The sequence below is a fragment of the Urtica dioica genome, chromosome 5 (genome assembly GCF_054948205.1).
Source record: "Urtica dioica subsp. dioica isolate 48M chromosome 5, U.dioica_male_clone48M_v1_H2, whole genome shotgun sequence".
In the NCBI taxonomy this organism is placed as follows: Eukaryota; Viridiplantae; Streptophyta; class Magnoliopsida; order Rosales; family Urticaceae; genus Urtica; species Urtica dioica.
Genome location: NC_142760.1, coordinates 35543761 through 35613608, shown reverse-complemented (window position 1 = coordinate 35613608; position 69848 = coordinate 35543761). Strand labels below are relative to the sequence as shown.

Genomic DNA, 69848 nt, shown 5'->3' with positions numbered 1-69848 from the left:
AGTCATGGCCGAGTATTATTAAGTCATCAAATGACCTTGTCAAAAAATTTATTGACATTCATTTCATGCTATGTCTCAAAAGACAAAAATACCATTGCGACAATTTTCGTTCTTGTTTTAACTTAGCCTTCCAGTTTAACTACCTAATCGATGTGATTCATGACAGTGACCTCATGGATCCATTGAACAAAGCTTGAGCTAAAATACTTGGACTCAAAAGTTCACAAACCTTTTCCAAGTTTAGCTTAATATCAACTGACTCCACTAAAGAGTTGACACTGAAAATCTCTCGGTTCAAATGAATTTATTTTCTACTCAAGAATTCAACCTAATTGTAATGAGTGGATCCACAGAATATTATCAGTGTTTACCCTTCATGAATATCATCAGCTAGTCGGGATTTACAAAATTACCATTTTACCCTTCTAGCTGTTATTTCCTCAACTCTTTTGTCGCTTGTGAATAAGTTAGAAACAATGTATTGACGAGGAGCTAACAAGTCACATTGTTTCATCCAAAAGAGTCAGGACTCAATTTGGACACTGGCCAGTTCATTTATTCACACTCCAAGGAACAAAGCATGACGTGATATACATTGCATTCCTGCAATCTTGTACATGAATTCCATATCTATGAGAACTTCACAAAGTTACTCATGAAATTCTCACAACTTAGTATTTCACCAATACGCCTTGTTCGGAATCACATAGTGAGTCCGAACTCTGACTTTCTCAAATGAGAATATGTAAGGTGTGAAATGACATGTCTCATTTAAGGATTAAGGTAAGCACGATGCAATTCATACGTAGTGACTTCGAGACATAAGAGGTTAAATGGTTTGTTCTTATCTTGTCTCTAGAAGTGCACTGGTCAATTCAGTACCTTCGAAAGATACCTAGAAGAACTATAGAGTCTCCAACTCTCAATGCCTCATAACCAGACATCATAGATTCTTCTAACAATCATACTGAAGTCAATAGTCATTTGACCCTTAGATTGCGAATATATCATTTTAAGCAAACTACGAAGAGTTTGTTCATGCAAAACTACATTTGTCTCTTCGTAAGTTGTTAAGTTTGTTTATGGACTAAAGACTAATGTTTTATCATAAAGCTTCAGACAAAGGAAGATTGAATGAACGTTTCAACTTTTTATTAATGAATAAGCAATTACAAGCAAGAGTCTTTGTGAGACTTTATTACATCAAATGTACAAAATAAAGACTACAACTCTTCTTGTGGGCACCATTGACAACATTATGACCCCCAACGCGGCAGAGCGCATGTGAGCGAAGAGGAGAAGAAATGGGACTGGCGCGACGAGAAGGGAGAGCCTGAACAAAACTCAGTGGAGTTCATCCTCGAAGAGGCAGATGCGGTCGAGCAGGAAGAAGGGAAGCGTCCCAGCCAGGGACCACAATGCCTAGTTCGACGGAAACCAGTTCTCTTGGAACAAGCACGACTGGAACCAGCTCACCACAAGGCTCGCCCAACTCAGGATCAGGGATGAGTACCCCGATCATCATCATTGAAGAATATTAACAGTAACCATATAACTTACTGATGATTCTGAGGTTTGGATCCCAATCAAGCAGGCTAGAAAGAATTACTCAGGAAAGTATAGTCGAGAAAACGTCCAACGTTCAAATATAGATATGCAGATATATATCCCTCCACACTTGACCTTAAGTTGTTTCTGAGAGCTGTAAGAAAGTCAACACCATATGTACGATGACTTGAACACACATATGTGAACACTCGAGTAAAATATATTAGCGCAGTGACAGCTGTACATAATTAGTCATTATTAATAAATACTCAATTTGCAGAATCTTTATCATTTAAATTCTTTTAGTTTTAGTGGCCATGTGAAGTCAATTTCGCTATATAATATCCAGTGGTACAACTTTTTTTTAGGAAAGATGCAAAACCGGTTTTTATAATTTAAGGATGTTTTAGAAACTTTCAGCGTTTTATAAATATTTGCATAATCTTTATAATTTGCCTTTGTTTAGTTTTAGTGGCCATGTGGAGTCAATTTCGCTATATATATAATATCCAATTGTACAGCTTTTTGTTCTTACAAAACCGTTTTTAATATTAATTTAAGGATGTTTTAGAGACTTTCAGTGGTTTTATAGATAATTTACTAGCAAATGTCAAATTAGATTTTTACTCAGAATTTGCAATAATAATTATATGGGTAGATATCTAGCCATTTTCCAAACTTAAATTGCAAACTAACCACTATATTTAAGTAATTATTTATTATTAGCACGTCATTATAAAAATAGTGACTAAATACTGACTTATCCCTCTATTTAATTTTGTCAACTAACATATTCGTATTTAAAATAAAAAGAAATAAATGGCAGTAACCGTAAGCATAATTTAAACGATCCTAATTAGCCAAGATCTTAGAACTAGATGATTTTCTCAAAACATTAGAGATCAAGAAAACCTACATCGATACATGACGAGAGCAACAGAGGCAGTCGCGGAATCACCGGAATTGGTTTCTCTCTCTTGACCCTTTAGTCTTGATAGTTTTTTTTTGCGATGGCTCAAAAAAACTGCATAAATGAGTTGAGAGATGACCAATCTCTAGGGTTTCTCTTTATATAGACCCACCATCAAGTTATATAGAGAAGTTATCTTTATTTTAATTAACCAATAGGATTTAACCTGATTATATATTAAGCCCACTAATTGATATTACACTTGGGCCATACACATACGTGGGCTTTATAAAATAAAGTCTAACATTCTCCCACTTGGCCCATGTGTCATTAGATACCATATGGCTTAATAATAAACGTAAGTGCGCATAGTATAAGATAAATCCATCATAATATCAGTTACATCATAAAGTCTTTATTAAGCATGAAAAGTAATAAGGATCATAGCGGTTGTACGTCAATTTGTCGACATAGTCCCTTCCATGTATCACAATACTAGCTTCACACTTAACATGACACATAATAAGGTATTCATAATGGTCCGAATCTTGATCATATAATGCATTCATGTATATGCTAATCATAAAAGAAAACAAGATTCATTACTTCATATAAGAAACAAAATAAACGAGCTCAAAGTGTCAATCATATAAAACTTAAATTACATCAAGGATGACATCCAAGGATTCCCATTCTTTTAACATGATCTATAAATGTTTTAGGGGGTAATCCTTTCGTTAGTGGATCTGCAACCATAACCTTTAGGCTAATGTGCTCGATTGACACCCTTTGTTTTTGAACTTCTTCTTTCACGACAAAGTATTCCAATTCTATATTCTTAGCACCTTTCGAATACTTGTCTTTCTTAGAAAAGAAGATTGCTGCTTGGCGATAATGTCGACAATTCCAAGTCCTGAAATAAAATTCCGCAGCCATAAACCATAAATCGTAGCCTCAAAGCATGCTACGAATTCAGCTTCAATAGTGGATGCAGCAATGACAAACTGCTTCACACTTACATGAAATCACTAATTTGGTTAAAAGAATAAATAGCCAAAAAGTGGATATTTTGTAATCCACGCATCCGGCAAAATCTGAATTTGAATATCCAATCACCTCAAGGTGATCAGATCTTTTATAAGTGAGCATATGATCTTTCATTTCTTGCACATACTTCAGTACTTTCTTTGCAGCTTTCCAATGATCTATTCCAGGATGACTGTGATACCTGCCCAGTATTTCGACAGCAAAATTGATGTCTGGCCTGGTACAAGTCTGTGCATACATCAAACTTCCAACAATTGATGCATAAGGAATTTGTTCCATTTGTTTGCGTTCTAATTCATTCTTTAGGCATTGATTAAGACTAAATTTATCTCCCTTCTGAATTGGAACGACACTTACAAAGCATTTATCCATCTTGAATCTCTTTAGAACTTTATTAATATATGCTTTCTGAGATTATCCCGACCATCCTTGTGATCTATCATGAGATATCTCTATCCTGATCACATAGGATACCTCACCCATATCTTTCATTTCAAAATTCTTACAGAGAAAATCTTGTGTTTGACGTAATAAACCAAGATCGTTAGTAACAAGCAAGATGTCGTAAACATACAAAACCAGAATTATAAACTTACTCCCACTGATCTTCAAATATATACATTGATGAACGATGTTTTCTTTAAATCCAAAAGATGTTATGGTATCGTTGAACTTAAGATACCATTGTCGGAAAGCTTGTTTAAGTCTATATATTGACTTCTTCAGTTTACACATCATATGTTCTTTTTCGTCAACCACAAAACTTTCAGGCTGATACATTAACACTTCTTCACCTAAACTCTCATTCAGAAAAGCAATTTTCACATCCATTTGATGGAGCTCTAAATCATAATGAGCTACCATATCCATAACAATCCTCATAGACTCCTTTTTAGAGACAGGTGAAAAAGTCTCTTTGTAATCAACACCATCTTTCTGAGTAAAACCTTTGGCAACGAGTCGGGCCTTCTGTCTTTCGATATTGCCATTTGAGTCGAGCTTGGTCTTGAAGACCCACTTGCACCCGACTCATTTACAATCTTCAGGCAATTCAACAACGTTCCAAACTTCGTTGTGATCCATTGATTTTAGCTCTTCTTTCATGGCGTCTGACCACTTAGTAGAACTCTCACTTTCTATGGCTTGTGAAAATGAAACTGGATCATTATCAAGTCCTAAGTCATATTCTGACTCTTGTAGATAAACCACATAATCATCAAAAATAGCGGATCTACGTTCTCTTACAGATCTTCTTAATGCGACTTCTTGTGGATCATCTAGGATAGGTTCATTTAGTACAACATCATTCAGTGGTGTTTGGTCGTTAATATGTTATTCTTGCAAATGATTATATCATGGTCAACATGAACAGGAGCAACAACTTGAGAAGAGGATGGAGGCAAAGGTACTTGCACTCTAACTTCATGAATTTCCACATTGCGTGGTTCCAAACTCCCACTAATTTCACCATTTTCAATGAACCTAGCATTTCCAGTTTCAAAAATTCTTGTACTATGGTTAGGACAATAGAATCAATACCCTTTAGATTTCTCTGGATAACCAATGAAGAAACCACTGATTGTCCTTGAGTCCAGTTTCCTTTCATGTGGATTATAAATTCTTACTTCCGCTGGGCAACCAAAAACATGCAGGTGCCTTAAACTAGGTTTTCTTACCATCCACAATTCAAAAGGTGTCTTAAGAACTGCCTTACTGAGAACCCTGTTCAATAAATATACAACGGTCTTTAAAACATGCATCCACAAAGATTTGGGTAAAGAAGAATTACCTAACATACTCATAACCATATCCATTAGAGTACGATTACGCCTTTCTGATACACCATTTTGTTGTGGTGCTCCTGGCATAATGTATTGAGCACATATGCCACGGCTTTCTAGGAACTTAGAAAATAGACCAAGGCGATGTCAACTTTCATCATATCTTCCATAGTATTCTCCACCTCTGTCAGACCTGTCAATTTTCACATTTCTGTCTAATTGTCTTTCAACTTCATTGACAAACACCTCTAGGGCGATTGAGATTTTTCATGCAACAAATAGACTATATCCAAAACGTGAAACGTCGTCGATAAAAGGGATGAAATACCTTTCTCCACCAAGTGATGGAACGTCAAATGGCCCACAAATATCGATATGTATAATTTCAATGAGTTGTGAGCTTCTTGTGGCTACTTTCTTAAGTGTGTGTCTTGTGTGCTTTCTCTTAATACACTTAATACAAACACCAAGATCAGTAAATCCAAATCAGGTAGGATATCATTGTTTACCTACCTTTTTCATTCTTTCTTTTGGATATATTGTGAGATTAATAAGCTCAACTTGGTGAGCAAGTCTTTACAAATTTGGGGAGCAAGCAAACATGGGGAGCAAGCAAACTTGATGAGCAAGGATACTTGATGAGCAAGGATTTTAATTTAGTATTTCCTTTCCTATAAATAGCCATAGTTGTATGCATTTCATTTTAACTCAAAAACTTGTATTTGACATATTATCTTCCAAACAAAGAGAAAGAACTTTTCTCCCAATAGAGTGTTCTCCTTATTCTCCTTTAAACTCTTTATCATTGCTTTGGCAACGATCTCATATTTGGAACCAAAATTTGGTATCAGAGCCTATGCCGAAGTACATGGAGTCACCTAGCAAATCCACCAGAGGAGACACGACGGCGACGAAGATCTGGAAGGAAGAAAACGTGACGCTCAACTATCCGATGCTCACGAAGAGCAACTACTCAGTGTGGGCATTGAAGATGCGGGTGAATCTGCTGGCGCAAGGTGCTTGGGAGGCGTTAGAAGATGGAGTTGTCGAAGTGCGCAAGGATCGGATGGCTCTCGCCGCCATCTTTCAGGGAGTTCCGGAAGATGTCCTTCTCATGATCGCCGAGAAGGATTCCGCAAAAAAAGTGTGGGAGACATTGCGGACGATGCACATGGGCGCAGACCGCGTCAAAGAAGCCAAGGTTCAAACCTTGAAGAACGAGTTCGAGGTTCTCCGTATGAGGGACGGTGAATGTGTGGACGAGTTTACCATGAAGCTTACATCCATAGTAACAGGTATTCGTTCGCTAGGTGAACAAGTGGACGAGACCAGCGTGGTCAAGAAGTTCCTAAGAGCGGCACCTCACAGGTACATGTAGATCGTGACGTCGATCGAGCAGTTCGGTGACCTCACGACTATGTTAGTCGAGGAGGTTTTCAGTCATCTAAAAGTCCATGAGGAGAGGCTTCAGGGCTATGGCGACAGGGAAAATGAAAAGCACCTCCTGCTTACGCATGAAGAATGGGTGGCCAAGCAGAAGAAGAACCATGAAGTTTAGTCTTCTTCCAGCTCGTCGAGGCGTGGCGGGTACGGCGGAGATGGCCGACCACGTGGTAGAGGCCGAGGACGAGGGCGAGGTCGAGACATGCGAGGTCACGGCAGCAGCGCACCCCGTCAGGAAGGCACCACGACCCGAAGAAACAAGAGCACGGTGAAGTGCTACAATTTTCAGAAGCTCGGGCACTACGTATCGGAGTGCCGCAGCAGGAACCACGGCGAGGAAGCGAATCTGATAAGATTCTATGAAGACGAGCAACCCGCAATCATGTTCACCGAGCAGATAGTGAACTTGGAAGTGCACAGGGACGAACATGAGACGAGCGTCGTAGACGAGAGAGACGCCAAGCCTGGGCGAGAACCGGTCAGAGAGTAAGACTGACCTAGAGGAGCCAGTCGACGCAGAGTCGAGCCCGGAGCCCCAGCTGATGATGGCCGAGAAGAGGCCCAACCCAGAGAAGACGACCACCGAGACGGTGACCAACGCCTACTGACCCATGAGTACTACATCCCGAAGCTGAAGAGTAACATCATCAGCCTTGGTCAGATGACGGAGGTCGGAAACATAGTGGTGCTAGCCGGCTCGTACTTAAAGATGTGGAACAGTAGCGGTGCCCTGTTGATGAAGGTGAAGAGAACGCCAAACAGGTTGTACAAGATACTCCTAGAGACATGCCAACTTGTCTGCTTAATGGGGTCCCTAGCAGACCCGGCTTGGTTGTGGCACGCACAGCTTGGGCACGTAAACTTCTACGCGCTCAAGATGATAGGAGAAAAGGAGATGGCATTTTGGGGTACCGAATATTGATCACCTCAACCAGCTGTGCCAATGTTGTATGGTCGTGAAACAGGCAAGAGTGCCATTTCCGATCAAGGCCAATTTTCGAGCAGAGCGACCCCTCCAACTGGTGCACGCTGACCTGTGTGGTCCAATTACAATGGCCACCCTTGCCGGCAACAAGTACTTCTTTTTGTTTGTTGATGATTACAATCGTTGGATGTGGGTATATGCGCTCAAGGAAAAAAGTGGAGCCTTTGAAGTCTTTAAAAAGTTCAAGAAGCTCGAGGAGAACAGGTCAGGACACAGGTTGAAGACCTTGAGAACTGACTAAGGTGGAGAGTTTATGTCCCAGAAGTTCGGAGAATTCTGCGACGAAGAAGGAGTCGAACGCCACCTAACTGCACCATACATGCCCCACTAGAACGGTGTGGTGGAGAGAAGAAATCGGACCGTCATGGACACTGCAAGGAGCTTGATGAAAAGTATGCAAGTCCCAGCAAGGTTCTGGGGAGAAGCACTTAGACACGCGGTCTATCTGCTCAACCGCTTGCCGACGAAGGTGATAGGCGAGCGCACCCCTTACCAAGCATGGAAAGGGAAAAAACATCATCTGGAGCATTTGAAGGTGTTTGGGTGCACCGCACATGTGAAGACTGTGGAGCCACACCTCAAGAAGCTCGATGATCGGAGTCTGCCGATGGTGTACCTTGGCGCTGAAGAAGGGAGCAAGGCATACAGGTTTTACGTGTTGGAATTGATCTATGGTTTAAGAAAAAGTTTAACGCTTCGTTAAGCGGCGGAATTTTAAAAATTTTCTTTTTCAAGTAAAAACAGTTTTTACTAACCTAGACAAAGTGCAAGCACATGTAAATAAAACTAATATGAGCATAGTAAATTTACTAACCTCTTTAGAAGCTTGAACGTTGATGAGCCTTCGGAAGGTTGAAAACGTTCTTCTCCCTCGCAGCACGTCTCTCTTTCTTTCCTCGGCAACTCGAGCAACCACGAAAGTTTCTATCACTAAATCACTCAAAATAAAAGGAATTAGTGAGTGGGCACTTTTAAACACTACGACTTAAGAACGAGTCTTGAAGTCGCAGAGCTAAACACTAGGTCAAATGAGGACCTAGGTGCCAAAACAAAAAATCGAAAATTAACTAGAGAGAGAGAGAAGAGGGGCGGCGAAGTCTAGAGAGAGAAGCTCTCAATCTCTAAAACTTTGGATGAATGAAATGTGAGGAATGAGGCTCCTATTTATAGGAGAGGTCTCACCTTCAATAAGGTAGTTTCCTCTTCTATAGAATATCACATATTCATGAGCAAAATAACCCTCTTTTCCCACTTGAGATACTCAGCCAAACAAGGCTTCTAGAAGCCTTGATTTGTTTCTTATTTTGTTCCTTTCTCTAGCTTGGCCGATTCCCTTGTGCATCCATATGCAAATTTGTTTCCTCTTTTTCTTTTGGCAAGTATCTTGATACATTTATGCACAAAATATTCTCTCTTCCTATGGGTATGTTTCATTTGTTCATGACAACATGAGAAAGGCCCATTAAGAATTTTCAATAAAATTCTTATGAAATGAAATTAATCCACAAGGCCCAATGATCAAGTCATGGCCGAGTATTATTAAGTCATCAAATGACCTTGTCAAAAAATTTATTGACATTCATTTCATGCTATGTCTCAAAAGACAAAAATACCATTGCGACAATTTTCGTTCTTGTTTTAACTTAGCCTTCCAGTTTAACTACCTAATCGATGTGATTCATGACAGTGACCTCATGGATCCATTGAACAAAGCTTGAGCTAAAATACTTGGACTCAAAAGTTCACAAACCTTTTCCAAGTTTAGCTTAATATCAACTGACTCCACTAAAGAGTTGACACTGAAAATCTCTCGGTTCAAATGAATTTATTTTCTACTCAAGAATTCAACCTAATTGTAATGAGTGGATCCACAGAATATTATCAGTGTTTACCCTTCATGAATATCATCAGCTAGTCGGGATTTACAAAATTACCATTTTACCCTTCTAGCTGTTATTTCCTCAACTCTTTTGTCGCTTGTGAATAAGTTAGAAACAATGTATTGACGAGGAGCTAACAAGTCACATTGTTTCATCCAAAAGAGTCAGGACTCAATTTGGACACTGGCCAGTTCATTTATTCACACTCCAAGGAACAAAGCATGACGTGATATACATTGCATTCCTGCAATCTTGTACATGAATTCCATATCTATGAGAACTTCACAAAGTTACTCATGAAATTCTCACAACTTAGTATTTCACCAATACGCCTTGTTCGGAATCACATAGTGAGTCCGAACTCTGACTTTCTCAAATGAGAATATGTAAGGTGTGAAATGACATGTCTCATTTAAGGATTAAGGTAAGCACGATGCAATTCATACGTAGTGACTTCGAGACATAAGAGGTTAAATGGTTTGTTCTTATCTTGTCTCTAGAAGTGCACTGGTCAATTCAGTACCTTCGAAAGATACCTAGAAGAACTATAGAGTCTCCAACTCTCAATGCCTCATAACCAGACATCATAGATTCTTCTAACAATCATACTGAAGTCAATAGTCATTTGACCCTTAGATTGCGAATATATCATTTTAAGCAAACTACGAAGAGTTTGTTCATGCAAAACTACATTTGTCTCTTCGTAAGTTGTTAAGTTTGTTTATGGACTAAAGACTAATGTTTTATCATAAAGCTTCAGACAAAGGAAGATTGAATGAACGTTTCAACTTTTTATTAATGAATAAGCAATTACAAGCAAGAGTCTTTGTGAGACTTTATTACATCAAATGTACAAAATAAAGACTACAACTCTTCTTGTGGGCACCATTGACAACATTATGACCCCCAACGCGGCAGAGCGCATGTGAGCGAAGAGGAGAAGAAATGGGACTGGCGCGACGAGAAGGGAGAGCCTGAACAAAACTCAGTGGAGTTCATCCTCGAAGAGGCAGATGCGGTCGAGCAGGAAGAAGGGAAGCGTCCCAGCCAGGGACCACAATGCCTAGTTCGACGGAAACCAGTTCTCTTGGAACAAGCACGACTGGAACCAGCTCACCACAAGGCTCGCCCAACTCAGGATCAGGGATGAGTACCCCGATCCCAAAGAGAGCTAGATCAGTAGGAACCATCTCGGGAGACTCGTCGATCAAGGACGGGCCAATAGGGTTCCGTCTTTTGTCCGACGTCTACGGAGAAGCGCGGGAGCTTGAGTTGAGCCCAGAGGAGCTCTTGTTGCTTAGTGCTGAAGAACCAGCTAACTATCGCGAGGCAGCCACCGAGAAGGAATGGCATGAAGAAATGAAGGGAGAGCTAGAGTCCATTGAAAAGAATCAGACGTGGGAACTAGGCGACCTTCCAAAAGGTCACAAGTCCAGGTCTGAAGTGGGTCTACAAGCTCAAGAAGGATTCAGAAGGCAAGGTCCACAAGCACAAAGCCAGATTGGTCGAAAAAGGATACGTGCAAAAGAAGGGAGTTGACTTCGAGGAAGTTTTTGCTCCAGTAGCTAGACTCGACACAGTCAGGCTGATCCTAGCCCTCGCAGCTCACGAAGATTGGAAAACCCATCACCTGGACGTCAAATCGGCGTTCCTGAATGGTGAACTGGAAGAAGAAGTCTACGTTGCTCAGCCGGAAAGCTTCGTAGATCAGACCGAAGAGCACAAGGTGTACAAGTTGTCAAAGGCCCTTTATGGGTTAAAACATGCACCACGTGCATGGAACACTCGACTCGACAGGAGTATGAAGAGTCTTGGGTTCAAGAAGTGCTCTCAGGAGCAAGCAGCCTACACAAGGAATAGCAGTGAGGAGGCCCTCATCGTCGGTGTGTACGTCGACGACCTGATCGTGACTAGATCTAGTGCAGAAGGCATAGACGGATTCAAGAAGCAGATGATGAAGGAGTTCGAGATGAGTGACCTCGGACTACTATCGTACTACCCTGGGATCGAAGTGGATCAAAAGAAGAGTTGCATTACTCTGAAGTAGTAAGCTTATGCAAAAAAGATCCTAAAGCAGTTCGAGATGGCAGACTGCAACCCAAGCCAGTATCCAATGGAGGCAAAGTTGCAGCTTGGGAAAGATGCAGAAGGAACCTTAGTGGATCCCACGGAGTACATGCGTGTTATCGGGTGTCTCAGGTACTTGACCCACACCCGGCCTGACATCTCATATGCAGTCGGCATGGTTAGTCGTTACATGGAGAAGCCCACTAGTCTACACCAGCAGGCTATGAAGCATATTCTTCGTTATGTGAAGGGAACGATGAACTATGGGATTAATTATGAGAAAGCAAGCGGAGCTGAAGAACTGGTCGGGTTTAGTGACAGTGACCTAGCCGGTGATATCGATGGCAGAAAGAGTACCAGAGGGATGAAGTTTTATCTCAACGGGAATCTGATCACCTGGAAATCTCAGAAGCAGCGAACTGTAGCTCTATCTTCCTGTGAGGCTGAGTTCATGGCAGTGACCGCAGCGTCGTTTCTAGCAAAAACCAGTGACTCTCTACGTAGACAACATGTCTGCGATTACATTGATGAAGAACCCAGTGTTTCATGGACACAGTAAGCACATCGACACTCGCTTCCACTTCATTCGCGAGTGTGTTGAGAAGCGAGAGATTATCGTGGAGTTCGTAAGTACTAGAGAGCAACGTGCGGACATTCTTACAAAAGCCTTAGCTCGGGTTAAATTCACAGAGATGAGAGAGCTGCTCGGCGTGAAGAACCTCGAACCAAGTCAAGCTTAAGGGGGAGAATGTGAGATTAATAAGCTCAACTTGGTGAGCATGTCTTTACAAACTTGGGGAGCAAGCAAACTTGATGAGCAAGGATACTTAATGAGCAAGGATTTTAATTTAGTATTTCATTTCCTATAAATAGCCATAGTTGTATGCATTTCATTTTAACTCAAAAACTTGTATTTGACATATTATCTTCCAAACAAAGAGAAAGAACTTTTCTCCCAATATAGTGTTCTCTTTATTCTCCTTTCAACTCTCTATCATTGCTTTGGCAACGATCTTATATTTGGAACCAACATATATGACCCAAACATTTATGCCACATGTAAGCCGATGATTCATTAGATAGACATGACATGTACAACCAGAAGAAATCCATGAAGTATTATAAGGAACTTAAGCCATATATGAAACAAAGCATACTAAAGTACTAGGCTAACCCTTTCTTTCGAAGCATGCCTTGTGTTTCACGCAACATTCTGATAGTGTCCAATCTTTCTACAGAGATGGCATGTATCTTTGGCTCATTCCTTCTTGTGGATTTGGACAGATGATTAAGCTTTGATAGTCATTTCTTGCCTTTTCCATTATTCTTCCATGGTTTCTTTCCAGCTGCTTTATGACCAACGAGATTGGCATAATGATTTCCCGATTTCTTAAGCCTCGCTTCCTCTTGAATGAGCATACTTTGTAATTCATGCACATTCTATTTATTCTTCAAAGTGTTGTAATGCACATGAAATGTGCCATACTCAGGAGGTAAGGAATTGAGGATGAACGTTACGAGGAAATTTTCATCCACTTCCATTCCCATGGTCTTCAGTCTTGCTGTAATATTCTTCATTTTGACAACATGCTCATGCACGGTACGATAACCATAAAACTTCATTGTGGTTAACTTACCCAATAGTACCACAGCACGAGACTTATCAGTAGAGTCGGACTGAGAGCTATCTTCAACAGATTTTATAGATTCCTTAGCACTTTCAGTTTTCTTAAATGTGGACTTGATGTTGTTTTCTACAGTCATTCGCATAAACATTAAGCTCAGTTTGTTATATCTTTCCCAAGCTTTATGGAAAGATCTCTGCTCAACGTTGATTTCTTTAGATGAGCAACGATTTCTCACTTAAGAGGGCTAAATTAGGATCCATAACACTAAGGGGAAACTGAATTTGTTCAGACCAATAAGAGAAATTGAGTCCGTTAGACTTAATAACAGACGTAGCTAGCGAGTGATGAGAAACAGGAATAGAGGCTACAAAATAAATAATATATGCTCACAAATTAATGCTTTGAGTAATAAACCTAATCTATAATACAGATTCAGAACATGTGAAATAAACATAAGGTATACATTGAAGTCACCTTTGTGCAGAACAACAATATATACACTAGGATAAACATAATTTATGCTAATTTTTTTCTTCACATAATAGGCATTTGACATGCTTCAATTAGATATATTTGCGATCTTTGGATATACTAAACATACTTAGCCAAACATATCAATTTACCACCATAATGTTCATGAATTATAAAACGAATAATCAATATTTGGGCGATCTGAAAAGTTTTATAAACATGAACTTCAGTATACTCATGATAAACTTTAACAATATCGTAATGTCATTTAACTTAAAAGCATCACATAAACATTAGTAATTGAATTGATTTTAATGTGAAATCCATTATAAACTTTATAATTTGGCCACTTTGATGACTAACAAATAAATCATAATATGGATATCAAAATTAAAATATAAAAAATTGACTGTGGTAACTTAAGGCTTTAATAAATCATGTCATTTTGGTGATTAGATTTAATATCAAAACTTTAATTTTGTCACACATAAAACTTGAATGTGTTATCACTTTGTTGATTAACAACATAGACAACCATATTCAATGTGTTGTCACTTTGGTGATTAACAACATAGACAATCATATTCAACGAATCGGCAATAAGCTTAAGCACCAAAAAAATTAAACCAAAACAAAACTTTAATTTAGTTACTAATTAGGCTTTATTAATCATTAAGTGAATGGTTCACAATTTTATTCGTCAAACTCATATGCAGGTTCGCATCACACCAAATAAAACTTTGATTGCATATGTGATAAACTTCATAAACAGTGTTGGCATAATAAACAATATTTGATCGGTACAAGGCCAAAAGAATTAGACCATCAATAAATCATAATCTATCTAAATAAATGGGTATTGGAGACCCAAAAAAAAAAAAAAAAAAAAACTGCCGAAACATCAATCAAACACATATAGCCCCTAATTGCGTTAACAGTAAAATTAAGCAATTCAGCCTTCACATGTACAAATACATAAAATAAAAGGTCCATTGGCTATCTAGCCACATGAAATGTTAGAATTTTGAAATAACCAACGTTTTGTTAAATTTTTACAAATAGCCACATAAATCTATTTACGCTATAAAAATAACAAAAAATGCAGAGTAAATTTCTAGTAAATATGGTTATTTACGAAATATTTCCAACAGTTTTTGGCTATTTACAAAAAATTTACAAAACGTTGGCTAAAACATAAACACTTATGTTTATGTGGCTTATATCGCTAAATTTTTGTAAAATAAAATAGTTTATGTACATTATCTAAACGATACCAAGCAGATGATGACTATTATACACTGGCACAATATATCAGACAAAGTTCGCCAATTGAGAATTTGGTGTTTCATCCACCATTCAAAGCCAATAAAAAAAAAACATATAATTCTCAATCTAATATAATAATCGCAATCGGTGTGAATATATCCAAACAAAACAATAGCACTGATTCTTGTTATACATGTCAAATTATGATGCAACGGAATAAAAGTAATTCGGACAATAATGAAAATCAATGCTTTGATACCACATGTAAGCATAATTTAAACGATCCTAATTAGTCAAGATTTCAAAACTAGATGATTTTCACAAAACATTAGAGATCAAGAAAACCTACTTCGATCCATGACGAGAGCAACAAAGGCGGTGGCGGAATCACCAGAATTGGTTTATCTCTCTTGACTCATTTAGTCTTGATAGCTTTTTTTGTGATGGCTCAAAAAAACTGCGTAAACGGGCTGAGAGATGACCAATCCCCAGGGCTTCTCTTTATATAGAACCACCATCAGAGTATATAGGGAAGTTACCTTTATTTTAATTAATAAATAAGATTTAACCTGATTATATATTAAGCTCACTAATTGGTATTACACTTGGGCCACACACATACGTGGGCTTTATAAAATAAAGTCTAACATTAACTACTAACGCGATTAAATGACAACCAATTACACATTTTGAAAAATAAAATCAAAACGTCAAAGTCATTCAAAACACAAAACACGTAGAAAAAAAATTATTATCGATTATTGGTTGCGTTTGGCGTAGCTATGCTTTTAGATGTATTGTTCGAAAAAAAAATTGTTGTTTTAAAAAAATGGGTGTTTGGGAAACTATTGTAAAAATAGATATAGCTGTTAGCAAAAGTTAATTTAGTGTTTGGTGAAATATATATAAATATTTGTTAGTAATAATTATTTATATAAAATGTAATTAATAATAAGATAATTTTTGGTATATAAAAAAAAATACTAAAGTGGGTGTCTATAAAATGTAAAAAATAAATAATAAATTTTGGTGACTACGAAAAAATTATTTGATAAAAGCATATAAAAATATTTATAATTAAAAGCTAGTGTAAGTGAAAAAAATATGAGAGATAAAGTACAAACCAAAAGCAAAAACTATGTACAAAAAGCTTGAAATTGTAGCTTTCAGGCTTTTTAGTAAAAAATATTCAAAAACAGTTTTCAACTTTTAGAAAAAGTAATTTTACAAAAACACTTAAATATGATTTAACTTCAGAAAAAGCTAATACCAAGCTTAAAATTTTTAGCCAAACGTAGTATTATCTAACGATTATTAACGACAAATTTTGATTATTATCCATTATTAACGACAATTATAGGGCCACACCGAGCAACTTCAGTTGGGCCAACCTCGTCATTATACACTACAACAAATAGGACTTTTGGATGCGGACAAAAATTGGATGCGACTAGTCGCATCCAAAAGTGCATGGATTGGATGCGACAGCTAGCTAGTCGCATCCGAAGAGGTTATCAGAAGCCACCAAATTTCAGTCACTAAATTTGTTTTTTTAACCATTGGATGCGACTAGTCGCATCCAATAGTTAACATTGACTATTGGATGCGACTATCTATGTCACATCCAATATTCAAAATTTCAAGTGGGATATAATTCCCTCTTTTATTTTCGCTCAATTAATGACGTAACATTTTTTTCCCCAATTTTTTTAATACCTTCGCATCAATATGACTTTTGGATGCGACAATGGTGCATCCAAAAGTGTCATTGGATGTAACTCTGTCGCATCCAATTCTAGGTCAGTTGTATTTAAAATCGATTTCTTCTTCTTCTTCATCGCGTCTTCTTCTTCTTCTCCCCTCACCTCTCTCACCCAAAATGTCACTCTCACTTTCTCTGCCGCCGCCCGCTCGTCATCATCTTGCGTCCACGCCATCTCGTCTCTGCCGCCCCAACACCGTCTGGCCCCGTTTCCCCGCCGCCACCCCGCTCCCCCAACATCGTCGGTGAAGTCCGGACCTCTTCCTTCCACCTCGGCCTGAACCGCTCCCTCTCACCAGCGTTCAACCCCAACATAGTCCTCGTCGCCTTCACAATCGGCTCGATCTGCAACTTGTAGCTAAAACTGAACTTTGTCACCAACACCTTGCCAAAAAACAAGGCGTGCTTCGCTCTGTTGTACGTCACTTTTCTCATCCCTCGCCCCACAAAGATCCCGCCCCGGAAGTACCACGATTCCTCGACCCATGACGCGGCGTAAAGCGCCGCGCTGCCACTGCAAGAAAAACCGCGACGCGGGAAAGCTCATCCCTTTGCATCCATATTGGATGCGACATATTGACTCTTGGATGTGACAAAAGTCGCATCCAAACCTGTTATTTGTCCTAGTTATCGTGCAGGCTAAAGTGCACAAATTTGTGTACCTATATTGCCATTCTCTAGGATGGTGCTCGCCTACACAAAACAAGGTTCGCCCTACAAAGATTGTGGAGAGACTTCGCTCTTAGTCAAATGGGACCCACGATGCACTTCCCTCTGCTATTGTGCTCTTGTGCACCTATCTTGCTATTCTTCGGGACAGTGCTTGCCTGCACAAAACAAGGTTGCCTACAAAGATCCTGACGAGACTTCGCTATGATTCAAATTGGACCAGCGATGCACTTCACTCCGGCGATGTGCTCCTCTACAAGACTACAAGCCCGGATCTGCAAAAACAACAACGCAAAACCTAATTCAGGCGGTCTTCTATGTGCTCGTATCCTAAAATATGGCTGCGTGCGCATTCTCGATGCTCAACGATATCTTTTCGTCCTTCTCCTTAATGCTTGAATCTTTCGACGGCAAACATCACCGTGTTCGCCGGCCAACGAAAGAAGCTCCACCAAAAGGAGGTCTCGGCTCTGCAATTCGAAATAAGAAAACGAAAAAAGAAAGAAAGAGAAAGACGTGATCCATAGAGATATGAGAGAGAGCAAGAGTGAGAATGTGCTACAATTAAAAAAAAAACTGAATTCGATTTAATTAATTAATTCTAGCACAATTATTGCGGATTTGATTTAAATTATATTTAATTAATTAATTCTAGCTCAAATAAAGAATTTGATATTATATTTTTCCTATTTTGTAAATGAGTTTTTGCGTGAACTAATCAATTTAAACTAATTTCTTACCAAATAGTTAAGATTTTACAAGCTATTGCATATAATAGTAATTTATAGTGTAAAAATTCTATAATATACATCCTTCATGTTTGTGTTTATTGTTTTATTTTGAAAACAGAATCGTACGTGATTTTAATCATTTTTTTTAGCTCGTAAAGTTAATTTCGGTCCATCAATAAATTTTAAAATTGTCTATTTTGATTTTCATAAGAATTTTTTAATTTTTAGAATTCTGGTCTTTATGTTTCTTGTGTTCATCAACTAATGCTCCCAGTATTTCAAAATAATTAATCTAGGTGTCCAAATTTTAATCCACTGTTTTTTAGATACACGTTCTATACCAGTTTCAAAACTAATTTCTTTGTTAAAACTAAGCAACAAATTTTCCGAAAATGTACTCATGCCTTCAATTTTGTTAATCCATCTTTAAAACACGCAAAATAAAAGAAAAAAAATTACTTACAAAAACTAGTTTTTCAGGCAAACTACATGATTTCATAATATTTAATCATGCCTTAAAAAATTTAATCTATTTATATAGTAGAAAAATAAAACTTAACTAAAAATCAAGCTCTAAATCCCCTCATCTAAATAGGTCATGATCTGCTATAAAAAAGCAACGAAATGTCAAAAAATTTAATCTGATTTTAAAATATGCAATCCACTTTTCTATAAAAAAAAAAAAAAAAAAAGTTAGAATCAATTATTCATAAATATTAATCATGCTAAAAATACTCAAACTTAAGAAGAAGAAGAAGAAGAAGAAGAAGAAGAAGAAGAAGAAGAAGAAGAAGAAGAAGAAAACACACACAAAATAGTCTAAAAATTAGAATCAAGCATTCAAAAGTATTAATCGCAAAACACCCAAATTAGAGTCGGTCATAGAGTCAGCCAACGAAGATCGGTCAAGGGGAGTCAACAAGGACCACGTAGTGCAAGCTAGACTAAGGAGATGCAACGACTATCACGACATTTCCTTTCTATTTAGGATCTTAAAATTTTGCTATAAATAGCTTGTCAAATAGGAGAATAGACACAATTTTCTTAATGCTATTCTGGTTGGGGTGTCGAAAACCCATTCGCAGACAAAAAAACGAAATAAATAAGTAGTAAAAAAACAATAGAGGAATTTATAATGGTTTACTTTAAATGCGAAATTTACATCCACTTTACCGCTATACAAACACTATTAGCCCAATACAGAGGTGTTTACCGTATACAAGCGTTTCTTGTTTTTTAGATGATTAGAATACAACCTATGAAACCTCTTTTATATACTAAGGAGTACAAAAGTGACTATCCCTATCCGATGCGAGACTTTTTCTATGGGTGTTCATGAAAACTGCCAAACCGAACAACCCGATCATCCAAACCAAACCACACTCTTTTATAAACAGCCTCATTAAAACCCGATGAAGTTTGAGTTGTAACCAACTCAAACCGCAATTGTTTCGGGTTGGTTTGGTTTTTTATAGTTGTGAGATTGAGTTGAACCAAACCAACCCGATGGTATTAATCATTTAATTTTTTTTCTAAGATTGCAAGTATATTATACGAACTACTGTTAAAAAATATCAATTTTTAATAATATTATAATTAAATAAAAATATTAAGTATTATACTTTATTATTTGCGAATACATGAAGATTTAGTAATTAGAAATACGGCGTAATTTTTACTTTAATATTTAAAATTTCTAAAGATAAGTAAAATTTTGATTTTATTTGATATAACATATTAAATATAATATACAAACATGATTTTCATCAAAGTTATAAAGTCATTTATCGAGAATTATAGTCCAAAAAAACCAACCCAAACCAATCCGATTATTTTTGGGTCGGTTTGGTTTGATTTTACCTTTCAATCAGGTTGGTTTGAGTTTTAAAATTAAAAAATTATAACGGTTCGGGTTGATAGTATATGAAAAAACCGACTAACCCAACCCGATTACACCCCTACTTTTTTCTACTCCTATTATAATTAGGCTCCATCTCTCTCTAACAATTCTCTCTATCCCAATTACTGTAAATCATCTCATTATCCTAAATCAATATACTCTATTCTTTTCAATTACAAAGCATTATATTATCTCGTATATTTATTCGTTCTTGAATCAGATCATCCAAGACCTGAATTTGAAGCCCATATAATAATAATAATAATAATAATAATAATAATAATAATAATAATAATAATAATAATAATAATAATAATAATAATAATTGACACAATTTTCTGGACACACAGCCTTATTATCTTTATATATATATATATATATATATATATATATATATATTATATAATACGATTATGCACACATTTTTTGTGATAATTTTCAAAATAAAACATTAATACGTCTAATTTCCAAGATATGCGCAATATTCAAGATGAGATTATTCCAAAACTATATAATCATTAATAATGTTTCTCTACTACAAAATTGATTTTCTGATGCGCAAGACTATCAGATGCGACTAGTCGCATCTAAATAACTTTTAAATGCGACTAGTCGCATCTGATAATCAATCAGAAGCCGAGAAAATTCGCTCAAATTGTCTTTTAATTTTGACAATCCGATGCGACTAGTCGCACCTGAAAGTATGTTGAAACTTTCAGGTGCGACTATGTCGCATCAGATAGTTTTAAATTTTTAGGCGGGCCTCATCTCCCCCTCTTTTATTTCATTAATCTGACATGGCGAATGAAATTTTTATTTTTTTTTTAATTATAATCCGGTGCGACTAGTCGCACCTGAAGAATTATCAGGTGCGACTAGTCGCACCTGAAGAGTTATCAGGTGCGATTACGTCGCACCTGATGATTAGGGTTTGTTTAAAAACCCAAGTCGCGATGCTTTCTTCTCCAGCCGCTCAAACACCATTTTTTCACTCTCCCTCTCTGCTAACTTCCCTTCTCCGACCACCCTCTCCTCCGTCCACGCAGCTCTCCTCCGTCCCTCTCTTCTCGGCCTCTTCCTTCGCCGACCACCACGCCACGTACCCGTACCCGCCTCACAGCCTCGTACACATTCGGCCTCTTCCTTCGCCGACCACCACGCCACGTACCCGTACCCGGCCACCGGACCTCTGCCTCATCCGGCCACCGGACCTCGCCAGTCACCACTGCCTCTCTCTCACTCGGTATTTCTCTCTCTCACTCCCTCTTTGTCTCGCTCCCTCTCTGCCTCGCTCTCTCTCACTCGGTTTAAACTCACAGCCGTCGTCTCGATCGTGCCTCCGGACCTCGCCGTGCTCTCAGCCCCGGCCCCGCTGCCTCCGAGTCACCACTGCCTCTCTCTCTCACTCGGTATTTCTCTCTCTCACTCCCTCTCTGCCTCGCTCCCTCTCTGCCTCGCTCTCTCTCACTCATTTTAAACTCACAGCCGTCGTCTCGTGCCTCCGGACCTCGCCGTGCGCTCAGCCCTGGCCCCGCTGCCTCCGAGTCACCACTGTCTCTCTCTCTCACTCGGTATTTCTCTCTCTCACTCCCTCTCTGACTCGCTCCCTCTCTGCCTCGCTCTCTCTCACTCGGTTTAAACTCACAGCCGTCGTCTCGTGCCTCCGGACCTCGCCGTGCGCTCAGCCCCAGCCACCGAGCCGTTGTCCCCGAGTCCCAGCCTCCGAGCCGCTATCCCCGAGTCCCTGGCCGGCCGTCCTAGCAGGTTAGTGAATATATTAGTTTTTTTTTTATAATCATATATTACTTAGTTAACTAGGTTAGTTAGGTTGATAAATATATATTAGTGTCCCTGCCTCGCTCTCTCTCACTCGGTAGAATTTTAGCGACATCGTTCGAGCGGCAGCGCACCAGGCCGCCAAGGCGCACGAGCAAGATCTGGCGGAAGAGGAGGCCGTGCATTCCAAAATTGGCAGACTTCGAATGAAAAAGGGAAACAAAAAGAATAGATTGTAATTTTTTTAATTTATTGAACGTAAATTATCAAATTTTATGAATTTAATATTAGAATTTCTATTAAATTATTTATATAATTATTCTAATTAATATTACTCAAATTATTTATTTAATTTAACAAAAAAATTATTTAATTAATTTTTAAATTATAATTTTTATATATTTAATAGGCTGATTCTATTAGAATAAACATTTAAAAAAAAAACTACAGACAATCAGATGCGACTAGTCGCATCTGATACCTTCGCGGGAAGAGTATCAGATGCGACTAGTCGCATCTGATTGTACTAACACCCGCCAAAATATTAGGCAGGGAATTACTATCAGATGCGACTGGTCGCATCTGATACTTTTACCGCGAAGGTAGTCGCATCTGATACTATAATTCACGCTTTAATATCTTATTTTGGAGGATATTTAGGTGCGACGTTTGGTGCGACTAGTCGCACCTAAAATGTCGCACCTGATAGTGATGACTTTCAGGTGCGACAAGTCGCACCTAAAATCATCAGGTGCGCACTTTCAAATGCGACTTTGTCTGTCGCATCTAAAGTCGCACCTGATGATACTTTCAGGTGCGACATTGGTGCTTTCAGGTGCGACTTTTGTCGCACCTGATGCTATTAATTGTACTAGTGTTTTGACTTCCATAATTAATTTTTATTTTAAAATTATGATCATTTATTGACAAATTTGTTAATAAATAATTGTGTTTATCAACAAATATGTCAATAAAATATGTACTTATTTACAAACTTTGTCATAGTTTTGGAATACAAAAACAATTATTGAATTTTTGTCAAAAACACAATTATTTATTGACAAGTTTGTCAATAAATGATCAATTTTTATTTATTTATTTTTTGCTTTATTTTGGCCCAATTCGTCATGTCTTTGTGATCCTCTCTCTTTAATTAGGTGTCTCATCTTAAAAGGTACTACCTTACTTTTCCGTCTTTTTATGATAATAACTCATTTTATTCCGAAAAGAACTTATTTTACAATTTTAGTTTTATAATTTTATTTAACTTTTTCTTAGATTTTTATCATTTCATTTAAAATAACATCTGCAAATAAATTAAAAATAGACTTTATGAAATACCAAAAACTTTGGATAATAAGACGATCACCATTTTTCAAATAAGCTATTTTTGGAAAAATATCTCAGTATTTGTTAACATTAAGCTCATTGCCATCTGTTCTTCCTTTTCCATATTATCTGTTTCGATTTCATAAATTCCTCTATCCAATTGATGAATGAATCTTCAAATGTTCTTTATAAATTAATGTGTCTAGGTTGCAGCGAGTTTTCGCTGTGATTATTTGTAACAAAATATTTTTTTAAGGGAATTTAAACAGCATGGATTTCATAAAGACTAGGGAATTTGACAAGAAACAGAAACTGCCCCAACCCCTTCTGCAACTACCTGCCTTGAAACAAATAACATGGCATACCATTTTCTTTTTATATTGATTGAACAGCACGATGTTGGTGGCAATCCAAAAATAATAAATAAAAAAAATATCTTTCAATACATTCAAGGGTACACAATATGAAACAGTTAACTTACAATTCAGAATGAAAATATTAAGGCAAACACAATGAGTCCAATGATCAATGATGCAAATAACGTATGCTCTCCTGTCAATGACTTTCCAATATCCTAGTTGATAACGATGAAAGGTCGAAGAGAAGAGGAGACCTCTTTCAACTCTGGACATTTACTTATCACAGCGTGCGACAAGGAATCTGCAACGAACTGAACGCTCTTCAATTTGCACAAACCGGACAAGACAAAACTTTTCAAACCGGGAAGTTCCATTATTATTGTATCCTTGTTTTCGTATGCTATTAATTCCTCCAACTGCTCGCAGTCCTTGATAAGGATCTCTTCCAGATCCGGCAACGAGGCTGCTCTGTCAAGAACAAACAATGACTTCAATATTTTACATTCTACGAGAGACAATTTCTTGAGAGCAGAAAATGCCCCGAGTGGCAGCGGAAGAGAATCCGTTCCATCTCTCTCCCGACCTACTAGTGCGCGTAGGTTTCGCAAATTTTCAAGTTTCAAATCCTTGATATTTTGAAGCAGAGGAAACACAACCGGAGAATAATAAAACATGTACTCGATCTCACACCCTGAAATTTTGAGCCTCTGCAAGTTTGTCATGTTTTCGACGAACACGAGACGGCATATACTTGCTGCAATGTAGCAGCAAGTCACACTGAGGTGCTCAACATTATTGGGAATTAGAATCGGGAGATCACGAAGGCCGTCATCATCCACCGACACGAAGGTGCAGAACAGCGACACGGAGTTCGGGACTTCGTCTACTTTCGGGTAGTGTCCCACTTTAAACCTGAAATCACAGACATGCCTCGCCGACTTAAAATACGCGTGGAACAAGTTAAATTTCCTAAACGCCACTTTGAGAGTCTCAAGCTTTGTTAGAGTCGCCAACTCTTCTGCGTTCTCTAGCTCTGCACTTTCCGGCAACGCAATCGATAGGTAGCGGAGTTCAGAGAGCTTAGAGAGAAGGCCTTTGGGGTAAACCCGAGGCTCGATTCCACCTAAGTCGAGGTACACCAATTTATCCAACTTTTCCAAACCTTGAGGAAAGTCCCTCATGTCTGCACTGTGCAAGTCTAGCCTAATCAAGTTCCTCAATTTCGACAGATCTGGAACGTGCGTCAAGTTTGCGCAATTTCTAAGCCACAACACGGCAAGATTTTCCAAACAAGCGACGGAACCGGGCAGGCTTCGGATACTCGTGTCAGCTATATCGAGAACACACAGTCCCGTCATTCGTGTTAAGAAATCTTCCGAAACAGTTTTCAGTCCATTCACATTGAGACACAACGTTGATAGTCTTGGACACTGCGGGGGCTCGCCGACAGGGACAATTTCGTTTTTTCCCGTCAATGAAACCTTCTCAAGCTTCTCGTCCCATTTTTCTTCCCATACTACGTCCTCCACCAAGAACCGGGAAGGACTCTCGCGCATGATTTGTATCGCCATGTCTCTCACCGAGTCGTGGAGCTTCACGCATTTCTCGTGGATGTCGTTGACCGCTTCGATCAACAAGCAATCACGCACGAGCTCGTTCAACATAACGTGACATTTATACATCTTTTGTTTCCTTTCCCTCCCTTTCTCGACACTTCCTAGGACTATCAACTGGTCCATCAACAAATCTCTAGGGATCAGATGGTCTTCAGAGTACAGCGCACAGTGCAGAAGACACTCTTTCTGTTTCTCATCTCTCAACCGATCATAACTGAACCTCAAAATCGTTGTAATTCCACTCAACATAGAAGACGTGGCGTCCTTGAGCTCTGTTAGCGCAACCTCCCACTCTATCAGGTCCGTCTTGTCTCTCAAGCTTCCAGCCACGGTGACGATGGCTAAAGGAAGACCTGCACATTCTATAGCGACCCGCCTTACAATTTCACCGAGTTTCGGGTCTGAAGCCACGCTTTTCCCAACGTTATCCAAGAACAACTCCACTGCCTCTTCTTCCGATAAAAGTCTCATTTCTATTATCTCATCGCACTTCATCTTGCTACAAACGTCACGAGACCGAGTCGTCAATACAAACTTGCATCCATTTTCACGGGTCGGGTCGGGGACGCCGATCTTTTCGAGAGGGTAATCTTCCCATAGATCGTCGATGATGAGCACGAACCTCTTGTTCTTCAGCATGTTGAACTCCCTTAACAAGATCGTGGCCCTAGTTTCTTCATCGTCCTTGTCTTTAAGAATGTCCGTGCCCAACTCAAATTCGCGCCCGATTTTATCCTGTAAACCTCTAACACCAGTCGCTTTTGACGCTGTGATCCAGATCACCTTGTCGAACTTGCTTCCAATCTTGTCCCCGGGTTTCAATAGGCCGTTATAGACATGTTCGAGCACGGTTGTCTTACCAAGCCCACCCATGCCATGGACTCCGATCCTCGTAACTTTCTCATCCACCAAGGAACCCAAGATCTCGCCTTTTGTCTTCTCGCTCGTACTTTGGCCTCCAATCATCGCTGCTGTCGGCTTCTCTCTCCCACGCCGCTCAATCTTCCTGACTAGACTGCCTTCTCGAAGCTCAACGCCTTCTTTGTACAGTTCGTCAACTCCAGGTATCATTTCCTCAACTCTTCTCCCAAGCCTCGCGCGTGATGAGAATCTGGCACGCGCCACTTGGTTTCCGATCCGTTCTACTTCGCAAATAATATTTTCTGCGCGTTCCAGCCAGAATTTGACTTCCTCTACCTCCTCAGTTTCTCCGTGGATGACCTCGGTTTCGAGTCTTTTTTTTAGGTCTACTTTTCGGTGATTGAGTTTCTCCGACGCCAGTCTCAGAGCGATCATGTTCTTTTTCACATCTCTGTGATCTCTCCAACGCTTGGCTACGTGAGGCGATACACATTCCACAGCAGGGACAAGTACTGACACTATAATCTCCATTGCCCTGACTATATAGGCTTCCCTGCACCATTGAAGTTTTCTATTATAATGCGAAAATCTCCTATTATTACTATATGTGAAATTGTCACCCATATCCTCGAATTTCATTCAAATGCTTGGAAAAGGTTTAAAATTTGACCTTCCCATCTCTGTTTGCGAAATAGAAATCATAGAGGGACAAAAAAATATAATTTAAAAAAGTTCAAAGTAAGTTTTATAATTTTTTTTTTTTTTAAATACTACTTGTAAAAGAAGAAGTGTAAACTGTGTGGTTTTTAATTTCGTTTAGTGGTTTTTAATAATATAAACTTCACAATTATGAAACTCAACCACTTGCAAATGTGAGGTTAATAATTCAACCTTCCTTGACCCGAGCCAATGGGACTTGTACTGCAAGTTAAATTGCAGGTCTATTGTTCACTTTCTACCGACTGTATTATACATATATTAGACTATTAATTAATAATAACAGAACATTTACCAAAAATAAATAGCAAATCTAAAATATCCTACTTGCTTGAGATCAATAACTACCATGAACTTCTAGCAAGTTCAATTCGTTCCCCCAAAGCTTTTTAAGAGGATGGTATATCATGACTCTGCTTAACTCGGTGCCAATCTTTCTCTTCATACTCTTTTATCACATATGTGTCCCTTGATCTTCAAAAACTTACATTCGTTGATAAACTTTTTTGTACTAATAATATTTAGGTTGACTTTTTCCCTTCTATTTTCAAGCTTCAAGAGTAAAGAATTGTCGCACTGAGGGATATTCCTATTGTTTCCTTAACTCTGTCTTAAACTAGTTTCCGACTCAAGTTTTAATGTTTTGAATACTTCGGATCGCATCGGTCTCTACGTTACATTTTCTCTCTATGTTTTACGTAAGTTAAATTTATCAACTTCCTAATTTGAAAAATATATGATTGTGTAATTTTCTACTTCAAGCTCAAAAAAATATGATTGTGTAATTGGTACTTAGCTAACTAACAGACGTCATCGTTCTTTACCGAACAATAATATATTTCTGCTAAACCTCTTAATATTTTTTTATGTATGATCAGTCCAAGAAAAATCCATCTAAATTAAACGAGAGTGCAACAATATATATGGTAATAATAGTAGTGATAAATGAAAGACATTGGGTTTGTTATTTTGATAATCAGGCAATATATGTGTGGCTGACCTTAATATTTGTATGCTGTAGATCTACTGCATAATTTCCTGTTTCTACAATTCTGCTACACATGTCATATCATATTTAGAGATTTGATGTCTAAATAAAGTCAACGATCATATATTGATGAGCAAGAGAGTTACTTACTGCACAAATATAAGTCAACCGGGTGATGATTCCGAAAAACTTTGGATCTCCATTATGGAAGAACTCAAGAAAGTTATGATATAGACACAGATATGTATTTCCAGACACGACCTTACAGGATTGTTTGCAAATTAAATTAGTGCAAGCTGTTTCTGAGCTACAATACTATTAAAGTCTAATGTAACGGTTGTTGAAAAAAAAAAAAAACAGCCAACACAGCATGTACTATGTCGTGAGTACACACATTACACATATGGGAACAATCAATTTATTTATTTTTTGCTCAGGAAGAACAATTAAATATTTATTATTGAACTTCGAAGCGCAATTGAAAATTACTTTTACAGCTGTACATAATTTAGTTTGCACAGAGTAATATTGCTTTGATCTAGTCGCATATTAATTTCACTATAATATTTTATTTCTTTAATTTTGGTGGTCATAGGCGATCAATTTCACTATAATATTTTAAGAAAAAGTGCCAAGTTACTTCTAACTCAAGTACAAAAGAAACTTTTTGAACAACTAAGGGAATTTAAATAGCATGGATTTTCAGTATAAATAAATAAGAAAAAAAAAGCATGGATTTCATTGAGGCTTGACAATATGAGAAGAAACAGAATCAGACCCAGTCCCTTTCTGCAAACACTTGCCTTCAATCAAATAATATGGCAAATCATTTATATTGAATGAACAGAACAATGTTGGGCAATAAAAAAAAATGATTGGATTTGATATAATCAGGTAAATTCATGAATCAATCATCATAAGTTTGCCAATCGATTATAATTTCTATTCCCAATTTTTCTTTTTCTCGGTACAATACATATTAGAGTCGCTCCACAATCAGCCAGGAAAACATTCGAAGACACGAACCGAAAGCGCTTTTCGATCCAATCTCCTCTCCTCTCTACTTTCTCTCTCTCCGGGCTGCAACCGAAACCAAAACACAAAAAGAACGGAGCACATATAGTTTCACCTGTTTCATTATTGCTAATCAGATCAAATACACCATCAAGAACAAACAAGGAAGCTAATAAAAAAAAAAACATACGGGAACGAATCTACAACGGAACACGAGACCAACTCGGCAGAAAAAACAGTCGGGAACGACACGTGTCACGGCTGATTTTCGTCCGGCGCCGAAGCAGAGGTTCTCCGCCTGATCCGCTCGCTCCTCCGCCGCCCGTCCCCCGGTCCTTCGTCGGAGGAAGTCTCGTTGTTATCATCTTCTCTTCCTCTGGACGACGACCCAGTCTCAGTCGCTTCATCTTCTTCTTCTTCTTCTTCTTCTTCCTCCTCGTAGCTCTCTCCCCAGAGCCGGCTCGACCTTCTGATGCTGAGCTGAGCTCTTGCCCTCGACGGCCCCGACCAGCTAGCGCTCCGCGAAGCCGACCCCGGCGACCGGAAAACCCGGATCAAGAAAAACACCGTCAGCCACCGCCCGTCGTCGATCGGAATATCCCCGGCCGCCGCCTCGTCGTCACCGTCTCCGGCGGCGGCGACGGAGGAAGAGTTTTCTTCTCCCCCGGCGGCCATGGACGACTGGAGCGTGCTGAGCAGGTCCCCGAGGTCCCTCTGTCGCTCGAGCCGCCGCCAGCTCCGCTCCCTCGCGGGGTCCGCCTCCGACGGCCGCGCCCCCGGGTGCTCGTCCCTCGCGTGCCTCCTCAGCTCCGCGTAGGCCCCGCTGAAGCTGCACTTCTCGCACGAGCAGCTCCTCGGCTTCGCGTTCATGAACCGCCTCGCCGCCTCCACCACCGTCCACTCCTTTATCTCCCCCCGACACAACGGGCACATTATCCTCGCCGGATTCTCCACCGGATTCTCCGTCGGAGCAGAGGAAATCTCTGGTTCTTGTTCTCGTTCTCGTTCTGGCTCCGCTTCGGGTTCGGGTTCTGGTTCTGGTTCGGGTTCGGGGGAGAAGGATTTGCGGAACTGGTCGAGGCAGTTGGAGTGTCGGTAGCTCGTGTCGCACATGTAAGGGCGGCAGCCGTTGTCGTGGGAGGAGCAGATGAGGAGGACGGCGTTGTGAGGGTGTTCCATGCAGACGGGACACCTGGCGTCTTCCCATTCCTTGGCGTTTTCTTCCAACTCGGCCGACCATTTTTTCAGATTGGAGCTGCACGGGTACGGGGAAGCTCGGCAACGGTCGCGGGACACCGAGCGGTCTCTTCTCTCCTTCGGCATTTTTTTTTTTTTATGAATATTTCGGGTGCGGTCCCGCCTCAAGCACTGACTGAAACAAAAGTGCTATCAATGTTTAAAATCTAAAGTACTGTAAAGCTCATAAATTACACAGAACAGAATCTATAGCTACACTGTCTAAGAATTGCTTTTTTTTAATCAATCTTTGTGTGAAACATTCGAATTCGCCGTGATCTAACTCCTCAAATACATTTTCTGGGCTTTCTGGTTACTATGTATACAGAAACGGGTTAAGATAAGTGGATTGTCTAGACAGCACACGGCTTTATATAAACTTTTTTTTTCATTTCAATCATTGTGTGCAACATTCGAATTCACTGTGATCTAACTCGTCAAATACATTTTCTTGGATTTCTGGTTACTAAATATACAGAAACGGGTTAAGATAAGAGGATTGTCTAGACAGCACACGGCTTAAAATAAACCTTTTTTTTTCATATCAATCATTGTGTGAAAGATTCGAATTCACTGTGATCTAACCCGTCAAATACATTTTCTTGGATTTCTGGCTACTAAATATACAGAAACGGGTTAAGATAAGAGGATTGTCTAGAAACCACATGGCTTTATATAAACCTTTTAATGAATATTCGGGTGCTGTCCTGCCTCAAGCACTGGCTGAAACAAAATGCTATCCATGTTTGAGTTTGAATTAGTGTAAAGCTCATAAATTACGCAGAGAACAGAATCTTTAACTACACAGTCTATGGACTGCTGATTTGAAACATTTGAATTCACCGAAAACTAACCCGTCAAATACATTTTCTGGGTTTCTGGTTACTAGGGGTACGCAAACAGGTTAAGAAATGAGGATTGTCTAGAAAGCACTTGACTTTAAATTCGTTGATTCTAGATTTGACAATAATCTGCAATGCAAACTACTAATCTTGACCAGAGAAACAAAAAAGTGAATAAAAAAGCTTTCTTTTTCCCTCAATCTTGAAACCCCAATTTAGTGTTGTAATCTCATACCAGCAAAACGAAGAGTCCAACAAGCAATAACTAGTCATACTCATACACCGAGTTCGAACTAAAAAAAAGTGGTGACAGTCCTTCTATCAAAACTTCAAAACCCCCTTTTGAAAAGCTCAAACAATCGACCAAACGAAAGGAATAAAACTCTCACCTTTTTTTCTCTTCATCTTTCCCAACTACAAAGTCACAACGAAGTCTTAACCTTCCACATAAACATAGCCCCAAAAAAATTGAGAGCCCTAAATCAGACTGAGCTAAAAATAACCCCCTACACATCTCCAAATCTTCCACAGATCGTCTCCAATAAAAGAAATGAAAACCAAAGCCCATATTTTTTTCCATCGAAATCGAATACGATCCGCCAAAAGTCGGACCAACTAAAATATTGGACGAAGATGAAAGAATTTACCAGCTAGCGAGCGCGAGAGAGATAGAGCGAGTCCGTTAATCAATTCGACAAAACTAGCTCGATTCTCGACTCCGAGTCCCCGAGATTTGACTTGGCTCTGCGAAGTCCACACCCGAAAAAGCCCTTGAAATGAAGCGAATTTGATCGCTCCTCGAGAGAGAGAGAGAGAGAGAAGAAGAAGAAGAAACAGCCTTTGAAGTGCTATTTCAAGCTTAGGAGAGAGAAAGCTGTCGCTTGGCGAATTCGAGGCCATTATATACACACACACAAATATATATTTATCATGTAATAAAATATGTATTTTAATTTAAAAGTATATTTGATAATGGAATATGATGAATTAAGAGAGCGCGTTGGTGCATGTACGCGATTAATGTCTGACGTGGACGATTCACTTTCGCTGATTGTATACTAAAAGCGGCTTTGTTTTTAATTATTTGAATTTCCTTTATTTTGTTTTGAGCGAAAGTTTGAATAGTATGTTTTGGTCGTCGGCTGGTAGAGAAAGAGATGGTCGTTTAATCTAATGCTCTCCCATTTCGTTTTTCTGTCGTTTTTATTTCTTCATTTAACTCATATGTCTACAATTTGTGATATTTTAATTGATCTAAAGAGGATAAGGGTCAAATATGTCAACTTAAAAAAATTGAATATTGAAAATACTAAAACTAGACTAAACACTAAATTTCTCTTTTTTTATTATGTTGAATTACATATTAGCCAATATATCATTCTTTTATATATATATATTTTTTAAACTTGTAACTAACTAAGTCATTTTAATCTTAACATTTGAGATGTAGTTTTATTTTTGTGTCCTCCAAGAAAGAGAGAATTCATTAAAAAGAAGGATTTACGTTTCCATTATTTAGTCATGTAATAATGTCATACATTGCATAGTGTCTATGACTCGTTTATATATTTGATTCATCAATTCTACTAGTTGTTAATTATACTTTTTGTGTTGTGTTAATATTTAACCATTATAAACTATTATAAACACATATGTATATGTATGTTAATTTTGAATTATTTATTGGTATATATATTTTCATTTCTTAATGTGTTCAATAAAAATAAGTGTTATAAACTACTATAAATCACTGAAGCTTAAAAGACTATTTATTACAAACAAGTTATAAACTATTAGTAATCGTTTTAAATTAACAAAAAGGCTGTTATTAAAAATTAAAAACAAAAAATATGGAGAATAAAAATGAGAAAAAATAAGAAAATTAAGTAAAATATTAGTTAAATTAGTGGTGGGGTATTTTTGTATCTTTTGTTTAATTTCAGTGACTAATTTTCAATTATCTTTTGTATCTGAGGACCGGCCATCCTTCCAGTTCGCGGGACGAGGAGAGCACGCCTCCATTGATTCTGGCGCCTCCTTCCTCTGATTTCGCGTGCGACGGTGGCTTGCTTCCCCCGGATCCGTCGATGCCTTCCCTTCCGGATGCTGCTCAAGGTAATGGCTCGTGCTTCTCGGAGCCGCGCGACGGAGGAGGTGTCCGACCTAGTTCTATCGGCGTGCCTTTACTCCTCCGGTCCATGTTGGAGAGAGAGGATGGACACTCCATATTCTTCTTCGGTCGACGAGGGTTCACCCCCACCGATAGTTAATTTTTGTTAATTCTTGTTATTTCAATGTTAATTATTGTTAATTCAATGATAATTCTTATTAATTTAGTGTTAAATTGGAGGCGGCAAAGGCGAGAGAGGCTCTGCGTTTCCGATCGAAAAATCGATGGCTCAAATTTAAAACGGCGAGCATGCGTGTTTTATGGAGTCACTGCTTCGAGTAGAGCAGGCCGAGGTGGTGGCAGTGAAAGTGAGGGAGGCTCTGTGTCTCCGGTCGGAGAATCAGTGGCTCGGGACGAATGGCAAGTTGACTCGGCGGTGAAGATCGGTAGTAAAGATCTCATAAAATTTGGTATATTTCATTTTAATGAAGGGTATTTTTGTCTGATCAAGTTGGTTAATGTGCTTTATTGGCTATTTCACAATATAAACTACTAAATATTAGCTATTTTGACAAATTTATATTTTTGATTGACTAGTATACTCAAGTTCCCTATATAAAATTGTGATTGGCAACAATTTTCTTCTTCCGTGTTTAAACAAAACATTTATTTTCTCGTTGGGACAACTCTAAAATTTATATTGGTTTTTTCGTCATAAAATTGAACCATTGGCCAATCGTCGACAACCAACATTTGAATAAGTGGCTTAACAAGAGGATTAATTGAAGAAAGAAGAGCATGTCAGTATTCTGATACAAATAATGGCTAATTAATCTCAAATGGCCAAATCTAGTTTGTGATGTTGCTTTTATTTTGTATAATACACAAAGCTATATGAAGAAACATCAAAAAATATTTTGAAGTGAACACTGAAACCAGAAAACAGGCCTTTCCGAAAACAAACTCGTGCACTATCGCGCGTACGCGCTTGTAATTGTGACACCATTTATGGAGGACGAGCCCGTATCATTTTGTTGATCACTAGAATTGTGTGTCGAGAGAGGAGAGAAAGATGATTGTTTCGGTTCACGAACGTTGCTTATGTCGCTTCCAATCATCGAAACCACGTCAGACATTGTTGGCCTGTCAGCCGCGTTTTCTTGGACGCAAAGCAAGCCGATTCGGACGACTCTTTTAAGCTCATCTATTGGGCATGTTTTTTCCAATATCGGATCCATGAGCTCCAAAACATTTTCTTCTTTCCATAGATTCCATGCCTGCAAATAAAATTATATGTAAAAAATAATCCCAAGAGAGCAAACAGAGGATAAAAATATTAAAAGTTTATTAGGATATTGCTTACATGTCTTACTAGGTTTGGCGACTGATCTGTCTGATAAAAAGCCGTGTTTTTCTTACCGCATATGATCTCGAGCACCATGACACCGAAGCTGAAAACGTCGGATTTCACAGAATAGAGGCCGTCCATGGCATACTCCGGAGACATATACCCGCTGTTTTTTTCAGCATTGGTCTGACTCGAATTAGTTTAAAAACAAAAATCATGGTAGAAAGAGAAGTAGTTGATACTTACTATGTTCCAATTATTCGGCCCGTGTTTGCACGAGACTCGTTTTCATGGAAGATTTTTGCCGTCCCAAAATCAGAAATCTTGGGGTTCATGTTGTTGTCTAACAAGATGTTACTGGTTTTTAAGTCTCTATGGATAATCTTTAATCTGGAGTACTTGTGAAGGTATAGAAGTCCTTGAGCGATTCCTTCGATAATATTCATCCGCAATTTCCAGTCAAGCGACAATCGTTTGGTCTCATCTGCAGTGTAAAATTTCTCATTTTCAAGCAGCTTTGTACAGCTAATAAATGAAGAACAGAGTTATATTAAAAAAAGAACAAACCAAAAAGACAAGTGTCTAAGCTTTTGTTATGAAGATACTCATATATCAACAACTTCTCTTCTCCTTTAATACAACAACCGTACAGCCTCACAAGATTTCTGTGTTGCACTTTCGAGATTAACATAACTTCAGTTTTGAATTCATGTGCTCCTTGTCCAGATCTCTCGGAGAGTCTTTTTACTGCGATTTCTTTTCCATCATCCAATGTTCCCTATCAGAATAATCTTACACATCAGAAAGAATTAAATATATTTAATCAAGTATATAAGCTCATCAAGTATGACTCCGCTAATTGGTTATATAGTTTTGAGATGGTATCTGAGCCTGCAAAGCTCAACCGAATACCGTTAATAAAGTAATAGGATCCATTATCTTGAGAGAACATGTTTAAAAATATATTAAATATCAAGTAAATGTATCAAAATGATTCAAATGTTGGTGTGTAATAAATAGGCCAACCTTGAACACAGGCCCGAAACCGCCTTGTCCAAGTTTATTAGCGTCAGAGAAGTGTTCTGTGGCGGTTTCTATAGTTGAAAAGCTGAACAACGGTAATTCGTGATCTTTCGAGCCATTTATCATTGAATTATGTGCTGTCCTTTCATCAATGGCTGCGATGCTACTTCCTAACTCATTCATGAATTGCTCTGTCTCCCAACCTACTTGAGTTCTTCTGCTCCCTATTTCCCCTGTTTCATATATTTTTTAAACACACCATCTTTAATATTTTATCATTCCACTAACTTATTGATGAGGTTTATGGAGAAAGAAATAAATTAATGCACACAAACCTTTCAATAAGCGTCTTTTTCGCATCAAGTACCACACCGAGGTGACCAGAGCAAGAAAACACAAGGCTGCCAACGGACCGACGATTTTTACCCATAAAAGCTTATTTGTTGGAGTTCCTAGATGAAAACAAAATGATGGATTAAATGTTGCTTGAGTAACAAATTTTTTTTTATTCATATTAGGCATCATTTGAGCTCCATATTGCGTTGCAATGAAACTAGTTTCTTCTTGCTCAAGTATCACATGTTGATGATTTTGTATTGGGTAGCAAATTGGCACAATATTTTATTGGGGTTATTGCAGGTTTGATTATGTTTTTTAAGGTATTCCTTCTCAATGTTGAATGGGTGTTCAGCTGTCTATATTCAGCAACTGTTTCCTCTTCCAAAATTTTGGGTATTCCAGATTATGGTCACTCCTATATGTTCAAAACTGAAGACTAATTGCTGGCACGATTCGATCGGTGTTTTAAGAGCTTGAGACAAAGAAATTATATAGTCAGAGGATACATTGACACACCATATTGTGATATATTACCCCGATTTGTCTTGGTGTAATCAAGACAGAGATATTGCCTTTATTCAGCTCAAGCATCTTTGTTATATATTGACACACCTGATTGTGAGCCTTAAGGGAATTGCCTCTGTGTTGTTCAATGGGAGGTGAGCTTCGGCTGATTACTAGAGAGTGTATACTCGTGTTTGTTGTGAGAACATTGTCTGGAGGGATTGGGAAAGAAGTCTTCGAAGATATTTCGATGGAATAGTAATAAATTACATACAACTAGGTTAGACCTTAGGCAAGTAGATCTGTCATCTAAACTAAAACTATGTCATTTTATTTTTTTATTTTTTATTTTTTTTGCAGTTTTTCTTTGTCTAGATTATTAATTAAAGCACTCTTAAGACTGCCATTGCACTAGAGGTACTAAATTGGAAAAGAAGTAATTTTTTTTTGGTACTATGGAGCTGCAAAACTTATTGGCCATCGCGCTAGAATTCGCTTCTGAATTTCAATGATGAAAGAACTAATAACAGAGAAGCACGGAAACGAAAAACTATGAAATTACCTTTCTGGCCTTTTGGAGAGCTTGTTGTAGCTGTGTTATCTTTGGTTGCGGTTTGGGTTCCGTTCTGTGCCGTGACGTTACGGATGTAGAACGACTCCTTCATCTCCGCAGGACTATCATCAATCATCGGTTCGCTAGAAAATTTGCAGCCCAATCCATCGAGCGAGAACGAAGCATAAGCTATACAAGAGCAGTTTCCTCGGCACAACTCTTCGCAGTCGCTGAGGCCGAGACTTTTGTTAGCCGAGCCTTCCCAGCTGTTTATCGCTCCGAGCACGAACACAAACTCGTCGCCTTTGCTACACTTTGACGACTTCTTCTCTACGCAGCCAACGTTCCTGTATTCCTTCACCGTATCACACGCCACCACTATGCCGATAAACGAAGAGTTTTTGTCTCCGAGTAAGTACCGGATTTTTCCGGAAGAATCGATCTCGATCCACGAAACAGTATAATTAGTCACACTGTACGAAAAATAGCTCTCGTTCTCGTTCGATTCGTACTTTATCTTGATGTTCTCTTCCAAGAATGGGAAATACCCGTCTTCCGTCTCGTTCCAATCCCCGTTTCGCCAATGAGAAATCCCTCTCCTCCAGATTTCGAGCTGCCTCGTGTCGTTTTGGTCAACCCCGAGTGTGAACGCTCCGAATGATGGAGATCCCGGGCCGAGCCATGACGTGAGGAATCTTTTCCGAGGCTGACTCTGACTCTTCAAGTCGAACAAGCCGATCTTCATGCCAGGGAGAATCGTGTCCGTCGGACGGTCGAAACTCTGCCACATCACACCAAGTCCGGATCTTACGACGAGATTTCCCGAGTTGAGAAGCGCTGCGCTTGTACTTCCCGTCACGGGATTTCCCGAGTTGATGGTGAATGAAGCTCCTCTTTCGTTGTAGATCACCAAAAACCCGTCCCGGGTGAAATTCAGATATCCCGATGTGTCGTTCAGTGGATTTTCTCGGTTCGCAATCCAAACCATCTTGTTATCGAAACTGTCCATGCATCGGATCGCTAAATACCGGTTGCTCGACTGGACGGGATAGAAAAAACCCAACTGGAAGATCTTGTTTGGAAACTCCAAAACTTGCCAGTCTTTTAGGATTTCACCGGGAATCATTGTGTCCGCCGCGTTTAAAAGCCGATGATGAACAAACAGCAAAAGCAAAGCCAGAGAGCTAGCAATTGCAGATTCAAGCCTCATTCTGATATGTCACACAGAGTTGCAACTCCTGCTTTTCAATTCAGAGTCATAGCAAAAAACTAATGTAAATATCTTAATTATTTAACTCCATTATATTGTTTAAAAAAAAAAAAACCTCCATTGTATTAAACTTTAATCATAAGTGTTGACATCGATCTCAATAGATGACTTGGTAAAAGTATGTAGCTTGTCTTGGTCGTCGCTTATTTTTATACGTTAATACGTGACATTCATGGCGTTGATTGATATGTTTTCTTAATTTTTTTTATTTGTTATTTTATATTCTAATTTTTTATTTTCATCTGGAAAAACATTTTCCCCAAACTATTTTTTACTACTCGAAAACCATATTAATTGTATTAAACTATTTTTACATTCAATATTGATTTACCTTATAGTATAATCGTGCTTAGCGCTGATCAATAGATCTAGAATATCTTGTTGGAGAAGAGATATGAAATAGGAATCGTCACATGCAATAAAATATATTAATAAAAAAGGTTGGGGTTTTGAGATCATAAAGCGAATATTATATGTCTACGATGAACAAAGAATTTATAGTTTGTTTTTCTACAGAGTCTTGCTATTTCATAATAATGGTAATAATAATAATAATAAATAATAATATTTGATGTGTTATAAAAATAAATAAGGGAAAATAACACATTTATACCCTGTGTTTTAGTGAAATGTCGAGTTTAACCTTCGGTTTTCAAAAATGTCGAGTTCATACCCTCTGTTTAACTAAAATAACGAAATTATACCCTCTGTTTAATTAAAATGACGAAATTATACCCTGAAATAGACAACAGTGTCACGAATATTCTTTTTATTGACTTTTCATTGACGTTGGCTATAATATTTATATATAAACACCAATTATCTTTATTCATTCGCGCCATATATGTAATTTATTTAAAAACTAAAAAATAAACAACAGTCTCTTAATCGTGAAGAACACAGAAAGAGGCAAATGGGTAAACATCGATAGTTGATAGTCATCAAAATCGCACATTCGAACAGAGAATCCAGGATTTAGAGTTTCAATTCGAACACGGAATGAAGTCATTTCTTAGGAGGTATGAGTTTTATTATTTAATTTCAATTTAAGGCTATTTTTATTTCGAAATTGAGAATTTGTAAGTTAGGGCACTGATTTAGATTTGATTTGGTTTTTCTTATATAAGAGATAATATCAATGAAAGGGAGATTTGTGACGCTGTTATTCATTTCAGGGTATAATTTCGTCATTTTAGTTAAACAGAGGGTATGAACTCGGCATTTTTGAAAACCGAGGGTTAAACTCGACATTTCACTAAAACACAGGGTATAAATGTGTTATTTTCCCAATAAATAAAGTATCACTCGAAAAATATATAATAACAGATGGTCAGATTAACGGGGAAATTACTGGATTGTCAACCCTGCTAAGAACAAGTTGCTACTTCCTAATACAGAAAGTCAGACAATTTTTAAAATAATGCCTCTAAAAAATGAGAACTTGCTATGGAAATTTATAGAAACTTAATATGCAAAAGATTCTATTGAATAATAAGAAGAATAATAATGCTACAGACGTATGACCTTTTCTTTATAAAAAATAGCAGGAGTTACTATTCTCACTACATAAAAAGACCATCAAGGGCAGGACCGCGTCTTTTACAGTGGTCGACGAGCTAGATGACAAAGCCAATGAGAAGACAATGGTCGAAATTTTTCGGTGCAGATTAAACGGAAAACTACTCTTCAATGAAGAATGGAAATCAAATCTCGAGATATCTATCCAAGCCAACAAAGGTGTTACACCATGTTTCATGACATCTCAAACAATAAGCCAAACTAAATGTATCTACATGGACATCAAATTGAAAACATGCATTATATAAACAATTCGTGCACTATCGCGCGTATGTGCTTGAAATTGTGACCCCGTTTACAGAGGAAGAGCTTGTATCGTTTGGTAGATCGCTTGAATTGTGTGTTGTGAGGGAAGTGAAAGATGATTCTTTAGGCTCCGGATAATTTCCTGCATCACCTCCAAGCATCGACACAACTTCGGACATTGTTGGTCTGTCAGCTGCGTTTTCTTGGACGCATAACAGCCCGATTCGGACAAATCTCCTGAGCTCATCTATTGGGCACGTTTCTGCTAATATTGGATCCGTTAGATCCAAAACATTCTCTTCTTTCCATTGATTCCATGCCTGTAAATCATATCATGTGTCAAGAATCCCAATAGAGCGCGGAGAGTACGAAAACAAAAATTTAGGATGTTGCTTACGTGTCTGATGAGGTTTGGAGATTGATTCGTCTGATAAAAACCCGTGTTTTTCTTGCCACATATGATCTCGAGCACCATGACTCCGAAGCTGTACACATCGGATTTTACAGAATAGAAGCCATCCATGGCATACTCCGGAGACATATAACCACTGTTCAATTGGCAGTAATTAGTTTTTTCTAATTTGAAGGCTGGTGATAGTTAAAAAAAAATACATCATGCTAGAAATAGATATAGATGAGAGACTTACTAAGTTCCAACGATTCGGCTCGTGTTTGCACGAGACTCGTTTTCGTGGAAGATTTTTGCTGTCCCAAAATCTGATATTTTTGGATTCATGCTGCTGTCTAATAGGATGTTGCTAATTTTTAAGTCTCTATGGATAATCTTTAGTCTAGAGTACTTGTGAAGGTATAGGAGACCTTGTGCGATTCCTTCGATGATATTCATCCGTAATTTCCAGTCAAGCAACACTCGTTTTGTTTCATCTGCAACATTTTCTTTCTCATTTTACAAGCAACTTTGTATAACTAATAAGTGAAGAACAAAATTTAAAAGCAAGGAACAAGGATCAAACCAAAAAGGAAAGTGTCCAAGCTTTTGTTTTGAAGATACTCATATATCAATAACCTCTCTTCTCCTTTGATGCAACAACCGTACAGCCTAACCAGATTTCTGTGTTGCACTTTCGAGATCAACATAACTTCATTTTTGAACTCCTCTGCTCCTTGTCCAGATCTTTCGGATAGTCTTTTTACTGCGATTTCTTTTCCGTCATCCAATGTTCCCTGTAAGAATATTCTTAATATTAAAAATCATGCAGTAGAAAGATAAAACAAAATTGATAAGGTTATCAAGTGTTCGCTCATTGCTAAAATAGTTTTGAGATGTAACCTCAGGATAGTAAACGTGGTACAAGAGTCCATAAATCCTAATAGGCCGAACAAGGGTCTATCTTGAGATAGCTTGTTAAAAATTCCCCGTAAAAAATATATACAGACTTAACAATGCATATAAGGTTATAAGTTACTTGTGTCATTGCCTATTGGCAACTCGGAACCCCATGATATCAAATAGAATAGTACAATAGACTCCTAATAAAAAAAAAAAAAAAAAACCTTCATTGTTGCTGTAGTAGGAATAGGCCTACCTTGAAAACAGGCCCAAAGCCACCCTGGCCGAGTTTATTAGCCTCAGAGAAGTGTTCTGTGGCGGCTTCTATGGTTGAAAAGCTGAACAACGGTAATTCGTGATCTTTCGAGGAATTAATCATCGACCTATGTGTTGTTCTGTCATCAATGGCTGCGATGCTACTTCCTAACTCATTCATGAATTGCTCTGTCTCCCAACCCACTTGAGTTCTTCTGCTCCCTATGTCCTCTGTAATTCATATTTGTTTTTTTATATGCACAACGAACTTTGTTTTCCCAAATAAATTTTGTGATTATATATGGAGAAAAAAATATATAAATAAACACATACCTTCTGATAAGTTTCTTTTTCGCATGAAGCACCACACCAAGGTGACCATAACAAGAAGAGCCAAGGCAGCCAACGGACCGAAGATTTTAAGCCATAAAGGATTTTTTGTTGCAGTTCCTAGATGAAATAAACATAGTTGCATAATTGTCACTAGTGTAACTCAGGAAAGTTAGGGACGAACTTGATAACAATAAGTTTTTGCATCTTAGGCACTATATGGGCTCCATACCGTGTTGTAATGTAACTTTATCTCTATGGTGTTTATTGAAAATTTCCGTTCTGATTTTCATAGAGTATTCCTCTTTCGAGATTTAAAGGTATTAATTCTAGATGATATGAAATGCAAAATGTTTATAATTGAACACTTTATGGCTAGGCAGGGCATAGAGCTCTGAATCCAAAGGAGCACTGAATTGATAAAATTGAGTTAAAAAGTAATATTTTACTCTACTACGTGATCACAATATTTTATCTTGGGCAAGACTTTGCATAACATGGTTTATGTCGAGCAAAGACATTTCACTCAAAGTTTGTGCAACCGACGGGCATAATTTTTTTACTTAAGAGTCATACATAGCACAAACTGTGTCACATTGCGCAAGAACTCAGTAAGTGCATAAAGATGTTATACAATTTATTAGTAGAAGAACACATGGGAACTGTGGAAATTACCTTTCTCGTGTGTCGGAGGGATTGGCGTAGCTGTGCCGTTTTTTGTCGCAGTCTGGGTCTCGTTCTTTGCCGTAGCATTACGGATAAAGAATGACTCCTTAATCTCCGCGGGAACATCAGTATGCAAAGATCCACTAGAAAACTTGCAGCCCAATCCATCGAGCCAGAATGATGCATAAGCTGTACAAGAGCAGTTGCTTCGGCATGTCATTTCACAGTCGCTGAGACCAAGACTTTTGTTGACCGAACCTTCCCACCTATCCATCGCTCCAAGCACAAAAACGAACTTATCGCCTTTGCTACAATTAGACGGCTTCTTCTCTATGCACATTTCGTCCTTGAATTCCTCTTCGTCACAAGCCACTTTACCTGAATTGAAAATCGTAAAGTTTCCGTCTCCAAGTAAGATCTGGATTTTTCCAGTATAATCGACCTTGATCCACGAAACATTGTACTTGGTCACACTGTATGAAAAATAGCTCTCGCGTCCGTCCGATATGTACCTCATCTTGATGTTTTCGTCCCCAATAGGGAAGTACCCATCTTCCGTCTCGTTCCAATCCCCGTAGCGCCAGTAAGGAATCCCTCTCTTCCAAACTTCGAAATGCCTCGTGTCGTTTTGGTCGACGCCTAGTGTGAAGGCTCCGGAAGATGGAGCTCCCGGGCCAAGCCACGACGTGAGGAATCGTTTTTGAGGTTGGCTCTGACTCTCCGAGTTAACCAAGCCGATCTTCATGCCTGGGAGAAGCGTGTCGGTCGGATGATCAAAGCTCTGCCACATCACCCCAGAACCGGATTTTATGACAAGATTCCCCGAGTCGAGAAGAGTGACGCTAGCGGTGCCCGTCGCAGGGTTTCCCGAGTTTATGGTGAAAGAGGCTCCTCTTTCATCTCTTATCACCAAATACCCGTCCCGTGTGAAATTCAAATATCCTGAGGTGTCATTCAATGGATTTTCTCGGTTCGCTACCCAAACCATCTTGTTTTCATTACTGTCCATGCATTTGACTGCCAAATAGCGATTGCTCGAGTGGACGGGATTGAAAAATCCCAACTGGAAGAACTTGTTTGGAGACTCCAATAACTGCCAGTCTTTTAGGATTTCACCTGGAATTAGTGTGTCCGCCGCGTTTAAAAGCTGGTGATGAACAAACAGCAAAAGGAAACCCAGAGAGCTAGCAATTGCAGCTTCAATCCTCATTCTGATATGTCACACAGAGTTGCAAATAGTGCTTTTCAATTCAGAGTCATAGCAAAAAACTAATGCAAATATCTTAATTATTTAACTCCATTATATTCCTTTTTAAAAAAAACCCTCCATTGTATTAAACGTTAATCATAAGCGTTGACATCGATCTCAACAGATGACTTGGTAAAAGTATGTAGCTTGTCTTGGTCGTCGCTTATTTTTATACGTTAATACGTGACATTCATGGCGTTGATTGATATGTTTTCTTAATTTTTTTTATTTGTTATTTTATATTCTAATTTTTTATTTTCATCTGGAAAAACATTTTCCCCAAACTAGTTTTTACTACTCGAAAACCATATTAATTGTATTAAACTATTTTTACATTCAATATTGATTTACCTTATAGTATAATCGTGCTTAGCGCTGATCAATAGATCTAGAATATCTTGTTGGAGAACAGATATGAAATAGTGATCGTGACATGCAATAAAATATATTAATAAAAAAGGTTGGGGTTTTGAGATCATAAAGCGAATATTATATGTCTACGATGAACAAAGCATTTATAGTTTGTTTTTCTACAGAGTCTTGCTATTTCATAATAATGGTAATAATAATAATAATAAATAATAATATTTGATGTGTTATAAATATAAATAAAGTATCACTCGAAAAATATATAACAACAGATGGTCAGATTAACGGGGAAATTACTGGATTGTCAACCCTGCTAAGAACAAGTTGCTACTTCCTAATACAGAAAGTCAGACCATTTTTAAAATAATGCCTCTAAAAAAATGAGAACTTGCTATGGAAATTTATAGAAACTTAATACAAAAAATTGGCTACGTAAAGCACCTAAACTATAAGAATTGTAAATTAGCCAACCTTTGGTAAATAATTTGTAAATAGCCAACTTGCATACGTGGCAGCCTATTAACTACCTAAAATATATGTTTGATTGTGTTAAATAAGGCTTTTATTAATTTGTTAATAAGTTTACTTGACTATTTACAAGAAATTAACCAAACGTGGGCTATATCTCAATCCACTATATCCTTGTGGCTATATAACTTAATAACCCAACTTAATATGCAAAAGATTCTATTGAATAATAAGAAGAATAATAATGCTACAGACGTATGACCTTTTCTTTATAAAAAAATAGCAGGAGTTACTATTCTCAATACATAAAAAGACCATCAAGGGCAGGACCGCGTCTTTTACAGTGGTCGACGAGCTAGATGACAAAGCCAATGAGAAGACAATGGTCGAAATTTTTCGGTGTAGATTAAACGGAAAACTACTCTTCAATGAAGAATGGAAATCAAATCTCGAGATATCTATCCAAGCCAACAAAGGTGTTACACCATGTTTCATGACATCTCAAACAATAAGCCAAACTAAATGTATCTACATGGACATCAAATTGAAAACATGCATTATATAAACAATTCGTGCACTATCGCGCGTATGTGCTTGAAATTGTGACCCCGTTTACAGAGGAAGAGCTTGTATCGTTTGGTAGATCGCTTGAGTTGTGTGTTGAGAGGGAAGTGAAAGAGTATTCTTTAGGCTCCGGATACTTTCCTGCATCACCTCCAAGCATCGACACAACTTCGGACATTGTTGGTCTGTCAGCTGCGTTTTCTTGGGCGCATAATAGCCGATTCGGACAAATCTCCTGAGCTCATCTATTGGGCACGTTTCTGCTAATATTGGATCCATTAGATCCAAAACATTCTCTTCTTTCCATTGATTCCATGCCTGTAAATCATATCATGTGTCAAGAATCCAAATAGAGCGCGGAGAGTATGAAAATAAAATTTAGGATGTTGCTTACGTGTCTGATGAGGTTTGGAGATTGATTCGTCTGATAAAAACCCGTGTTTTTCTTGCCACATATGATCTCGAGCACCATGACTCCGAAGCTGAACACATCGGATTTTACAGAATAGAGGCCGTCCATGGCATACTCCGGAGACATATAACCACTGTTCAATTGGCAATAATTAGTTTTTTCTAATTTGAAGGCTGGTGATAGTTAAAAAAATACATCATGCTAGAAATAGATATAGATGAGAGACTTACTAAGTTCCAACGATTCGGCTCGTGTTTGCACGAGACTCGTTTTCGTGGAAGATTTTTGCTGTCCCAAAATCTGATATTTTTGGATTCATGCTGGTGTCTAATAAGATGTTGCTAATTTTTAAGTCTACTACGTGATCACAATATTTTATCTTGGGCAAGACTTTGCATAACATGGTTTATGTCGAGCAAAGACATTTCACTCAAAATTTTGTGCAACCGACGGGCACAATTTTTTACTTAAGAGTCATACATAGCAGAAACTGTCACATTGCGCAAGAACTCAGTAAGTGCATAAAGATGTTATACAATTTATTAGTAGAAGAACATTCGAGAACTGTGGAAATTACCTTTCTCGTGTGTCGGAGGGATTGGCGTAGCTGTGCCGTTTTTTGTCGCAGTCTGGGTCTCGTTCTTTGCCGTAGCATTACGGATAAAGAATGACTCCTTAATCTCCGCGGGAACATCAGTATGCAAAGATCCACTAGAAAACTTGCAGCCCAATCCATCGAGCCAGAATGAAGCATAAGCTGTACAAGAGCAGTTGCTTTGGCATTTCATTTCACAGTCGCTGAGACCAAGACTTTTGTTGACCGAACCTTCCCAGCTATCCATCGCTCCAAGCACAAAAACGAACTTATCGCCTTTGCTACAATTAGACGGCTTCTTCTCTATGCACATTTCGTCCTTGAATTCCTCTTCATCACAAGCCACCGCTAAATTGAGGATCGTAAAGTTTCCGTCTCCAAGTAAGATGTGGATTTTTCCAGTATAATCAACCCTGATCCACGAAACATTGTACTTGGTCACACTGTATGAAATATAGCTCTCGCGTCCATCGGATATGTACCTCATCTTGATGTTTTCGTCCCCAATAGGGAAGTACCCATCTTCCGTCTCGTTCCATTCCCCATAGCGCCAGTAAGGAATCCCTCTCTTCCAAACTTCGAAATGCCTCGTGTCGTTTTGGTCGACGCCTAGTGTGAAGGCTCCGGAAGATGGAGCTCCCGGGCCGAGCCACGACGTGAGGAATCGTTTTTGAGGCTGACTCTGACTCTCCGAGTTAACCAGGCCGATCTTCATGCCTGGGAGAAGCGTGTCGGTCGGATGATCAAAGCTCTGCCACATCACCCCAGAACCGGATTTTATGACAAGATTCCCCGAGTTGAGAAGAGTGACGCTAGCGGTGCCCGTCGCAGGGTTTCCCGAGTTTATGGTGAAAGAGGCTCCTCTTTCATCTCTTGTCACCAAATACCCGTCCCGTGTGAAATTCAAATATCCTGAGGTGTCATTCAATGGATTTTCTCGGTTCGCTACCCAAACCATCTTGTTTTCATTACTGTCCATGCATTTGACTGCCAAATAGCGATTGCTCGAGTGGACGGGATTAAAAAATCCCAACTGGAAGAACTTGTTTGGAGACTCCAATAACTGCCAGTCTTTTAGGATTTCACCTGAAATTAGTGTGTCCGCCGCATTTAAAAGCTGGTGATGAACAAACAGCAAAAGGAAAGCCAGAGAGCTAGCAATTGCAGATTCAATCCCCATTCTGATATGTCACACAAAGTTGTAAATCTTGTTTTTCTATTGGGTGTTACATGAAACAATTAATAGTGCATATATCTTCAGTAGTCAACTCCATTATATTACACTCTAGTGATTAAGTTTTTACATCATTCATTATGGACTTGGTAAGAGCATGTTGCTTGTGCTAATGCTTTGTAGTCATCATAGCTTATTTTACTTTAAACTGTAATTCCTGATTTCACCAGGAACAACACTTTGTTTATGTATTTTTTTTTGTTTATGACATAGGTATTTTACTACTGGAAAACCATTTTTTTATTGACATTAATTCGGGTTTTGTCATTATATATATTCAAATTTGATTTAGCTTATAAAACTAGACATCATGTTTGCAGATGTGTTGATTATGTCAAGGAGTAGAGGAAAAATGCAGTAGGAACGGTCCACTATTGTAAACGAGAACAGAGCATTTCATGTTTTTGTTCTCTTTCCATGATAGGCATAATTCCTATTTAAATGTCAAAATAATTTGTTTGATAATTAGAGACTAGTCAGCGTTTCTAAGTAGCGCTACAAAAGTTGCTATTATCCTATACAGAAAGTCAAACAATCTTAAATTAATGCCTAAAAAATATGATAGCTTGTCATGAAAAATAAAAGACAGAGTTAAGAAGAATAATAATATAACGCATATATGAAATTTTCTTTATCAAGAATAGTAGGAGTTGGTTAAAATAGCATCACATATCCATCATGACATCTGCGATGTGATATCTATTTGCAAGTTGAAAAAATTGGTTGACTTCCAGTCTCATGATGAGAGGTTTATCAAATTCCAGCTTCTTCAACAGCACAATGTATTTCTATGCCAAATTTTAAAGATCGTTGCTCGTCTAAATGAATTAATTTCTCGTTGTTAAGTCCTTTAATCTTTTCTTACGCCTTTAAAACGGAAAATAGCCGCCTCGCTGCTGTGAAGCATAGACGCCCTATATTTGAGTTATTTGGTTAGATGTATTAATAATGAGCTAACTGAGATGTCAATGTGCTATGGAAATGCAATAAAAAGAGATCTTTAAGTGCTAACTTAGCATGAAGGGCGTATGATAATCAACAATGACATTAGAAGCGACAATCCGCTTTTAATGTCGCTTCTAAATATTTTCCGCGAAATGGCAAGGAGACATTAGAAGCGACAATCCGCTTCTAACGTCGCTTCTAAACTGTTCCCGCCATTTCGTGGGAGACATTTTCGGCGCCAAAAAGTTCGACTTAGAAGCGACATTGGAGGTGACAAGTTGCTTTTAAAAATGTCGTTTCTAATGTTTAAAAGCGACTGACCTTTAGATGCGGACCTTTACAAGTCACAAAGTCTCTTCTAAAGATCAACTAAAAGCGATTTTTTTGCCTTTAGAAGCGACAAATGTCGCTTCTAGAAGCCTTTTTTTGCTATAGTGAATTCAGAGTATTTGATCGCGAACTTGTTTGGAGACTCCAATAACTGCCAGTCTTTTAAAATTTCACCGGGAATTAGTGTGTCCGCCGCGTTTAAAAGCTGATATATAACAAAGAGCAAAAGGAAAGCCAGAGCGCTAGGAATTGCAACTTCAAGCCTCATTCTGATATGTCGCGCACAAAGTTTTAATTCCTGTTTTTCAATGCGGTGTTACATTTTTGCTTACATGAAACAATTAGTAGTGCATGTATGTTCATTAGTCAACTCCATTATATTATTCTCTAGTGATTAAGAGCTTACATCGATCATTATTGTTGTTACGTCATAAGTTGGCTTTACTTTTTTTAGCGCAAGTTGTGAGGAAAGATGTTGGTCATCATGTTCCAGCTTCTGTTAAGACATCATTCCTCTTGTGCGCAGACTGTTATTTGGACAATTTTTCGGTTTTGCCAGATTGCCTCACTTATGACTTTATTGAGTGATATTCTTGCGAGTATAGGTAAGGAAACCCTAGATTCACTTCCAGAATTATATGACTGCTATAAAAGCCAAGTGCTCCACCCTTAGCAGCCTTGACGCTTTTGACAAAACAATTAGGGTTCCTAGACGTCCAAGATTGGCGGATTGGGAAACTAGTTGGATTGTTTTGAGTGGTGTCATTCACCAAATACTATTCGAGAAGATTGAATGTTTGAGTGATTTGGGTTATGTGCTTACGTGATTGAAGATTCACGACCGTTGAAGACTAAAGTCGTCCAAGCATTGGTGTGTGCTTGAAGAGTGGAATTGAGAGAGGTCTCAAATTCAGGGGGAGTCCCTACACTTGGTAATCACTCGTGGTAATAGTTTCTAGGGCTTTGATTTGCTATTGTAATCATATAAGTCCTTATTTGTACTATTGATTACGTGATAGTGAATTCCTTTCCACTGGCCGTGAGTACCCAGACGTAGGTGACATTGCACCGAACTGGATAACCATATTGTGTGGCTTTTCTTTATCGCACTTCTTGTTGATTATCTATTATCTGTGTCAAGCAAGTTATCGGACACATTGTCTATACATTGTGTGCGTCATCTTGTCTCTCTAACCAAACAGAATTTCAATTGGTATCAGAGCGGGCACCTAGATCTTTGGGTGGTTTCCTGGGTATTTTATTCTGTTTTACCAAAGATGGATAGTTCCAGAGAAGGAGGGTCTGTGAATCATCCTCCAGTTCTAGATGGAACCAACTATAGTTATTGGAAAGCTCGAATGAGCACCTTGATGAAATCCCTCGACAGCAAGACCTGGAAGGCTGTGATCCATGGTTGGGAAGCCCCTGTAACTGATGATGATAAAGGGGCAGTGACCGGTTCCAAACCTGAGAAGGACTGGAGTCCCACAGAAGATGAGGCAGCCTTGGGTAATTCTCGTGCTCTCAATGATATCTTTAATGGGGTTGATAAAAATGTTTTCAGGCTTATAAACACATGCACGAGTGCCAAAGAAGCTTGGGAAATCCTTGCTGTTGCCTATGAGGGAACCACTAATGTGCGCGAGCAGAAGCTTCAGTACATCATTACGAATTTTTAAGCGCTCACCATGTTTGAAGATGAATCTGTTGCCGACTTCAACGTGCGTATTCAAGATCTCGCCAATGAGTCCTACTCTCTCGGTAAACCTATGACGGATGAAGACCTGGTCAGAAAAACCTTGAGGGCATTAAGCCCAAGATTCAAGATGAAGATAACCTGGAAGAATGTCCCTTGAGATGTCAAAGACAACTTTCAGCAAAGGTTCCAGAAGGATGGAAATTTTCACAGAAGTGGCAAAGTTGCTGAGCGCTCTCACAATACTGCTGGAAAAGGGAAAGATATAAAGTGCCATGAGTGTGAAGGCTTTGATCATATTCAGAAAGAGTGTCCTAACTTCTTAAAAAAGCAAAAAAGGGTTACAATGTCACTCTCTCTGATGAGGAAGAAGAAGATAGTGACTCTGACCAGATAAGCAATTTTGTTGCTTTCAGAGCTTTTATTTCGAGTCATAACTTTGATTCTATTGATTATATTGCTGGTTCCTCAAAGAAAATTGATACTGATGATGAACTTTCTAATGATGTTATGAATGATGCTTATAATGTCTTACATACTAAATGGGTTGAAAAGTCTCAGGTCCTTGACAAGCAAAGTGCTCTCATCCTGGCTCTTATTGAAGATAATACGAGGCTCTTAGAAACCATTGTTGATCTAAAGCGCGAAGTCAGCCGCTTAAATGGGGAACTTGACCATATGGCAAGATCTATCAGGATGTTGAACTCTGGCACCCAGCCTTGATAAAATTCTCATAGTTGGAAAGCATGCGAAGAACATGAAGGGGCTTAGGTATACTCACGGTGCTTCCACGTCTCAGACTACTTTTGCCCCTCAAAAGTCTGCTACCCAGATGCCGCGTGTCTCAGACATCTAGTCGTGACAAGTTCCAGAATCCGCATCAGCAACATCCTCATAGACCAACCAGGTCTCTTGTCAACATACTTCGTTAGGTCTGCCATCACTATGGACGTAGGGGTCACATTCGACCTTTTTGTTTTCGCCTATATGGGAGGAATCTTCATCGGCATCAATCCTCCCACAGGCAAGCTCAACCAAGTTGTTCCCCCCATCTCGCATGGAATGGAGAGTGAAAAATGCATCCTATCGCACCAACATTGCTTACACCTCCCTGCGTGCCACCACTGGTAACGATTGGTATTTTGACAGTGGTTGTTCTCGTCACATGACAGGTGTTCATGTCTTTTTATCTAACTTAAAACCTTACTCTAATTGCCATGTTACATTTGGTGATGGAGTGAAGGCCAAGATTATTGGTAAATGTCAGTTTAATTATCCTGGTTTGTCTTGCTTAACAAAGGCTTTATTGGTTGAAGGCCTCACTATTAATCTTATTAGTATTAGCCAATTTTGTGACTTGATCTTACATGTTAATTTTACTCGTGATGAGTGTGTTGTGATAAATAAGGAACAAGATGAGCTTATGAAAGGAAACATGTCTCAGGACAACTATTACATGTGGTATCCTATCAAAGGTTCTCAAGTCACCAAGTGTCTCATGTCCAAGGCAGATGAAGCTAAGCTATGGCATCAAAAACTCGGCCATATGAACCTTAGAAGCATGCACAAGATTATCTCTGAGAAGGCTATAGTCGGTCTCCCTGAGCTAAAGATTGTTGAAGGAAAATCTATGGTGATTGTCAAGTTGGAAAGCAAGTTAAGAAGTCTCACAAGATGGTGCAACATCTTACTACCTCATGAGTTTTAGAACTTCTACACATAGACTTGATGGGGCCGATGCAAGTAGAAAGCCTTGGTGGAAAGAGATACGTGTTTGTGTATGTCGATGACTTCTCCAGGTATACTTGGATTGATTTTATTCGTGAGAAATCTGACACTTTTTCTGTGTTTGAAGCTTTATGCAAGCAAGTGCAAAGAGAAAATAGAGAAAACATAGGCAAAGTGGTCAGAATCCGAAGTGACCATGGGAGGAAATTTAAAAACATGAGTTTTACTAACTTTTATATTGCAAAACGAATAACTCATGAATTTTCTGCCCCCATCACCCCACAGCAAAATGGGATTGTCGAAAGAAAGAATCCCACTCTTCAGGAAATGGCTCGAGTAATGATGCTTGCCAAAGACATTCCTCTTCACTTCTGGGATGAAGCTCTCAACACGGCCTGCCATGTTCATAACAGAGAGACTGTCCAGGTACTACTGTCACTCATTATGAAATACAGAGGGGGAGAAAGCCAAACGTCAAGTACTTCCATGTCTTTGGCTCGGTGAACATCCTTGCTGATCTAGATCCTCGCCGAAAGTTTGATCTCAAAAGCGATGAAGGTATCTTTCTCGGGTATTCCAGAAACAGTCTGCTTATCGTGTCTTTAATAAACACACTAAGACTATGATGGAATCTATAAATGTGGTTGTTAATGACAATTCTGATGATTCCAAAAGTGCTGATGATGAGGATGAAGTTTTTCCTTGTAACACAGATGTTAGAACAGATGTTGGTGACAAAGTGGATGACATTGTGCCTGACGAAGAGCCTTCCTATGGGAAACAAAATCTTCACCAGAAAGAAGAGTTCCCTCCAGGAGAGTTCAGAAAAATCATCCGGTTGATGAGGTGATTGGTGATATTGGAGATTGTATGCGCACTCGCCCAAAAAATCCAGTAAACTACCAAGAAATGATTAGAAATCTCTGCTTTGTTTCTAAAATTGAACCCAAAAATGTCAATGAGGCAATTGATGATGGATACTGGATTAGTGCAATGCAAGAGGAACTTGTAAAGTTTGAAAGAAATGAAGTCTGGGAGTTAGTTCATAAACCGGACAATGTTAATATTATTGGAATTAAGTGGGTTTTTAAAATAAATCTGATGAGCATTGCAATATAACTCGAAACAAACCTAGACATGTGGCACATGGTTATACGCAGGTGGAAGGTGTGGATTTCGATAAAACCTTTGCACCTGTTGCTCGTCTTGAAGACATCATACTCTTACTTGGCATCTCTTGTCATCTCCACTTCAAACTCTTCCAAATGGATGTTAAAAGTACTTTCATCAATGGATACTTGAACGAGAAGGTCTATGTTTCTCAGCCTAAAGGTTTTGTAGATCCCATCTCACTAGGACAAAATACGTTATCCGGTGCGACGAATGTCAATGCTTCAAATGTCGCACCTAAAAGTTTATTAGGTGCGACAATAGGTGCGACAGAGTCGCACCGGATAACCCGTCGCAGAAGGTATTGGGTGCGACATGTCGCACCTAATAAGTCCCCCTTTAGGTGCGACACTTTCAGGTGCGACATGTCGCACCTAATGCCCAAGTTATTCTCCTGCCAAATTTTATAGAATTGGCGGGTAAATGCATATCGGGTGCGACAATGTCGCACCGAATATGTTCGCGCCATTGTATTCGGTGCGACAATGTCGCACCGAATATGTTTTTTCAATTAAAAAAAATTAAAAAAGTAAATTAACAAAATAAAAATGAATTACATCATTCTAAATGAAATAACAATTCAAATAATATTAATCAAACAAAATTCTAAATGAATTAGAAATAATATTCTGAAAATAGAATTCTTAATTAAAAATACAAATTCTTTCCAAAAAAAGCGAAAAAAATGAATTCCTATTTTTTTTTCTTATAAAACTTATCGATAGTAGAATTTCCTCTACCGAATAAGTTTCCAGAACTTCGAGAACCGCTTCCGCGTCCTCGTCCACCGCTGCCTGACGCGCTGCCGCTCGTTCCGCCGCTTCCGTAAGGACGGTCTCGCAAGTAATCCATAGAACCAGGCGTAGAACCCGGCGTGGAACCTGGCGTCTGCTGATCCGTCCCACCTGGTTGCGATGCAGGCGGAGGTTGAGGAGTCATGGGAGGCTGGTTGTGCTGCTGGCTGAGGTAGGCTATCTACTAACAAATAACTAACGTTTTTCCGAGGCGACGACGAGGCACTGAGACGACGGGGCTGCGAGACGACGGGGCTGCGGCGACGGTTGGGCCGAGGGTGGGCCGAGGGCTGTTGTGCGTGAGCGAGGGCTGAGGCCGTTCGAGGGCTGTTGTGCGGCTGGGCCGAGGGTGGGTCGGGCCTGGTCGGAGAGAGACAGAGTGAGATTGACGGAGAGAGAGTGAGACAGAGAGAGAGAGAGAGAGAGAGAGAGAGAGAGAGTGAGGCGTACCTGGAGGACGGCGAGCTTCACGGCGTGGCGGGCTGGAGGCGGGGCTGGTCGCGGCGGGGACGAGCGTCGGAGAGAGAGAGTCGGGCCTGGTCGGAGAGAGACAGAGTGAGATTGACGGAGAGAGAGTGAGACAGAGAGAGAGAGAGAGAGAGAGTGAGGCGTACCTGGAGGACGGCGAGCTTCACGGCGTGGCGGGCTGGAGGCGGGGCTGGTCGCGCCGGGGACAAGCGTCGGAGAGAGAGAGAGAGTTAGAGAGAGAAGAGAGAGCTAGAGAGTGAGAGCTGTTTGGGCGAAGAAGAAGCCGCTCGGTATAAAACATACCCTAAAACTATTAGGTGCGACTTTGTCGCACCTAATAGTCATAAATGTCACACCTAATATGACTATTAGGTGCGACACTGTCGCACCCAATGTGAAATTCCAGAACCCAAAATATTCGGGGGGAATTTCTGACCGTTTTAAATTTTTAAACCCATTAGGTGCGACACTAGTCGCACCTGATAGTATTAGGTACGACAACATCATATCGGGTGCGACAAAGTCGCACCGGATAGCACTAATCATCAGCGAAATTTTTAGTCGCTTGGAAGACTATCTGGTGCGACATGTCGCACGTAATATGTGCTTAGGTGCGACATGTCGCACCTAATACCCTTCCGCACCTAATATGTTAATTTGTAGTAGTGTCTCGCCCCAACATGTCTACAAGCTTCGAAAGGCTCTCTACGGTCTTAAGCAGGCACCATGGGCATGGTATGAAAGACTAACTCAATTTCTTGTGCAGAATGATTATATTAGAGGTGGAGTTGATAAAACCTTGTTCATAAAGAAGGAGGAAGAGGAAACCTCATGATTGCTCAAATCTTTGTTGATGACATTGTCTTTGGAGGAATGTCAAACAAGATGGTGGACCATTTTGTGCGAAAAATGTAATTTGAATTCGAAATGAGCATGGTGGGTGAGCCTAACTTTTTCTTGGGTTTTTTAGATCAGATAGATGGATGATGGTATTTTTATCTCTAAAAGTAAATATGCTAAAAATATTGTGAAGAAGTTGGTTTGGAAAATTCATCTCACAAGCGAACACCCGCCGCTACTCATGTTAAACTCACTAAGGATGAGCTTGGTGAATCTATTGATCAAAGCCTTTACAGAAGCATCATTGGTAGTCTTCTCTATCTCACTGCCAGTCGTCCTGACATAGCGTATTCTGTCAGGGTTAGTGCTCGCTACCAGGCTAATCCCAAAGCTAGTCATCCGTCTCAAGCCAAGCGTATTGTGATGTACATTTCGGGAACTGCTGATTTTGGTCTTCTATACAGTTTTGATACCTCTTCTACTCTTGTGGGATATTGTGATGCTGACTAGGCAGGTAACACTGTTGATAGAAAAAGCACATTAGGTGGATGTTTCTATCTGGAAAATAACCTCATTTCTTGTTTTAGCAAGAAGCAAAACTACATTTCCTTGTCCACAGCAGAGTCTGAATATATTGATGCTGGAAGCAGTTGTACTTAGTTACTTTGGATGAAACAGATGCTTGTATGGTGTCGGTCAAGATGTCATGACATTGTTCTGTGACAACATCAGTGCCATTAATATTTCAAAAAATCCGGTCCAACATAGTAAGACAAAGCACATTGAAATCAGGCATCATTTTATTCGGGATCTTGTGGAAGATAAGAAGATCAAACTCGAGTATATCCGCACTGAGAAACAACTTGCAGACATCTTTACCAAGGCTTTGGATGCAAGCGGATTTGAAAATCTCATATCCCCCATGGGATTATGTGTGATCGACCAATAGCAATTACAGAGATTTGGAGAGCTGATTGTTTGTGAGTTTCTTCTCCTTATTGATAATTTGTCTCTGCTTTATGCTACATTGTTTTACATAAGTGTGTGTTCATGGGCCCATTTGTCTGGTTGGCCCATTCGACTTTTTTGCTGGGCTAAAAAGCCATTTGACATGTGTTTGGGCTGAAACTGTATCAAGGCCCATTTCATATCACGACGCCGTTTTGTTTTTCGTCAGCTTCATCAACATGCATATGGTTGGGTTTTCAAGGAAGTTAGGGAATTCATTTGTTTTGAAATTTTTCTGAAGATCCATTCTCAAAATCCTTTATATCTCGCATTCAAAATTTGCGACATTTGTGTAACCGTCTCATCTGACAGTTATTTGTGCAAGGTGGTTATTGAGAATTTCCACAGAATGGTTGGAACGAGGAGAGGGATCAGTACGACTGGGTCGGACAAGAAAGATAAAACAAAGATGAAGGCGAAGAATGTCAAGAGAAAAGGGTTAAAAGCCTGAGAGTAACAGGCACGGTGTTCAGGTAAAGGGAATGCAACCTAGTAAACACACTGATGGTGAGTCCGGAAGTGTGGTTACTGGGTCATCGATTCCCCCTCCTTACCATTCTCTCACCGCCGCCAGGAAGGCTCTATTGAAGAAAGTCGCTCTGTCAATTACCGACATCACCGGGGACATCAGTTCCAGTAGTTCCTCTGAAGAAAGAAAGGATGCTCAGAATACCATTGAGGAAGAAACCCACACCAACGTATCTCCTCTCGAAAGCCCCTACAAATTGGTCCAAGGTAATCCTGAACCTCTTGCTCATACTGCTGATGTTGATGAGATTCCTAGGGACAACGATCATCTGGAGTCTCCTTGTGATGAACAAGAATCCCTACACGAAGATGCGATTGAGGGAATTCTGGGGTTAGGGCAAGATGTTGTGAAGGATGTCCCGACATCCTCTGCTCCTGATCATGAAGAAAATGCTGAGAAGAGACATGCTGTTGAAGAGGCTGTTCTTGCCTCTTTGAAGGAGAAAGTTGCTCACGAAGATGATGTGTGCATCGCTACCCTTCTGTCAGAGAAAAAGAAGAGGAAGAGAAAGAGTCCTGAGGTGAGCATGCATGTTGTCGCAGTAAAGGACAAGAAAAAGAAGAAGAAGATAGTCAAAGTTGGGCTCAATAAGATGAAGGGAAAGAAGCCAGTCGTCGAACCTGTTGCTGATAGACCCATTGAGGCTAAAGAAGAGGCTCTTGTGATGTCTCTGGGCATTGGGAACAAGAGATCTGTGGGAGGACATAAACTTCCCAAGAATGTCCAGGCTGCTCCCCTGGACAATGTCTCATTTTACAAAGAAGATGGGGTTCTTAAGTGGCGGTTTGTGTATCATCGTGCGATCTTCCCCGAGAAAGAGTTGTCTAGCGAAGCTCTAAAGATTGGAGTCATCATGGCACAGATCAGCAGACGCCAGGTTCCACGCCGGGTTCTACGCCTAGTTCTATGGATTTTTTTGCGAGACTGTCCTTACGGAAGCGGCGAAACGAGCGGCAGCGCGTCAGACACCGTTGGACGAGGACAAGGAAGCGGTTCCCGAAATTCTGGCAACTTATTCGGTAGAGGGAATTCTACTATCGATAAGTTGTGTAGGAAAAAATATTAGGAATTAACTTTTTCGTTTTTGTTAGACTGTATTTGTATTTTTAATTAAGAATTCTATTTTTAGAATATTATTTCTAATTTAGAATTTTGATAATTAATTTTTATTTAATTATAGATGAATTTTTATTTAATTTTCTAATTTTGATTTTTTTTTTTAATTAAATTAACCTATTCGGTGCGACATGTCGCACCGAATATAATGGCGGGAAGATTATTAGGTGCGACAAAGTCGCACCCGATATGAAATCACCCGCCAATTTCAGGCAGCAAATTAGCTTGGGCATTAGGTGCGACATGTCGCACCTAAAAGTGTCGCACCTAAAGGTATCCATATTAGGTGCAACATGTCGCACATAATACCTTTAGCGACGGACTTTTAGGTGCGATTTTGTCGCACCTAAAGTCGCACATAATAAACTATTAGGTGTGACTTTTGAGGCATTTGGTGCGACAACCGTCGCACCGGATGCCTATATTTGTCCTAATGACTCCTGTATGATGCTGAGATTACCAAGACTGTTATTGACATAGGGGTCTACTACTCCACTTTGGTGAGGGAATTCATAGTCAATCTCTCATCGTCCTTTGATGTCCCTGATGATGCTGAATTCAGAAAAGTGTATGTCGGAGGCCATTGTTTTGAGATTTCGCCTACTGTTATTAACGACTTCCTTGGTCGAGGAAAAATCATTACTGCTGACCGGGTCCCCTCCCTGGACATAATTGCTAAAGAAAATACTGGCGATGAGACCAAAACGTGTCCTTCCAAGGGTACTTTGCCGTCTTTTGATCTCTCAGCAAAGTACTCAGTGCTCTATCACATCGGCATCGCTAATTTGGCTCCCTTCTCATATGGGTCGAGCATCAAGGCAGAGCTGGCTTGCTTGATCTACCAAATTGGTACTCGCTCCTCCTTTGATTTTGGAGAATTTGTTTTTGATCAATTGACAAAACATGGCAAGTCCTATGCTGTGAAGCTTCCCATCGGCTTTCCTTCCATCATCACCGTGGTTCTGCTCAAACAAAATCCAAATATCTTGCGTAACACGGATGTGACAGGGAAAAGGCCCAGTGTTCTCACCTTCAGTCACAAGCTTTTTGAAGGGAGCATGCTCATGACCTTGTCAGACCATCTGTCGCGACATCTGTCACCTTTGGGAGCACGATGAAAGTGGGGTCTGTTCTGATGAGGTACAAAGGAACGTTCTGAAGGAGCTTTGTGAGGAGATTGACATCCTTAAGAAGACTATTGAGACCCTCTCTCACAGGAAGTCCATCTGTGATGGTCTAGCACGATATGACTTCTTCTCCTGGTAAGGACGGTGCTTCTTCTTCGCTGCATAAGGCTGACAAGGAAGGTGACATTTCAGATGACATGGAAGGTGAAGGTTCAGGCGAATGTGAGTCTGGAGAGGCTGACGGAGAAAATGAAGACATCTCTTCTTAGAAGTTTATGTGTGTTTACTTTTGCTCTCTACTTATCGTTTGTTTTTGTTCTCTGGCCGTTTCTCTCAGACTTCTTAATGTTCAACTAGTTTTAATCTACGGCATGACTCGTGTTTCAGACTTGTTCATGCTATTTTTGGTTTACTATTTGCTGCTTTCAGTTCTCTCTCCATGTGTTCAGATTTTATTTCCTCCCTCTCTCTTGGTCAATTCTTGCCTTTGGTATGTTTTTTAGGCAATCAGGGGGAGAAGCGTCATGAGGGTCATTTATTTTGACGTTCTTTTCTGGTCATTACGCTTGGTTGACAACTGCTCTGGAAGTGCTTGCCTAAAAAAATAGCCAAAGGGGGAGATTGTTGTTACGTCATAAGTTGGCTTTATTCTTTACCGCAAGTTGTGAGAAAAGATGTCGGTCATCATGTTCCAGCTTCTGTTAAGACATCATTCCTCTTGTGCGCAAACTATTATTTTGGCAAGTTTTCGGTTTTACCAGATTGCCTCGCTGGTGACTTTATTGAGTGATATTCTTGCGAGTATGGTTAAGGAAACCCTATATTCACTTTCAGAGTTGTATGAATACTATAAAAGCCGAGTGCTCCACCCTTATCAGCCTTGACGCTTTTGACAAAATAATTAGGGTTCCTAGACGTGCAAGATTGACGGATTGGGAAACTAGTTGGATTGTTTTGAGAGGTGTCATTCACCAAATACTATTCGAGAAGATTGAATGTTTGAGTGATTTGGGTTCTGTGCTTACGTGATTGAAGATTCACGACCGTTGAAGACTAAAGTCGTCCAAGCATTGGTGTGTGCTTGAAGAGTGGAATTGAGAGGGGTCTCAAATTCAGGGGGAGTCCCTGCACTTGGTAATCACTCGTGGTAATAGTGTATAGGGTTTTGATTTGTTGCTGTAATCATATAAGACCTTGTTTGTACTATTGATTACGTGATAGTGAATTCCTTTCCACTGGCTGCGAGCCCCCAGGCGTAGTTGACACTGCACCGAACTGGGTAATCATATTGTGTGTCTTTTCTTTATCGCACTTATTGTTGATTATCCATTATCTGTGTTAAGCAAGTTGTCGGACACATTGTCTATACATTGTGTGCGTCATCTTGTCTCTCTAACCAAACATAATTTCAATTATGGACTTGGTAAAGAGCATGTTACCTGGGCTATTGTTTTGTCTTGCGCATGGCTAACTTCACTGTTTTATTTTATATATTAATTCCTGATTTTCATCAGGAACGGCATTTTGTTTTTTTACAGACATTTTACTACTGTATAACCATTTTTTTTTATTGGCATAAATTATGTTTTGTCTTTATATTCAATTTGATTTACCTTATAAAACCAGACATCATTTTGACAGATCTGTTTATCATTTCAGGAGTAGAGGAAAATGCAACAGGAAGAACAGAGCATTTCAACCTTTCTTAGTACCGTTACAAGTTGCTATTTTTCTATAGAGAAAGTCAAACAATTTTAAACAATTCTCTTAAAAATTATAATTTTCTGTGAAAATTAAAGAAACTCAATATACACAGATTGTCTTGAATAAGAGAAGAATAATGGCACGGACATATGACCTTTTCTTTAACCAGAATGGTAGGAGTGTATTAATTAGAATGCCGTCAGATATTTGTCATGACATGTGTAATGTGACATTTATATGCTAGTTGGAAGAACTGGTTGACTTTTAATCTCAGGATGAGTGGCTTATAAAAATCTGGCTTCCTCAACAACACAATATTATCTACTTCAATACCAGATTTTAAAACGGGTTGCTTGACAAATTATGGGTTGCCTATTGTTAAGCCCCTTTCTAGTGAAGAATAGAAACCATATATATTTCTACATTACAGCTATGTGATCGGATATTTCATGATAAAATATTGCTAACTGAGAAGTCAATGTGCTATGTAATAATGCACTGAAAAATAGCTCAAGTGCAAATCTATGTAGTAACATTCATCAGGATATCAATTAACAGTTCGTGATTGGGTTTGGGTTTTCGTCACACTGCCGGTTACGTGGTCAGAACTTTTTATACCCAATTAAGAGGGAATTGAACAGAGCATGCCATGCGGAATAATTTTTGGATGAAAGGAATTGAATGTTGGTGAGCAAGGACTCTGAAATTAGACTGAAACTTGAGCCGTTTGATTCGTGGGATTCTTCTTCTTCACCAAGGAAGAAGAATGACAGTGCTGCTATGTTAAATCATTTTTATATCAATAAAGCTCTGATACCATCATAGATTTAATATTCTGGAATGGTTTTTATTGATAGAAAAGTGATGAAAAAACAGTAAAAAGTCAAAGTGCTAAAACATCAGAAACAGAAGCTACAAATATTTTGTAATACTTCCATTTTTCTTGCTGTCTTCTGCTAGTTTTTCTTCTACAGAATGCTTTTTTCACCAAAACATTATTACTACTGTATAAAAGCATCATCAACTGATATTTATCATCCAATGTATAATTTAAATGGATTTTTTTTTCCTTAAAATAAGAGTAAAATTTCTAACAGAAGGCAGAACATATATGAAAGAATGATAGGATAATTAATTGTCTATCTTCGGGTTTCCAATATGAAATCCACCACCGCCACAGAGCACTTCTTTGAGACAAAACAAATCATTCAGGATGGGTATGGAATGTTATGAAGAACGAGCTAACTCGAAAATAAATAATAAATGTAACAGATATATCGTACCAGGGTTACAAGCAAAATCAGTCTATGTATTGAATTCTCGAGGCAATATTCTCAAATAAATATATAAATGCTGGAGTTAAGTGCTATCGGGCGTATGTAGATGAAATTGTGACACCATTTATAGAGGACGAGCTCGAACTGTGTGGATACGCTGTCGGAATAGGAGAGAAATTTGATTGTCTCAATTCTGGAAGATTACCAGCATCACTTCCGAGAAGCATAGACGTGACATCTGCCATGTTTGGTCGATCCGATGCATTCTCTTGCACACATAACAACGCTATATGAACACATCTTTCGAATTCAAATGTTGAGCAATATGTTTCGGCCAATGTTGGATCCATCAGCTCCAAACTCCTTTCCTCTTTCCACAAATTCCATGCCTGCATTTGTATGATTTGGATAAGGATCTCACATCCATAAGATAAATGAACTTGGCAAAGTTTATAATGTCTTTAGTTACTACTCTCATAGTCAATGGTTTTAGATATAACTTTTTTAAGCAGAGATGAAAATATATCAAATTTGAGGATTTCGCTTACAAGTCTTGTCAAGTTAAGAGACTGATTTGACTGGTAGAATCCTGTGTTTCTCCTGCCGCTTATAATTTCGAGCATCATGACTCCGAAACTAAAAACATCAGATTTGACAGAAAAGAGACCATCCATCGCGTACTCCGGAGACATATAACCACTGTTTTCAATGTCAAACCAGAATAATTTTAGAGTCTACTTAAAGTGTGAACACTTTTATAGTTAGAAATTTGTGTTGTGGTTGTCAGTGATGTAAAGGAAGACATAGAATTAGTAATGAACTTACTATGTTCCAACTATCCGGTTTGTGTTTGCATGCGATTCGTTCCCTCGAAATATTTTAGCTGTTCCAAAATCTGATATCTTTGGATTCATGTCGATATCTAATAAGATGTTGCTAGTTTTTAGATCTCTATGGATAATCTTCAACCTCGAGAACTTGTGAAGGTATAAAAGCCCTTGTGAAATTCCTTCGATTATGCTCATCCGTAGTTTCCAATCGAGTAACAATCGCTTTGTTTCATCTGCCACAAAATACTTATCATTTTACTCTAAGCTTGTAAATTTAATAAATGACAGAACAAAAAAAAAAAAAGAAGATGAAATCATTGTGACAAACCAAAAAGGAAATTGTCTAAGCTTTTGTTTGGAAGATACTCATAAACTAACAACTTCTCTTCTCCTTTGATGCAACAACCGTATAGCCTGACCAGATTTCTGTGTTGTACTTTCGATATCAACACAACCTCGTTTTTGAACTCCTCTATTCCTTGAGAAGAACTTTCAGACAGTCTTTTCACTGCAATCTCTTTCCCGTCCATCAATTTTCCCTACAAGGATAACAATAAAACCTTCAACAAACTTTTTGGCACATGCAATGAAATTTTCATTGTTCTCATAGAGTATAATCCTACCTTGAAGACTGGCCCGAAACCCCCTTGACCAAGTTTATTCTTTTCACAAAAGTACTCTGTTGCAGTCTCTATGGATGAAAACGAAAACAGAGGTAGTTCATGATCCACATTTCCTTTAAGCATCAAATTATCTGATCCATTTTCATCCAGGGCAGCTATACTAGTCCCTAGCTCTGTAATAAATTTTAGCGTATCTCGGCCAACTTGATTTTGACTGCGTTCTGTAATTTTCCCTGCCAATTTGATATATATAAGCCAAGCGAAGACCTATGCTCATCTTTCTAGAATTCTGATAGATGAGTTTTGAAAGTGTAATACCTTTAGAAAAGCAGTATTTCAACAGAGCGTAGTATAATGAACAGACTAGACATAGAAGACCCAAAGAAGTAACTACACCAACAATAATTACGCGTTGCTGGTTATTCTTCTTCCTTGAAGTCCCTAGAACAAAAAAAGACGTATGTGTTAGAGTAACTCCACGGTACATAGAGACAAAAAAAAAAAAAAAATGAAAATGATAGAAAGAAAAATATGTAATGAAGCTTTGCTCTACCTTTAGGGGGCGGCGGAGTGCGCGAGCTAGTTCGATTCTCCTGTCTCGTTTTTTCTAAAACATTAATTTAACACTGTTAAGTTTCTAAGGTGATAGATTTATAAGTAAAAAAACTAATACTTTTAGGACGATAATGACTACAAATTTATAGTTTGAGAGCTAATTTGCTCATTTAATTGATTCACAAAAAATAAAACCATTGTATCATGGAGATCATAAACTATTATTCGGCCTAAAAAGAAGAATAAAAAAGTTAAAAAGAAAAACATATACTGAAGTGTGCTTTCTAAGAAGAAGCTCGATTAGAAACTAGCTAGATTTCGTCATATTTTGTTAGTTTTTGAGTTGAAAGATTTTTTTTTTCTTTTTGGATCAACATTTATGTAAAATTTATCTCAGCCGAAAGCTTTACCTTTAGGGCGGGGTGGAGTGAGCAAGTTAGCTGTAGCGCTACGGTCGTAGAAGTACTCCATGAATTCTACGGGTACATCATGCTCTCTATCTCCATCAGAGAACTTGCAGCCGAATTGGTCAACAAAAGCATAAGCCATGCAAGAGCAATTATTCCGGCATTCCTCTTTGCAGTCGCTCAGATTCGTAGTCATATTCCAGCTTGAATCAAACCAATTTTTTAAAAATCCAAATGCGAGCGTGAATTCATCGCCGGCACTGCAGTTTGACGATTTCTGCTCTATACAACCTCTGGAGTTGATTTCACTATTACAGATCACTATAGGATATAGTGTCCAAACATCGGTTGTACTTATGTGACGAACATAAAGCTTCATATCCCCGGTAGAATTGATCTCAATCCACGAATAAGAACTAATCATATTCACACTGCTATAGGAAAAATAGCTGCCGTTTTCATTTGAGGTGTAGCTAAACGTTACGCTTAAATTGTATTCGTAATCCCGAACCTGAATCTGTTTCTTGTCGTTCCAGGTCGGACTACGCCAGTGAGGAATCCCTCTCCGCCGCACTTCAAGTTGTTTGGTGTTTTGGTCAAAACCAAGTGTGAATGGTCCGGCAGATGGATCCCCAGGGCCGCGCCAGGAAGTGAAGAATTGTTTCGGCAGACTTTGGCTCTCCACGTCAAATGACCTGATTTTCATCCCAACAAATAGAGTGTCCGTAGGATAATCAAAACTCTGCCACACGACCTGTTGACCTGATTTTAGGACAAGATTTCCAGAGTCGAGAAGCCTGAGAGTTGCATTTGGATGCGTCGCAGGGTTTCCAGAATTTAAGGGGAAGCCTGAGCGTCCTCTTTCATCGCTGATTACCAAGTATCCGTCGCGGGTGAAATTCAGATATCCTGAGGTGTCACTCAATGGCTTGTCTCTGTTCGCCACCCATGCCATCTTCTCCTCCCAAAATTCAATGCACTGGATTGCCAAATAACGGTTGCTTGATAGAAGAGGACTGAAGAATCTTAACTTGAAGAAGTCCTTTGGAGACGCCAAGACCTCCCAGTCTCTTAGAACATCCCCGGGCTTAAGTGTGTCTTCCGCATTTGAGAGCCAGTGACCAGACAGCAAAAGGAAAGCCAAGAAAGAAAGAGCCAAATGGCTAGCAATTGTAGACTCCAGCCTCATTCTGATGTCTAACATAAATGTGTAATTCCTGTGTTTCAATCGATGTACAACATAATATAAAGCAAATTCTTAGTATTAAATCCACTATTAATGTTACTAGTGCTATTGCTTTGTCATGGTCGTCGCTTATATAATATGTAATTTATATTCTAACAATAAGGAAAAATAACGCATATATATCATATGTTTTAGTAAAATATCGCCTTGTGATTTTTAAAAATTTCGAGTTCATACATTCTATTTAACTAAAACGACGAAATTATACCCTGAAATGGACAATGTCGCAAATCTCTCTTTCATTGATATTAACTTTTATATAAGAAAAATCGAACCAAATTCAAACCAGTACCTTAATTTTAAAATTTCTAATTTTAAAATAAAAATAACTTTATATTGAAATTAAATAATAAAATTCATAACTCAAAAGAGATGACTACATTTCGTATTCGAATTGCAACTCTGAATCTTGGATTCTTTGTTCGAATATGTGATTTTGATGACTATCAACTGTCGTTTTTACCCCTTTACCTCTTTCTGTGTTCTTCACGATTAAAAGATTGGTGTTTATTTTTTACTTTTATAAATAACATATATGGCGTGAATGAATAAAGATAATTGGTGTTTACATATAAATTTTTGGATTCTTTGTTCGAATATGTGATTTTGATGACTATCAACTGTCGATTTTTACCCCTTTACCTCTTTCTGTGTTCTTCACGATTAAAAGACTGGTGTTTATTTTTTACTTTTATAAATAACATATATGGCGTGAATGAATAAAGATAATTAGTGTTTACATATAAATATTATAATCAACGTCAATGAAAAGTCAATAAAAATTCAATAAAAAGAAGATTCGTGGCATCTCGACATATAATTATGAACTTGACATTTTTGAAAACCAAATATTAAAGTCGACATCTCACTAAAACACAAAATATATGTGTGTCATTTTCCCAACTAATAAGTACCGGAAAACCATCTATTTTAGCATAAACTCTGGAATTGGTTTTATGTTCTACATTGACTTAGTACCTTGTAACATAATCATGCTCGACACTAAATATAAGCTAGAACATGGCCAGATCAATAAGGTTATCAAAGAATGTCAACCCTGCTGGGTAGTGGAACAATTCGCTACTATACTATATGGAGAGCAAAAATTATAATGTCTCTAAAAAAAATGATGGCATAAATTACAAATATCATCTTGATTAATGCTACGGACTACTGGCATCATAATTATCATAACATGCCCCATATGATATTTATATGCAAGTTGGAAGAATTGGTTGACTTCCAATATCATAATGAAAGAGGTTACTAATTATCAAAACCTGACTTTTTATATAGCTTGTGGCTAGTCAGCTTAAGCATTCCAATTTTCAATCATCAAGGGAAAAAAAAAAAAACACGGTATTATATATAGAATCCTTGGAGGCCTGCGCCTAACGGGCTTGTAAAGTTGAAATAATCAACAACATTTCCAGATCACAAAACTTCGTTTTTGAATTTCTCTATTCCTTTTGGTTAGCAACGCAAGCCGTTCAGTTTCAAGAAAGACGGAGACCCTGGTTATGGACATGTACTTGTCGACCTTATCACCGAGATATGTGGATCTCACTCTCTAGATCGTAGTTTTTTGGAGATTTGCGATTTCCGTAACAGATATGGATAAAAAAAAGTAGTGTTTTTTGAGTGGAAACGGTCTAGTAAAGAATTTAGACAAAAACAGTGGTGTCTCAGGATTTTAGCCAAAAACAGACATTTAACCCCTCAAAACGACATTTAGCCCCTCAAAAACAGACATTTAGCCCCAAATTCGAGTGTTCTTGCAAGGACTAGAAATTGACGCCCTGAGTCTAGAATTCGTGTGCAAATTAATTGGCGGAGGAAGGTTCTTAGATCGGGTATTCGTGTACAAATCACGTTCGACTATCTAGTAACATTTTCCTTTTATTTCGGCTCTTAGATTGGTTTTCGATCTTTATATTCTCCACTACATCACAAGCAAAATCTCCAAAATTGACTGAGTTGTCGAAGAAAGACAAAAAAATTAGTAAATTAGTTCGTAGTAAGCTGATAATAACCTTTCTTTTATAAATTAATTGTACGTCGGAGGTTTTGGAACTGATCGGTGGATTTCCCTACATAATACTCTAAACGCAAGTGTACGAACTTATCAACTAGTAAAGGCATGGGTATCAATGCACGAGGACTATTTAGTTCGAATCCTAGACTTCGTCAATTTCTACTATCGTCGGATTTTCAAACAAATAAGAAAATTGATGTGAGTTTTCAATTGTTGGAGTTCAAAAGTAACAAACAAGCGAAATTAAAACGGTATTCAAACAATATTAAACACGAGGGACGGGATTTCGTTGGTAGGTGTGGTTGGTTATTGAGCGCTAGTAACCTAATAAAGAGCTTACACTTATCGGTTGGGGCTCTATTAAAACAACTTACTGCGCACTTATACTGATGCTCAAACGATTACACCACTCCCCTAGTCTTTCTATAGATCTAGGTGAGCTAATGATGGATTGGGTAGTTCTCTTACGTCTTTTACCTCTCAGTCTCAAAATATGGAACAACACTCATTAATTAGTTAGCTAAGTTAATTAGGAGAATGAAAAACTCACAACCCATGAAATTCCTATTTTGACTTTTCTCTCTTGAAGAACACTTCTATCCTAAGACATGAACCAAAACACACACCCATTCACCAAATCCATCATGTCCCTACTCTAAATTTAGCTACACATAGTAGAGAAAAAGCAAATCAATATAATGAAAAGAGTAATCAACAAAGAAATTAAGTAAAAAAAAAACATCGCAAATAAGAAAATCAAAACAAAACTCTTAAAATGCTCAAAATTAACTATCAAATCATCCAATATTAAAAAAAAAACAAAATCTCAAAGCAATAAAGCAAATCAAACTAAACAAAACTTAAATCAAGCACTAGTACAAAAAACGTCATTGCGTGCGACTTTTTTCGCACCTAAAAGTCAAAAGTCGCACCCAATGATACCTTTAGGTGCGACAAAGTCGCACCCGAAAGTTCGCACCTAAAGGTGATGGGTGCGACAAGTCGCACCCGATGGTCATGACTTTTAGGTGCGACTTTTAGGTGCGGTTTTCCGCACCCAAAGTCGCACCCATAAGTCAGAAAAGATGGGCGAAAAAGTCCGCGGGAAGGCTATTGGGTGCGACTTTTCGCACCCAAAGGCCTTCCCGCCAAATCTTTGGGTGCGACTAGTCGCACCCATTGGCTAACCCGCAAAATGTTTGGGTGCGACTAGTCGCACCCAATGGCTTTCCCGCGAAACTATTGGGTGCGATAAGTCGCACCCAATAGCCTTCCCACCATTAAGTGGCGGGGAATGTTGACCTTTGGGTGCGACTATTCGCACCCAAAGGTCTACCCGCCAAATTTTCGGGTGCGGATAGTCGCACCCGATAGTTTTTTTTTTAAATTTTTTTTTGGTTTATTATGCTTATAAATTCTATGATTATAATCAAATAATACTTACTAAATAGTTTATTAATTAGAAAATTCATTAATTAATATTCATAATAATAATAAAGACTAAACATTTGTTGTTCGATTACAATAATTATTAAAATGTACGAAAAATAATTAAAAAAATGTTCATTCTTTTCCCTTTCATTTTCCTCGGTTTGTAAACCACTCCTTGAATGATTTACTCCCTCTTCCGCCAAATCTTCCTCCAGAACTGCTGCTACCTCCTCGTGCACTGCCGCTCGTACGCTCTCGCTGGAATTCTGCTGAAGCTGGCGGCATCGTCTGAGCATCTGCCATTGAAACTGATGGCGGCGTTGTCTGAGGCGACGGGTGCATTTGAGGCGACGGCATCGTCTGAGGCATCCGTGGTAACATGCCGGGCGACATCTGAGGCATCTGTGGCATCGTGCCGGACGACATCTGAGGCAAGGGCGAAAACTGCTGCGTGAACGCGAACAGTTGTCGCTGCATCTCCTCCATCTGCTGTTGTTGGGCTCGCCTCATCTCATCCATAGCGAGTTGTTGTGCCGCCACCTGAGCTTGGAGCTCGTCAACCACTGGATCTGGAACGCGGCCCCGCGACGAGCCTGAGCCTGACGACGAGCTTTCGTCTTGAGCTTGAGCAATAGCCCAAGATGATCTCGGGACCACTGGACCTATTCCAACGTACCAATCTTGATGGTTCCCGAGAATTTCTAGCATCGCGTGCTCCTCTGCGTCGTCCTGGTTAAAGACTACGCCTTGCTCTTCTGC

The 69848-nt window shown here is 38.9% G+C and overlaps 9 protein-coding genes and 1 pseudogene across 12 annotated transcripts; 3 read left to right on the top strand and 7 right to left on the bottom strand.

Moving 5' to 3' along the window:
• Positions 1 to 3288: 3288 nt before the first annotated feature.
• On the bottom strand, positions 3289 to 3784 carry LOC149398131 (secreted RxLR effector protein 161-like). Its single transcript, XM_089614463.1, has 2 exons — positions 3575 to 3784; positions 3289 to 3462 (listed from the first exon to the last, which is right to left on the bottom strand). The coding sequence occupies exons 1-2, from the start codon at positions 3782 to 3784 to the stop codon at positions 3289 to 3291; spliced, it is 384 nt and encodes a 127-aa protein (XP_089470589.1).
• Positions 3785 to 11677: 7893 nt separating this feature from the next.
• On the top strand, positions 11678 to 12220 carry LOC149398130 (secreted RxLR effector protein 161 pseudogene; annotated as a pseudogene).
• An 11400-nt stretch (positions 12221 to 23620) lies between these two features.
• Positions 23621 to 26652, bottom strand: LOC149398129 (putative disease resistance protein At5g63020). Its single transcript, XM_089615515.1, has one exon. The coding sequence runs from the start codon at positions 26558 to 26560 to the stop codon at positions 23768 to 23770; it is 2793 nt and encodes a 930-aa protein (XP_089471641.1). The 5' UTR covers positions 26561 to 26652; the 3' UTR covers positions 23621 to 23767.
• A 1886-nt stretch (positions 26653 to 28538) lies between these two features.
• On the bottom strand, positions 28539 to 31705 carry LOC149398128 (MAP kinase kinase kinase, putative (DUF1644)). 4 transcript variants are annotated; one of them, XR_016297064.1, is made up of 3 exons: positions 31474 to 31705; positions 28939 to 30120; positions 28539 to 28863 (listed from the first exon to the last, which is right to left on the bottom strand). XR_016297064.1 is itself a non-coding variant. In XM_089615128.1 (2 exons), the coding sequence occupies exon 2, from the start codon at positions 30069 to 30071 to the stop codon at positions 29004 to 29006; it is 1068 nt and encodes a 355-aa protein (XP_089471254.1). In that variant the 5' UTR covers positions 30072 to 30116; positions 31474 to 31705; the 3' UTR covers positions 28539 to 29003. The 4 variants fall into 4 exon arrangements, 2 of the variants coding, with proteins under 2 accessions (XP_089471254.1, XP_089471253.1); XR_016297065.1 differs by having other exon boundaries at positions 28539 to 28814; XM_089615128.1 differs by having other exon boundaries at positions 28539 to 30116.
• A 2202-nt stretch (positions 31706 to 33907) lies between these two features.
• Positions 33908 to 37913, bottom strand: LOC149398127 (G-type lectin S-receptor-like serine/threonine-protein kinase CES101). Its single transcript, XM_089614462.1, has 7 exons — positions 36713 to 37913; positions 35643 to 35759; positions 35311 to 35540; positions 34852 to 35062; positions 34531 to 34768; positions 34300 to 34450; positions 33908 to 34213 (listed from the first exon to the last, which is right to left on the bottom strand). The coding sequence occupies exons 1-7, from the start codon at positions 37911 to 37913 to the stop codon at positions 33908 to 33910; spliced, it is 2454 nt and encodes an 817-aa protein (XP_089470588.1).
• A 1898-nt stretch (positions 37914 to 39811) lies between these two features.
• On the bottom strand, positions 39812 to 43549 carry LOC149398126 (G-type lectin S-receptor-like serine/threonine-protein kinase CES101). The gene is made up of 7 exons (XM_089614460.1): positions 42349 to 43549; positions 41677 to 41793; positions 41345 to 41574; positions 40772 to 40982; positions 40445 to 40682; positions 40195 to 40345; positions 39812 to 40117 (listed from the first exon to the last, which is right to left on the bottom strand). Exons 1-7 carry the CDS (start codon positions 43547 to 43549, stop codon positions 39812 to 39814), a joined length of 2454 nt encoding a protein of 817 aa, XP_089470586.1.
• A 1488-nt stretch (positions 43550 to 45037) lies between these two features.
• LOC149398125 (G-type lectin S-receptor-like serine/threonine-protein kinase At4g27290) lies at positions 45038 to 47176 on the bottom strand. The gene is made up of 3 exons (XM_089614459.1): positions 45979 to 47176; positions 45384 to 45574; positions 45038 to 45307 (listed from the first exon to the last, which is right to left on the bottom strand). The coding sequence occupies exons 1-3, from the start codon at positions 47174 to 47176 to the stop codon at positions 45038 to 45040; spliced, it is 1659 nt and encodes a 552-aa protein (XP_089470585.1).
• A 2606-nt stretch (positions 47177 to 49782) lies between these two features.
• Positions 49783 to 50184, top strand: LOC149398124 (uncharacterized). The gene has a single exon (XM_089614458.1). It carries the CDS (start codon positions 49783 to 49785, stop codon positions 50182 to 50184), a length of 402 nt encoding a protein of 133 aa, XP_089470584.1.
• A 2654-nt stretch (positions 50185 to 52838) lies between these two features.
• Positions 52839 to 56660, top strand: LOC149398123 (uncharacterized). The gene is made up of 4 exons (XM_089614457.1): positions 52839 to 52988; positions 53090 to 53261; positions 55395 to 55626; positions 56522 to 56660. Exons 1-4 carry the CDS (start codon positions 52839 to 52841, stop codon positions 56658 to 56660), a joined length of 693 nt encoding a protein of 230 aa, XP_089470583.1.
• A 5391-nt stretch (positions 56661 to 62051) lies between these two features.
• On the bottom strand, positions 62052 to 65566 carry LOC149398122 (G-type lectin S-receptor-like serine/threonine-protein kinase B120). The gene is made up of 7 exons (XM_089614456.1): positions 64381 to 65566; positions 63734 to 63856; positions 63416 to 63648; positions 63121 to 63331; positions 62788 to 63025; positions 62511 to 62661; positions 62052 to 62351 (listed from the first exon to the last, which is right to left on the bottom strand). The coding sequence occupies exons 1-7, from the start codon at positions 65564 to 65566 to the stop codon at positions 62052 to 62054; spliced, it is 2442 nt and encodes an 813-aa protein (XP_089470582.1).
• Between the last annotated feature and the right edge of the window lie 4282 nt (positions 65567 to 69848).

Coding starts and splice junctions, on each gene's coding strand:
- LOC149398131 (XM_089614463.1), bottom strand. CDS start 3,784: ATGGAACAAATTCCTTATGCATCAATTGTTGGAAGTTTGATGTATGCA. Junction 3,463..3,574: donor AAAGATCTGATCACCTTGAG/GTGATTGGATAT, acceptor AGTGTGAAGCAG/TTTGTCATTGCTGCATCCAC.
- LOC149398129 (XM_089615515.1), bottom strand. CDS start 26,560: ATGGAGATTATAGTGTCAGTACTTGTCCCTGCTGTGGAATGTGTATCG.
- LOC149398128 (XM_089615128.1), bottom strand. CDS start 30,071: ATGCCGAAGGAGAGAAGAGACCGCTCGGTGTCCCGCGACCGTTGCCGA.
- LOC149398127 (XM_089614462.1), bottom strand. CDS start 37,913: ATGAGGCTTGAATCTGCAATTGCTAGCTCTCTGGCTTTGCTTTTGCTG. Junction 35,541..35,642: donor AAAAAGACGCTTATTGAAAG/GTTTGTGTGCAT, acceptor TATATGAAACAG/GGGAAATAGGGAGCAGAAGA. Junction 34,451..34,530: donor GGCCGAATAATTGGAACATA/GTAAGTATCAAC, acceptor TGAAAAAAACAG/CGGGTATATGTCTCCGGAGT.
- LOC149398126 (XM_089614460.1), bottom strand. CDS start 43,549: ATGAGGATTGAAGCTGCAATTGCTAGCTCTCTGGGTTTCCTTTTGCTG. Junction 41,575..41,676: donor AAAAAGAAACTTATCAGAAG/GTATGTGTTTAT, acceptor TATGAATTACAG/AGGACATAGGGAGCAGAAGA. Junction 40,346..40,444: donor AGCCGAATCGTTGGAACTTA/GTAAGTCTCTCA, acceptor CCAATTGAACAG/TGGTTATATGTCTCCGGAGT.
- LOC149398125 (XM_089614459.1), bottom strand. CDS start 47,176: ATGGGGATTGAATCTGCAATTGCTAGCTCTCTGGCTTTCCTTTTGCTG. Junction 45,575..45,978: donor CCCTCCGACACACGAGAAAG/GTAATTTCCACA, acceptor AACTATCACCAG/CCTTCAAATTAGAAAAAACT. Junction 45,308..45,383: donor CTCCAAACCTCATCAGACAC/GTAAGCAACATC, acceptor TATGATTTACAG/GCATGGAATCAATGGAAAGA.
- LOC149398124 (XM_089614458.1), top strand. CDS start 49,783: ATGGATAGTTCCAGAGAAGGAGGGTCTGTGAATCATCCTCCAGTTCTA.
- LOC149398123 (XM_089614457.1), top strand. CDS start 52,839: ATGATTAGAAATCTCTGCTTTGTTTCTAAAATTGAACCCAAAAATGTC. Junction 53,262..55,394: donor CTATGTTTCTCAGCCTAAAG/GTTTTGTAGATC, acceptor AATATTGTGAAG/AAGTTGGTTTGGAAAATTCA. Junction 55,627..56,521: donor CAAGCCAAGCGTATTGTGAT/GTACATTTCGGG, acceptor CTCATCTGACAG/TTATTTGTGCAAGGTGGTTA.
- LOC149398122 (XM_089614456.1), bottom strand. CDS start 65,566: ATGAGGCTGGAGTCTACAATTGCTAGCCATTTGGCTCTTTCTTTCTTG. Junction 63,857..64,380: donor CACTCCACCCCGCCCTAAAG/GTAAAGCTTTCG, acceptor TTTTTGTTCTAG/GGACTTCAAGGAAGAAGAAT. Junction 62,352..62,510: donor CTCTTAACTTGACAAGACTT/GTAAGCGAAATC, acceptor ATACAAATGCAG/GCATGGAATTTGTGGAAAGA.